Raw genomic sequence first — 72,089 nt, 5'->3', positions numbered from 1 at the left:
TGGAAAAATAGACACAATTCGCAACAACCTGAGTAATTCGAACTAAACATCAACAGCAGTTGATAATGCTCTTGAAGCCGATGTGAAGTTCGACGGAAATCCGCTTACCTCGCTTTCACCAGCGTCAACTGAAGAAGTTCGAAAGATTATCAAGAGAGCTCCAGTAAAGTCATGCGAACTCGACCCAATTCCTACTTACCTCTTAAAATCATGTCTCGACAGCTTACTTCCTATCATAACCAAGATAGTAAACACTTCAATGGCAGAATCGCAAGTTCCTGCATTTTACAAGGAAGCGGTTTTAAGACCTTTGTTGAAAAAGCCCGGTCTTGACGCTGATGAGTTAAAAAAAACTATTGTCCCGTTTCGAACTTGACTTTTACCTCAAAGATCTTGGAAAAGGTGAGTGAAACTCGATTCGAACAGCATCTTGAAGCAACCTCACTTTTCGACAACATGCAGTCAGCATATCGTGCTTGTCATTCAACAGAAACGGCTCTACTACGGGTTCACCATGATATAGTATTGGCACTTGATAATAACTGTTGTGCGGTACTTGTTATGCTCGATCTATCCGCTGCATTCGACACTATCGACCATCCAATCCTGATCAATCGGTTAGAATACTCTTACGGCATAACTGGCTCAGCGCTGTCATGGATGAGATCCTATCTTGTGAAAGTCGAACTCAACGTGTAGCAATTGGCTCCGTATTGTCAGATGTAATAAACATCAAATATGGCGTTCCACAAGGTTCGGTATTGGGACCCCGATTGTATTGTATTTTTGCAAAACCGATCAGTGAAATATGTCGGCGACACAACTTTAGCTATCATGGGTATGCTGATGACACGCAAGTCTACCTAGTTATCAAACCACTTGATAATTGGGATAATATATCTTCCCGTCTAGAGACTTGTTTAGCTGACATTAGTAAATGGATGTGCTTAAACATGCTGAAACTGAACCAAGACAAAACGGAACTGATCTTATTTTCACCAAAAAATCGTGTAAAGGAATTTTCGAATTGTCATCTGTTATTTGATGGATCAATTGTAAGCAATGCATCTGTGGTAAAAAATCTTGGTGTTTATTTGGATAGAACATTAAGCATAGAAAAGCAGGTCAATGGCATCACGAAGTCGTGCTTTACCAAATAGGAACATTGGTAGAATTCGGCAATATATCACTGAGGATGCCTGTAAAACTTTAGTCTGCTCGCCCGTCACGTCACGTCTAGACTACGGAAACGCTCTGCTTTATGGAGTAAATACCAGCTTAGTCAATAAGTTACAGCGAGTACAGAATACGGCAGCCAGGCTCGTTACACGTACCAAGAAACATGATCATATAACACCAATTCTTGTGTCTCTTCATTGGATTCCGGTGCAGTACCGAATACAATATAAACTTCTTTTGTATACTTTCAAAATCCTGCATGGCCTAGCGCCCGTCTATCTTGAGGAACTCATTAGTGCCTATCAACCATCAAGATCTCTAAGATCGGAAAATGCCATGCAGCTTATACAACCTCGTGTACGCACCAAAATCTATGGAGAAAGACGTTTCGACAAAGCTACTGCGAGTCTCTGGAACAATCTTCCTAGCCATCTAAGACATGAACACTCAATCGAACTTTTTAAGAAAAATTTGAAAACCCATTATTTTAGACTCGCTTTCAGTGATTACGTGTAATTTTTTTAACTGACTGGCTTTTTAACTTTGTTCTTATCGTTGTAGTATAATATGCCTTTTAATTATGATTATTTATTTTTTAACTTTTCTGTTCCTTTTGGGTTTTTTTTTTTTTTTAATATGTGTTTCAAAATTTTATTTTATTCTTATTGCATTGATTGTTTTAATGTTTAACACCTTTTTTTTGACTGCATTGATTGTTTTATGTTAAGCGCTTAGGGTAATTTTAATTAGATAATGCGCTATATAAATATTGTAAATAAAAGGTTCAACTCACGTTACGTAGTGGACATTTTGATGCGTTTCGTAGTGGACAAAACCGTTTCGTAGTGGACAAAAAGTTTCGTAGTAGACATCAACCCTATTATATGTTAATAAAAACATAATAAAAATTACATGAAACTAACCCTTGTTATTTGTTTTGCACAAATATAATTGAAAAAAGATTAAAAAAAAACTCCATGGTAGTGGTAGTGTCCACTACGAAACGTTTTTCTCCCATACTATTATGAGATAAGATAAGAAATTTTATTTCAAGTCGGGTTACATTAAATACAAACATAAGCTCTGTAGAGCTTTTTGCCGACATTAATAACAATAACAACACACATATTAAGATACATAAAACACACATATGAGACATACAAATTATGATAGCTATATTGCAAGTAAAAAGTTCATAAATAAAAAGCATAGCACATGCAAGCAAAGCACTAAAACTGAAACATAAGCACATGCATAGCAGAATGAAATAAATAAAGCAAACTAATTTCTATAAGCTACATGGAACAAACATTTCACAAAATAAAACAAAGGTATGAAGATCTGCAGGAGCCACACCTGCATGAGTTACCATTCCAGTTGTTGATCATACTTTTAAACTGGTTTAGGTTTGTCTGTGCACGGATCGTGTCAGGCAACTCATTCCATAGTGTAGCTCCAGCATATCTTAATAAATGAAGGCCAAAATGTGTGGTTCTCACCTGAGGAATTTCAACAGTTTGTTGTTTTCTAAAAGTATAAGATACATTTTTAAAATTAATGATATCATGGAGATACACCGGTGATTCTTTATGTAATATTTTAAAAGGTTCTATTGCCATCATTCTTAGGCGTCTTATTTTTAAAGAAGGTAAACCAGATTTTAACAACAAAGTTTCATAATCACTATCAAAATCTTCATATATGAACCTCAAGGCACGTTCTTGTATTTTTTCCATCTTTTTAGTATTACCCTCCCCACAAAAATGCCAAACCACAGGACAATAATTGAAATTAGACATAATATATGAATGATAAATAGTTAACCGTCCCAATTTAGATAGATGTTTTCCAATTCTTTTAAGAACATTTAACTGCCTTGATGCTTTTTTACAAATATCAGAGATATGAGTTTTAAACTTGGGTTGATAATCTATTGTCACCCCCAGGAGCTTTACCTCAGTGTCACATAAAATGTCATTCCCATCCAAATTGAATTTAATATTCCCACTTTTTGATTTATTCCCAACAGCAATAGCCTGAAATTTATCTGGATTAGCTTTCATTTTGTTATTAGCAAACCAATCAATTAAAACAGCACTTTCCTTTTCCAAAGATTTAACTAATCCATTTAGGTCTGGTCCTGAGTGTGACAATGTATTATCGTCTGCATAATTATACATTTCATTTTCTTTCACAAAATTGAAAATGTCGTTTAGAAAAATATTAAAAAGCACAGGACCCAAAATCGAGCCCTGCGGTACACCTTTATAGATATTTTGCCAGGTACTAAAATATGAATCGACTTTTACACACTGTTTCCTATTTGATAAATAATTATCAATTAAATTAAGTGCCTCATTTGACAGGCCATATGCCTTCAATTTTAAAAGAAGTAAATTATGGGGTAAGCAGTCAAAGGCCTTAGAAAGGTCCATTAGCACAGCAGCCACATATAAATTTTGATCGACTGCTTTTTTCCAGTCCTCAATGACTTTTAGTAAGGCGGTGTTACAGCCATAGCCAGGTCTAAAAGCTGACAAGGAAGGATGAAATATTTTACTAAAATATTCTATTAGCTGCTGATATATGGCCCTTTCAAAGAACTTTGACACCACCGGAAGAATGCTAACAGGTCTGTAGTTTCCTGCCTCTAACTGACTATTCTTTTTATGCAGTGGAACTACCTGTGTTTCCTTAAGATGGTCAGGAAACTCTGAACTCTTAATAGACATATTTATAAGTTGAGTAATAGGTTTAACAATTACTGGTTTGGCTATTTTCAAGATTTTTACTGATACCCCATCAAAGCCAGTAGCTTTGTTTACATTGATATTATTAATTTGTTTTTCAACAAAGTCATCTTTAATTTCTATAAAAGATAAACTACCATCAACATTACAATTTTCCCTTATTGATTTTATGCTTGGATGATTATCATCTACCTCACAATTATCATTGCCGATATCTTTGGCTACGTTTACAAAGTAGTTATTAAAAATTTCTGCAACATTTGATTGGTCATTAATTATTTCATTGTTGTTACATAAAACAATATTGTTATCAAAATGTTTACCCTTGATTGTTAAAAAAGGTTTGATTGTTGGCCAGAAATATTTTTGTTTTGGACCACCAGTGCAACGCTCTATAAAATAATTTCTTATAGATTGTCTTCTAAGTTTGGTAGCAAGATTTCTTTGTTGGCGATATAACTCCCAGTTCTTCTTCGATTTTGCATGTAAATATTTATTGTGAAGCATTTGCTTTTTGTAGATTGCACTTTTTAATTGTTTGTTCATGTATGGTGCTGGTTTGTGTACAGTTTTTCTTGTTTTCTCTGGTATGTGGTTGTTGACTATACTCATTAATTTGGTGTTAAAAATATCATAAGCCTCATTAACATTTTCTACATTGTCTACAATTGTTGTAAGATTTGCCTGTTCTAAATCATGTAGAAATTTTTCCTCATCTAGCTGTTTATAACTTCTGTATTTTTTTAAAGGTTTTTTTATTGATGGAACATCAGATTTATTAAAGTTGTACAGCAATGATGTTATGGACGTCATTTAATCCACAGTTAAAATTTGTGGTATTTTGGAGCATGTTCTTTTTGTTTGTTAAGATGACATCATTTAGTGTTGGTTTTGCATCTTTTGTGAAACAAGTTGCACCTTTTACAATGTTCTCAATACCACAGATATCACATACTGTGCTTAAAGGTGTACATTTATCTATTGATAATAAGTTATAATTTAAATCGCCCAGAAAAATCATATTATCATATTTTACAGATATCTTAACATGGGTCTTAGTAAAGTCATTAATAAAGTCATTATCAGATATTGTTTGTGGTCTATACATTCCAGATATTAGCCATTTTTTACCATTTACTACCAGTTCAGCTGCTATGGATTCAATGATCTCACACTCCATGTTCTGCTTCCTGTCGCACGGTAAATCGGATCTTATGTACATGACTATTCCACCCCCATGTGCATTTCTGTCTTTTCTCCAGAAATGGTAGTTATCAACCCTAAATTGGGCATCTGGGAAAGACTGGTCTATTTTAGTCTCTGCAATAATGAGGAGATCTACTATGTTTTTACATAACATACTTGTTTCGTAGGGGACCGTTTCGTAAGGGACGTATTCGCATGTTTTATTTTTTCCCCACAATCCCTATATTGCAATAATAACAAGACTGATTGTATTCATCAAAGCATTTATCAAGCTGTACACTGATATTTTTTTTCATAATTTTAAAACCAGATGCTGAAGGAGATTTGACCCGTTTCGTAGGGGACATTATCAAAAATACGGTATCACTCTGGTCCATTTGATGTGCTCAATTTTTCTTACCAACAATTTAATTGCCGTTATAAAAGCATCACTTCTTTTGTCCGACCCTAATGTATTTAACTGTGCACCACTTATTGCGGACCTGTTTTTGTATTGTTATGAGTTACAATTTATGACAAAAATAAGCAAAGACCCATCGAAACAACATCTGATAAACAAATTTAATAATACTTTTAGATATTTGGATGATATTTTGGCTCTCAATAATGACGACTTCAGTATGTATATTAATGAAATTTATCCTGTTGAACTTACTTTAAATAAAGCTAATACTAACAATGACCACTGCCCTTTTCTCGATCTTGATATCTATATCACTAATGGAAAGCTGAATACTAAAATTTATGATAAAAGGGATGATTTTTCATTTCCTATCGTTAATTATCCGTTTTTAGATGGTGACGTTCCCTTGTCACCATCTTACGGTGTTTATATATCTCAACTTGTACGATTCGCTCGTGTATGTAACAATGTTTTAGATTTTAACGAGAGAAATTTATGTATTACTGAAAAATTATTACACCAGGGTTTTCGATATCACAAACTAGTCAAAACATTTACTAAATTTTATCATCGGTATAAAGACATTATTCGTAAATATAGCTCAACATGCAGACTTTTAATACGTTCAGGTATTTCACATCCAATTTTTTATGGTAATATTCTTTATAAAGCACAAAGGTGTCAGTATTCACCTCAGAAACTTACAAAACCTTTGAATAGACTTATTAGGAAGGGATATAATTACGATACTGTTGTCAAGTCATCAAAGATTGCATAGTTTGGCGTTAATATTGAGTCATTGATAAGGTCTTTGCATCGGAACTAAACACATTTATTCTAAAAACAGTTGTTGGCATGACACGGGTTATGTTCTTCTCATATATGTTATGATGGTATGATACTAAACCCCTAACGGGAAGGATTGTGCCTGATGTTCATATGATGAAATCATAATCTTTCAGTCAGTTTAGTTGAAGTCTGGAGCTGGCATGTCAGTTAACTGCTTGTAGTCTGTTGTTATTTATGTATTATTGTCATTTTGTTTATTTTCTTTGGTTACATCTTCTGACATCAGACTCGGATTTCTCTTGAACTGAATTTTAATGTGCGTATTGTTATGCGTTTACTTTACTACATTGGTTAGAGGTATAGGGGGAGGGTTGAGATCTCACAAACATGTTTAACCCCGCCGCATTTTTGCGCCTGTCCCAAGTCAGGAGCCTCTGGCCTTTGTTAGTCTTGTATTATTTTAATTTTAGTTTCTTGTGTACAATTTGGAAATTAGTATGGCGTTCATTATCACTGGACTAGTATATATTTGTTTAGGGGCCAGCTGAAGGACGCCTCCGGGTGCGGGAATTTCTCGCTACATTGAAGACCTGTTGGTGACCCTCTGCTGTTGTTTTTTATTTGGGCGGGTTGTTGTCTCTTTGACACATTCCCCATTTCCATTCTCAATTTTATCTCTTGCAAACAAAAATTACATTGATTTTATAAAACTGTTTATTGGCAAATTTTAATGACTTTCGTTTCGTAGTGGACATTTTGTGAGGGACACACCTTCTGAAATTAAAAAACCTATATAGAAATGTGTTTATTAGAATATGTTGGCTCTGAACATACTTTTGAATTATTAAAGAACTTATGTAAAGTAAAAAAAACATTTATTTCTTCATTTTTTTACGATATTTTAGAGTATGAATGTTGAACAGGCGGTCTAGGGACATGCCATTTTGGTTGTTTTGGACCATTCAGGAGTCAATATCTTATCAATCCCTCTAAAAATAAACTGTTTCTTTGCTTAAAATGTTAAATCTAATTCAATGTACTGACTGCACAAAAAATTACTTGCAAAGATCAAACACATTTTTTTTTAAGGTGGATAGGACAAGAAAATACGTTTTTATTGAAAAACGCCCATATAATAAATCACATGATTAAGTACTATATATACCATGGTTTTTACGAGTTAACATATTTAAACAAACGAATCCGAAGGATGAGTTTGTTTAAATATGTTAATGAGTAAGACACATGGTATATAAAATTTGTAATATAAATAAAATGATTGACAGCTTCAAGACCTTCAACTAATATTAGAAATTGATCACGTTACAGTTTTATCCAATGAAATGGAAGCTCGCGCGTCACTTTTGCGCTTCGTGTATGATCGTCTGTGTATTTTACAAAAATGTATGTAATAGAGCCCCTGAATTTGCAGAAAGTAAAGAAAATGTCGGATTTTCCCGATTTATTTTAGTTTTGCGCCCCGTGTATGATTGTATGAGCAGGTAATTTCATAATGACTGAGGTAAACAAAAATGTCGGATTCCAGCGACAAGGATTAAATGATTATTCTAATGACGGTAAGAATTGTTTTTCTTTGTTTGTTTTCAATGTATCATACAAATTAATCATATTTTACAGAATTTTCATCTGATTGAAAAATGTTTTTCTTCCGTTATTTTATTAGATTATTTATTAAAACACAAATTTAATAATAAAACAATGTATTTAAACAGTGGCGGATCCAGAGGGCGTAGATAGTGTACGTCCCCCTAATTGATTGCAAAAAAAATCATGTTTTTTTCACAGATATTTGTAGCTGATATTTATTCCTTTTTATATCGAAATTTAATTGAATTTTCTCAAAGGAAATAATAGTTTTACATTTTATTTTTTTTCAAAACTGAAAGAAGAAACATTTAGTAATTGTTTCCAAAATTAAGGGAATTCTTAACAATCTTATAGTTTGAAAAAGGTTTCTTAAAATGTGGTACACATAATTCATTGCTTTTTCTTATAAAATGAAAATAAATGAAGATCTTGACCTTTTAGTACGTTTTACGGTTTCCTAAATATTTTAGAGGCGGATACATTAAAAAAATAGGTGGAGCTTCAGCCATGGAATAACATGAAAATGAATATGTTATACCATGGCTGAAGCTCCGCCTTTTTTCCTTTGGATTTTAGTTGAGTTGCATATTTAATTAGCAAAGTATGGTACAACATAAATTTGCATATAATATACCATGGTTTTCCCTCACCACACTTTTTAAGCAAATTATTTCATAAAAACATCAAAGGAAAAAATCCAATTTATGTTACAATATGACCAGGACGACGTCACCAGTATGACACATGTCGTTTTGTTAGTAAATGTACAAATGTATAAGGGCTGTTTTTATTATATTATTATTGTTTTATAATACATATTATTACTATAATTGGAAAAGTACTTAAATAATAAAGTACATGTAGGTATTAACTATTCAGTATCACCTGCGTTCACAATGTAAACTGAATAAGCACATCATTTTAACATGATTTGATAAAAAATAGCTAAAATGTAATATTTGTTTACAATAACACAACTCTTGCTTTCAATATGACGCATATAATCAGTATTACAAAATAGTACAATGATGTCGAATTACTGAAAGAGTACTGTAATTTCAAGGTACGTTCCCAATACTGCAAATGTATAGTACATGTATGTACAATGTAGTCTGAAAATTACTCGTAAACAGTATCATATATGTTTACGATTCAATATTTTGAATAAAGAAAGGACATGCTAGTACTATAAATTGAGTGCAAATAAGACTTTTGAAGTCATTGTTTTCCAATATAGTTGCTGTCGTTTGTACAATACATCCTAAGTCAGCCTGCTGGTACCATTTTTGTAAGCTATCCTTTATGAAAAGATAATTATTACACGTCGAAAGATGGATAAAATTGAGAATGGAAATGGGGAATGTGTCAAAGAGACAACTACCCGACCAAAGTGCAGACAACACCCGTAGGCCACCAATTGGTATGTCTGTAGAATAAATTTCAGGAAAATCATGGAATATATACTGGTAATTATGCGGTAGTTGTAGATGTTGAAAATTATGTTATTATAATAATTATTTTTCTTTTTGACATGTTTAACGTTAACTAGAATTATTTATAAAAAGTAAATTAACAAAACAATTACCTAAGACATCTATGACAATCGTTAACAGACAACATTCATTTGGGAACTTTAATTACATTACTAGTCAGAACAGATCGTTATGATCTTAACATAGTTCCAATGTTAGATGGATGTCTTCGTGTACTCTTATATTATATAATTTGACTTGTACACCTACATGTATAACCGCCGTAGATAATGATAATCGATTGTTGTTTATAGTTAAGTGGTAAATATAACAATCTCTTTACAACTTCTTAAAGGGATTGAACTCAAGTGGTTAATTTCGAATGCTTTCAGAAGAAGAATAAAATAATGAGATGTGAATTTGAACCATGCTTTAAACTCGATCAACGCTATTAACCGCACTTTCAGCATGATTGCGTGCTATTCAAAAGATAACAGACCGCAAGGAGACATATTCTACTTTGTCTGGACACATAATCCTGTCTTTAACACATGGCAAGAGTAAAATATCTTTGTTCTTACTGTGCTATAATCTGAATACTGCACAACAAAGGAGTGCATTAACTACCTCAGATATACTGCACAGTTCAAATCTATTACCTTTAGGGGCGGTTCTTGGATTTTGAAAGGGGCGTTATTCTATCAATTTAAAAAAAATATCACCAAGTGTAACGAGATTAAAGACAATATTAACGATGTTAAGCTAAACCACGATACTTTGTCCAATTCAAGGGTTAACGACCTGTTCGCCCCACTCCTGAATCCACCATCTGATTAGAAAGTACGACAAAGATGAACTTCGTACAAACATCGTAGTTTTAAAATAGGAAAAAGAAAGGTTTCTCATTCCTTTATTTTATTTTTTTTTTATCTTAGCTGGGACATAGACTATTTTAATATATTTTGTGTACAACGTAAATCTTAATCAGTTTTTAAAGTTAGAAAGATAGTTAAAACATTTTTTGGTAATTTTTGCCAAAAAAGAAATGTATCTAAGAATATCCGAATAAAAGAAATCTGATTTGGATTAGGTTCAGACTCAATGGAATTTACTACTTTTTGAATATCTATTCCTATAAAGGGACTATTTTTGGTCCGAATTAAATGAGGACCATATTTAAGTTTGTTTTAAAGCAGGGTGATTAGCTGGAGATCAACCAGACTTCATTTAGATGGACGTGTCTTAAAAAGTAATACAGTAGATAAAAAGAAATTGGGGGAAAGGGGAGGGGGTGCGAGGAGTAAAAGGTTTTGAAAGAGAAACGTATTTTCTGTTTATTTAACATTTTAAATTTAGAAGCCGCACGTTAGACGCGGGCGGGCTACCGCGGGTCTCTCAACCAAGCAGGCCGGCAAACTATACCCTCGGTAGAAAATTTGGTAATATAACATCTTCCTCGGTTATTTTTTTGCAAAGCATATTATTGAGGTAAAGATATTCAAAAGCAATTAATCTAATTAAATCTAACCCTTGCAGTTATGTTTTTTTTTTCATACACCAGGGTCGGATCCAGCCATTTTAAAAAGGGGGTTCCCAACCAAGGACAAAGGGGGTCCAACTATTTGTCCCCCATCAAATGCATTAATGATAATAAAAAAAAGGGGGGTTCCAACCCCCGGAACCCTCCCCCTGGATCCTCCACTGTACACCGATTTGAAAGTACACAATTTGTCAAAGTCTTAATCGTCACCAATTAAATAAAACTTGGAAATGTTAACGGAAAAGATAAAAAAAATAAATATACCTTTAAATCGCAATTTTAGAATGAGTTTAAATATAAAAAAAAATAGTTAATTTAAAACTTACCAAAGTCGTATTTCCTAGGATCGGTGGATTGCGGAATAATGTCCACATTTATAAAACGCTCACGTAAATTGCGTCTCGTGTTAAAACAGGTATTGGCCAATCAAATCGGTATATGTCATTTTATCTGCACAGCACCTGGGTCGTTCGGGTTATTGGGTCATCTTGTGCTGTGCAGATTAATTGCCATATACCGACTTGCTTGGTCAATAACTATAACTTGTGCAGACATGTGTCGTGGTGGGCCTTAATCTTTTTGTTGTCTGGGAATATAGGGGGGGGGGGGGGGGGGGGCAATACAAATGAAGTCTCGTTTTTACTAATTTTAATTTTATACACAGCCAATAAACACCCACATGTATAGCCAGACGGAGGGTTTCTTATCGTCGAGTTGCAAGTCGCGAGTTAAGATAGTCGAGTTGCGAGTTACAAAAGTCGAGTTGCGAGTTAAAAAAGTCGAGTTGCGAGTTACAAAAGTCTAGTTGCGAGTTACAAAAGTCGAGTTGCGAGTTCGGAAAGTCGAGTTGCGAGTTACAAAAGTCGAGTTGCGAGTTAAGAAAGTCGACTTGCGAGTTACAAAAGTCGAGTTGCGAGTTAAGAAAGTCGAGTTGCGAGTTACAAAAGTCGAGTTGCGAGTTACGAAAATCGAGTTGCGAGTTAAAAAAGTCGAGTTGCGAGTTACAAAAGTCGAGTTGCGAGTTGCAAAAGTCGAGTTGCGAGTTACGAAAGTCGAGTTGCGAGTTACAAAAAATATTTTTGAAGATTGATTCACATTTGATAAACAAAGCATGCGTAAAATATTTCTGGACGGACAAATATTACATGTATTATATGTACTAGTATAAAAAGTCCATGGTTACAGAATGTACTAGACTAAGTATATTTAGTCCGATGTTAGTAATATATGTCCCCAGACTAATTTTCCTAGGTAATCATGTCCTATAAAATCCTATAATAAATTTAATTACATTTAAACCATGGAAATTTAGATGTTATGTTTTAGTAATGTTTAAGAGTTGCATAGTTATATTTTTGATAAAATTTATGTCCCCAGACTAATTTTCCTATGGAATCATGTCCATGCCATTAATAGTCTTAATAGTTTGGAATGTCCATTAATTTTAAAAGGTGAATATGGATGTAATATGTTTTAATATTGTTAAAGACAAAACGAAAGAGTTGTGTATCAATATGTTTAAGAAAATTTGTCTCCGGACTAATTTTCCTAGGAAATCATGTCCATGTCATAAACAATTCTAGATTGAAATGTCCAAGCCCTTAGTTTTAAAGGTAACTATAAATGTAATATGTTTTAATATTGTTAAATAGTTGTGTATCAATTTTTTAAATAAATTTTATGTCCGCAGACTAATTTTCCTAGGAAATCATCCCCCCCGCCACATTATGTATGTATGTGCCTGTCCCAAGTCAGGAGCCTGTAATTCAGTGGTGGTCGTCTGTTTATGTGTTACATATTTGTTTTTCGTTCATTTTTTTTTATATATAAATAAGGCCGTTAGTTTTCTCGTTTGATTTGTTTTACATTGCCATTTCGGGGTCTTTCATAGCTGACTATGGGGTATGGGCTTTGCTCATTTATGAAGGCCGTACGGTGACCTATAGCTGTTAATTTCTGTGTCATTTTGGTTTCTTGTGTACAGTTGTCTCATTGGCAATCATACCACATCTTCTTTTTCATATAATACGGATAACGTCGTTTATTTGGACCAAACTTACGATGAACAATATTGAAAGCAAATGGCAAATGGCACGCAATAAATCGGGCCTCTTTATATACTAGCAGTTCGGAGTCAAACGTACGAGTGACACACGACTGTTGTGCGACATTCGTTCGACAGTGGCACGACAGTGACACGACGGTAACACGCATATTTCCAAATGACATGAAAATCTGAAAAATAGACCCAACAACTCACGATTGTCGTACGACAGTCGCACGACTTTCACAAGACTCACTTGCGACAAACCCACGACAGTACAATTACATATTACACTTTTTTAAACCATTTTTATGAATTTTCAATTTCATGTGTTGTTTCCGTATATGTTATGTCTTTTTTCCTGTACTGTACCCATCGTGGAACCATCGTAGACATGTCGTAGCTGATGTGACCTCTCGAAATATTTTTTTGACATTTGATTTTGCACGACAGTGCCACGACAACTATTTTGTCGATCTTCCACGACAAAGGATCGTACGATCTGTTTTACATTTCGAACATCGCTATGGAATTCATGACAGTATGACCGTTACGTCCTGCATCGGGTGTTATTACCATAATATCATCCTTTGTTTCCCGAATATGGAACAATCAAAATTGAATTCTTAGAAAACAAACGGAAACCGTTTTACTAATTAATTCATAATTGACAATCTCAAACGTGTGAACACTATATAATTTTAAACCTAAGTGACTCAGTTTTATAAGTTACCCATACCCAAGAGGAATACTTAAAAAAAAATCTTATTCACGATGTAGCACTAAACATTTTAAATTTTCCAATTAAACCTAACCTGTAAAATGGCACAAATGTAGTTTTTACAATTATAGTATCTTTGATAGCTACATGTATAGACCAAAGAATAAAATCGGGGAATGAGTCAAAGAGACAGCAACCCAACCAAAATATGCAATTCAACCGAAGGCCATTTGGTCTTCAACACAGCGAGAAATCACACACCTACAGGGAGCCCAAATCAGGCCCCGAAACACAGTGTTATATATCGTTTGATCAAGAATATTTACGCCATTCTATGCTTCTAAATATAAAGATGAACCAAAATAAAAAAAAATATGCAAGAGCAACAAAGGCTAAATGTTCCTGACTTAGGTCAGACACAAAAATGCAGCAGGTTTAAACTTGTTTTATGCACGCACATCATTTCCCCTGTATCTCTAGTCAATGTAGACATATATAATTTTAACGTCCACAATTTTGAGTGTCACTGCCAAAGAATAAATTTTGCGGTCCCTAACGATTATTGCCATGCTCGGCAACTCGACTTTCGTAACTCGCAACTCGACTTTCGTAACTCGCAACTCGACTTTCGTAACTCGCAACTCGACTTTCTTAACTCGCAACTCGACTTCCTTAACTCGCTGTAATGATCCTGTATGGGGGTGCGAGAGGCAAAATATCAACAGCTAATAAAATTACGTCCTTTAATGGCACTTGCAAAACGAAAAAGAGACAGTACATGTGATTACGATTACATACATGTATATAACAAAATCATATACGGACTGAACAGTATTTCCGGAAACGCGGATTCAACCCCCTATATATATTACATCCCCCCGACAAAAGAAAAATGTAAATTTTGCTCAGGGTTGAATTCGCTTTACAATATATATGCACCAACTCATATACCATCTCAAAACACAGCATGAAAAATTACAATTATCTGACGTTGCGAAATCTCAACTTTTGAAAGTTAGTAGTTAAATATATTTTTACAGATCCGAAATTGTTTCGTGATACATGTATCATTGAGTAATAAATTCAACAGAGCCCCTAACTCTTACAATATTGTGAAGATGTCCTATAATGATCACATTTCATAAGTTGCAAGTTTCAAAAAAATATATCAACTGTCTCTCACAGAATCATGGTGCACCAAACCCATTTACGCACACACACTCTCATAAAAAATATAAAATTACTAACAGATAAAACATATCAGAAAGATACAATTCACGGGGTTTATTTATGAATTATCTCGATATCACTAACATAGATCCTAGATAATACACTCCTCATAAAAGTTCCAAAAGGACGTTAACTACAGATTTCCGTCTTTATACCATGCAAAAAAAACAAAAACAAAAAAACCCAAAAAAACATTCTCTCTACATTTTCCTTTATTTGCTCGCTAATGAAACTGTATATCACTATCATGTTTCCTTAAAAATCCACTAAAAACAAAATGAACCATATTCATACGATCTGATCAACATATTTCAAAAATAGTAAAGATCGATGTTCAATATAAACATACAAAATTCGGCATTTTTCATAGAAAATAATTATTGAATTACAAATCTGAAAACGCAGTACCAACTTTCTGCTATTATGTTACAAAATTAAATAAATCAAATATTAATGACTAGATAATTCAAACTTGATACTCATGTGAATGAAATTGAAATAAAAATCTACATGTATAAAAATGTGTTTAGCATAATGTCATGTATACGCAATATCAACAATCGTTCATTATTTTCCTCAGAATAATAGAAAAAATCGAGCAAATTAAACATACATAATACGAATTGTTCAAGTATTTCAAAAAGATAAGTAATATCAACATATGCAAAAACAATCTTAAGCAGTTAATAATCAGTTTCCATGTACATGTATATTATATATGCAAACAAACTAATGTCCGTATATTTAAAAAAAAAAGTTCTTATTGAATAACATTGAAATAGGGCTCCGCTCTGTACTGAATTTCATCTGACATCATAGTAACGGATTGTCATGAGATAAATCCCACGGACAAAAACATGAAAAGTTCGCCAGAAAAAGTCGTTGTACCATCATCAAAGGGCATTGTCATGAGATAAATCTCACGGACAATAAGTTCAAGAAAAACATCGCTGTACACAGATTAATAAATTGTCATGAGATAAATCTCACGGACAAAAAGGTTCAAAATAAACATCCTCGTCAAGCATTGGCAATTGTCTTGAATTTTACAACAAATATGTACAATATGAGCGTTCCATAAAATTAAACGCTCACGTCTGAATAAAACATTTAAAAAAACGGTGTATCATGAGGTAAACCTCACGGACACAAAACGACTTAAAGAATTTGTGGAGGTGGTCGGTGGTTTATCAAATCACGGGTTTTCTTGTCAAAATCGGACTCCTTTAGCCAACGGGCATTTTGAGCCGGTTCTCCAATGAAATGAACTAAATAACTCATTGTTCCGTCCACAATTTTCCTAGCAAGTGTTCGTTTAACTTTGTAAAAACGATTTTCATCACTCGAAACAGTTTTGTCTCCTGGATCGGTGAAACTTTCATCTTCAAACCGAGCTGGTTTCTTTTTTAATCGGGTTGATTTCCGGATTGGGGACTGAATACTTTTCCCTTTGCACTTTTTTGTTTGTTCGTCTGTCGCATTGTTTGAATTGTTATTTATCACAATTTTTCCTGTGTCGTTCTCTGTATCATTTGAATCATTGTCATTTATTTCAGAATGTGACACTGTCGTATTCGATAATTCACTTGTTTCAGAGAAGTCCGATGCAGTATTTTGGTCCGTGGTTGTATTAACATGCATTTTTGTTTCAACTTGATCCATGAAGTATTGTGCAGGATTTGGTTGACGCACGTACGCCGGTTTTATCCGATTAATGTGAATAGGATTCGGAAGGCATTTTTGTGAATCTGGGTCCTTCAAAACTACCATATGAGGACTGTGAATTTTATGAATGATATATGGCCCAGCATAACGGTATTTCAGTTTTTGTCCCTGTCCTGTAGGATTTTTGCTGAGATAAACATAATCATGTTCTGCGTACTGTAGAGGGTTCAAACTGTCATTTACACGTTCCACCATTTTTATTTGAGAAGTTAATGCATGTTCTTTCACTTCTGATCGAATTATTTCTAATCTTGCGCACAAATTTTGAACATATTCATGACAATCGTTTGGAAGCGTGTTTATATCCTGTCTAAAATGTTTGGTTAATGGAAAATTAGGCCTCCTGCCGTAAACTATCTCAAATGGAGAATATCCTAGACTGGCGTTAACGGTATTGTTCATTGAGAAAAGAATACAAGGTAATAAATCTTGCCAGTTCTTACCATCTGCAATGTATGGAGTCATGCGTTCGGCTAAAGTTCTATGCGAACGTTCGCACGCACCCAGACAGTGATGTGCAAAACTCGGGGTGTATTCATGATTTATGTCTAGTAACGGCAAACTTCTTTGAAACATTTACTGATGAATTCGGAGCCTTGATCGCTGATTATAGTATCAAATACACCAAACTGCGAAACCATCCTGAATAAAACTTCAGACACTGTAATAGTATCGGCGGTAGGAATAGCCTCGGCAAATACAAACTTACTAAAAAGGTCAATCGCCGTGCAAACATATTGATTTCCTGTTGGAGATATTGGATTTATTGGTCCAAAAATGTCGATTTGCCACACTTGAAACGGTGAATCTGGCGTACAGTATGCGACAATTCCGGCCTTAGTGTTGATTTTTGTCAATTTCCTTCTTTGACATGCCGGACAACTTTTTATATAGTCAGAAATTTTCTGCGCCAATTTTGAAAAGAAATATTTTTCCTTTATTAAGTCAATTGTATGTTGTATTCCGCCATGTCCGCCAAGAGATACATAGAAATAACGGTTTTCACTACAACTGCTGGTAAAACTAGTTGGTAATTTTTTAGATTTTTAGCGCGCTTTGATTTTGCAATTCGAGAATGAAAAAGTAATCCGTTTATCAACATAAAATCAGGCGATTGCAAAAGTAGTTTTCGGGCCTCTTTTTGTGATTTCGGCAGTTCTCCCTTATCCAAGTACGAAACAAATTTTCCGTATTCTGAATCTTTCCGTTGTAGATTGCTTAAACTTTCTACACTAAAGTCAGATCTCTCGAACAGATCTATCATTTCAACTTGACGTCTCATTTGGTTATCCTGATCCGTATTCACATCCGTTGTAAGATTGAAAATATCCGAATCATGTTCATTTAAAACAGTTGATTGATCATCACTACTACGATCTGTTGATGGTACGCTTATATCGGTATCTACGGTATTTGTCGGATTTTGTATTTCAATATTTTGTTTCATATCATTGTCGGAAACGATCTCTATATCTGTGTTGTTTACTGAAACTGGGTTATGTTCGGACGGATTTATTCTAATATTTGGAATGGAAAGTAATTTTCTCTTTGAAACAATTTTGCGTTTTAGTTTGTTTTGTTTGCAAGGAACATCATCTTCCGTATCGGCATCATATTCTGCTGTCGTTTGTAAGTCGGGTTTGTGTTGATGATCCGGATTTAATAAATTGAAATTTGATGTTAAATTTAATTTGATCAACTCGAATATTGTTTATCTGGTCGTTTTCACTAGAATCCGAATGTCTAAATGATGGAAATTTGTATCCACCTTCAATGTTTATATCACCTACGATTTCCTCCTTATACGGGAAATATGGGTCTTCAATATCAGGACTAATAAATCCATCGGAAATCTCCTGCCGCGGAATACGCGATAGGGCATCGGCAACCTGCATATCCCTTGCTGGTTTATAGCGAAGATCAAAATTATATTGTTGGAGTATGGCGATCCAGCGCTCATAAATTGCTCCCTTCAGCTGTTTTTGAAACAAAGGCTTTAAAGCCTGGTGATCGCATTCAACGATAAATCTACGCCCACGCAAGTATACAGAACAATCAAGAATTGCAGTCACCATTCCAAGTAATTCAAGTTTGGTGGGGCCATAAGATCTTTGCCAACGACTTAATGATTTTGACCCAAAACGGACCACTCTGATCATGTCCTCTTCATGCTCATCAGTATGAATCTGGTAAAGAACGTATCCTATGCCCTTACTGGATGTATCAACCGCCAAATGAAATGGTATATTGTAATTTGGAAATGCAAGAACTGGTGAATTTAAAAGCAAATTTTTCAGTTTTTGAAAGGCATTTTCTTGCACCGCAGACCACCGAAATTTCATATTTTTCCTAAGTAATTTTGTCATTGGTTCTATTTCTGAGCTAAAATTTGGAATGTATTTTCTAAACCAATTTAGTAGACCGACGACACGGCGTAGTTCTTTAACAGATTTTGGAGAAGGATAATCCTTGATCGCCTGCAACCTTTCCGGTGGGGGCTGAATGCCTTTGCTGGAAATTAAATGCCCCAGAAAAACGCATGACTGCTGTGCAAAGCTACATTTCTTGGGTCCTAGTTTAAGACCGGCTTCTTTCAAGCGGCCGAAAACAGTGTTCAAGTCATCGATATGTTGGTCAAAAGTTTCCGATGCTATAAGAATATCATCCAAGTAACATAAGCACACTTTAAATGTCAATCCCTGTAGAATTTTATCCATCAATAACTGAAATGATGAAGGCGCAGAACTTAACCCCATTGGAAGTCGACGAAATTTGAAAGTTCCAAAACATGTATTGAACGCAGTGTACTTTTGGCTGTCTTTATCTACAGGCATTTGGAAAAATCCTGAGCTTAAGTCGATTGAAGCCAGATAATTTGGAGTTTTCCCAGAAAATGATTCAGTTAGTTCAGTCAGATCAGGAATAAAATACGAACAATCTTGAACTTGGGAGTTTAAATAGCGAAAGTCGCAACAAAATCTGTACTTAGCACTGCTCTTTTGTGAATTTTCTTGTTGTTTCTTGTTTCGATCTTGTTTTGAAACCAAAACAATAGGACTGATTATTGGAACATCCTCAGTTTCACTGACTGGCGCTATTATATTTTGACGAAGGAGTTCATCAAGGTGTTCACGTAAGGCCTCTTTTTTATCAGGTGGAAGTCTATAAGGTCTTTGGTTTTTAGGTTTAAAGTCGGATTTCATGCATATTTTATGATGAACAATGTCTGTGTATCCTAAATCTGGATTTTCATCCGTTACAAACAAACATTTATTTGACTGCAAACACTGACTAAGTTTTGATTGTTCAGTATCGGACAAGTGACTAGGTATATCAAAGTAAGATAAAAATTTGCTATCATCACTTTCATTCTCCGTTCTATGACTTAACTGAACATTTTGCACACTTTGCATTTTACCATTGTCCGGTTCTAATGACGTGATTGAATAATCAGTATCTAATACTTTAAAAATTGCTAAAACTTTCCCTCTTTGAATTGTGATAGGTTCATTAGTAACGTTCATTAGTTTTACCGGCACTGAGTTTTTCTGATCAACTGACACTACAGCCTTAGCTGTTAATAAACCTATTTTGTTCATATAGTCACTACTAGTACATATGCCCTGCGTACCGTATAATACATTCTTTCCAAGTTTACTCCACATAAAGAATTCTGAATTTGCAGGGACAGAAATTCGTTTTTGACACTTAACCTTCACAGTCTTAGTATTTATATACAATTTACCAAAATCAAGCACTATCTTGTTAGTAAATAAATAATTGGTACCTAAAATCAACGGATTCGAGGTTTGAGATAGTATGTACACATGTAACCAATGTTTGCCAGTCGGAACTTTGATCTTTATACGTGCTGTACCAACAATATTTATTGACACATTATTTGCCAAAAGTATCTTTTCGTTTGCACTTTTAAAAGAATTACGGTAATGTTCTGGCAACGAATTAAAAAGTTGTTGTGATATTACATTTATGGAACTGCCACTATCTATAAGTGCGGCTATCTCTATATTGTCGATAGTAACTGGCATATATAAAAATTTGGGGCGAGATGACTCCTCTCCTTCTATTTCAGAACAAGTACTATCATATGAGTCAGATTCATTATTGTCACAAGTATAATTACAAGATTGTACATGTACGTTGTGTTGTCTACTAGGAGAGCGACTACGCCTTCTGGCACTTAAGGGTGGTCGCCCGAGGGAGCGTGCCCAGTGTCCCCCGGGTTCTGACGGTTTCCCTGTTGGCTTGAAAAACGTAAACAGTGTGACGCTGAATGCCCATACTGACTACAGAGCTGACATTGTGAACTTGGGTTAGCCTGACCTTCACCATCCCACATACAATCGCGCCTAAAATGTTGTGGCCCTTTACAAGCGTGACAATAAAAGGGTGGACGATTTTCGGGCCGCCTGTTCAAATTGTAATCCCGCTGTTCTTTAGGGTAATCAGACTGACGGAAATTTTGATAATTTTGCCTGCGATTTTGAGGTTGCTGTCTGAGCTGTTCTGATTGAGCTGAAAGTTTTTGTATTGCACTTGTCAAATCTTGAATTTGTGATTTCAGTTCATGTACGACTGACGGGTTTTGTTCGGCAACAACAGCTTTAGGTGTAATTTGTTGTTTGATGGCAGAAACAGATATTTCATCATGTAACCTGTACCCGTATGCTTCGCCCATTTTGGCAGCTGATAGTGCACTATTACTGTCTTTGTGGTTACCTGCCCTTACAAAGAAAGCTAATTTTTCGGGAAGACCCTTGATGAATTTGGTGAGAATATCATGATCAGCTTTGTGTAATAATTGAGCTTTTTCTACAAGCTGGCAGTAAAAATCTTCGAGTGCTTGACCCGGTGACAACTTTATGTGTTCAAAAACCTCATGTTCTAGCATGATTGTTGGACTTTGCCAATCGAGATTAACATATTTTCTCTTAAACAGTTCAATAAGTTTTTCCCAGGAGCTTTTGTCATTGGATGTTAATGAGTTAAACCACGTGAGGGCTGGGCCCGTTAACTGGAGATGAAACGCTGCTATTCGCCTTTGGTTTTCATAAGGCATGATATTATGTAGTGTAGCAAAAGAGTCAAATTCACGCAAGAAAACAAGTCCATTTTCATGGGGATATCCCCCGAATTTCCTACACGGAGCTAATTTTTCCATGACAGCTGTATGTACTATTCTAGGTATACTTGTATGTTCTAATCTAGGCGTACTTGTAGTGTAACATGCACTTGTGTTATAAGTCAAATTATTTTGATGCAATCTGTTAACCAAACTTATTTGTGGTGTTAAAATTGGCATAGAACGATCTAATGTGTTGGTTTGAGAGGGCCTATTCGGGGCTAATAAATGCAAACTTTGATCTAATTCTTGGTTTTGAGAAGGCCTAGTCGGTGCCAATAAATATGAACTTAAAAGTGAATCGTCGGTAAATTCGTCGTCCGTTTCAACTAATGAGTGTAAACTTAAAGTAGACTCACCATCGCTCATATCATTTAAATTGCTATATTTCGGCGCCGACATCAACGAAGAAAAAAAACCAACACCGTAATGAGATAAATCTCACGTACAGATAAAAAAATTAAATGTGCATGTTAAATAATACGCCTGTAATGAGATGAATCTCACGTACAGAAAACTGGGATTCATAAGGCAACTTGAAGAAAATCATAATCTGCATAAAAAATTTGACCACCCACGTGGTTTTCCCACTTCAGTGAAAATTATGGGGAAAAAAAATTGCAAAACGAAAAAGAGACAGTACATGTGATTACGATTACATACATGTATATAACAAAATCATATACGGACTGAACAGTATTTCCGGAAACGCGGATTCAACCCCCTATATATATTACATCGCAACTCGACTTTCGTAACTCGCAACTCGACTTTCTTAACTCGCAACTCGACTTACGTTACTCGCAACTCGACTTTCTTAACTTGCAACTCGACTTTCTTAACTCGCAACTCGGCTTTCGTAACTCGCAACACGACTTTCTTAAATCGCAACTCAACTTTCGTAACTCGCAACTCGACTTTTAACTCGCAACTCGCCTTTCGTAACACGCAACTCGACTTTCTTAACTCGCAACTCGACTTTTTTTTAACTCGCAACTCGACTTTTTTAACTCGCAACTCGACTTTCGTAACTCGCAACTCGACTTTCTTAACTCGCAACTCGACTTTCGTAACTCGCAACTCGACTTTTGTAACTTGCAACTCGATACTCGACAACAAGTGAATCTCAGATTACGCCCTACATTTCTAGTAACCATAAATACCAGATAGGGGTACAGAATCTATACAACGCAGAATCTATACAACGCAACATTTTTGTAGCAGAGAATAAAACAATTCAAATCTTTCCGAAGTTATTTTCTTGAACCCCTCTTTAAACATTTTTTTTTTCTTTTTCAAGCGTATTTTATAAAGAGTTGCATCAAACACCTGGTTATTCTCAGTCATATACATGTCAAACATATGACAATGCAGTCTGTTAAACTTGATTAAGGTAAAGTTGGCAAAACTACAAAGGGTGCTCCGACAATGCTTACACGATTGAGAGTTCACACATTTTCTTAATATTTCCTGTTTTCTTTTCTATATTTGAGCCCTTTAGAGTCGGCAATAAATGCAAATCAAGAATTGAACTAGTATAATTAAAAGGGTGTTAAGTTTTTCCACTGCTCGTCGCTCATTAGCTTCAATTTTCAGGCGTCAGATTTGATTAGTCTCGTCTTGCTGAGTACCTTTCAAATGTTACATTACAGAACAATGTCCGCCTTCAAAATTCAAGAACTCTAGAAACTCAATCTTGAACAATGCAGATTTCGCATGTTTAAGATGCTGTATACATGCATGTGTGCACGCAATAGTCAATTTAACGGTTTATTCTGCAAACATTATATTGCTTAACTTTATGCAAGTGTAAGGCGAACACGCTATTTTTGAAAAGAACAAATAATAAAAACGTTTCATCGCATCATTATAGGATAAATATCTGTAAGTTTTTGTGAAAGTTGTACAATAACTGCCAATAGTAAAGGATTATTGTCTTCTTGTCTCTGTTTTATATACTACAATGTATAATGCCTATAATCGTCGATGATACATATAAACTGTCTACATGTTTTCATGCATAATTCCATCTGTCGTAACTACTATTGTCTTGCTGTCTCTGATTCGGATACTTTAAATGTCGATATTACGGACAAATCTTCTGCATGTGTTCGTGCAAATTGCATTCTCCAGAAGCTAATGATTTAACAAAATTCTTTTTTTTTTTTTTTACAAATGATTAAACGTTAACTGTACGCCGGTTGCATAATAATGAAACTTAAATGTAATTATATAGATTATAACATTCCTTTTTCATATATATAATTTCCGTATTTGTAATGCATAAAATTATTTCAAAGAATGATTGTCTTTTTGTCTGTGTTTCATGTACTATAAATGTCGATGTCATAGATAAATCGTCTGCATGTATACATAAGTGCAAAATACATTCAAGAGCAGAAACAATACTTTATCAAATCTTTATTTCATATTATTTTACAAATTATTCAACATTAACTTACAGTCTAGTACATAATAATGAAATCTAAATTGATATTTCCAATGAATAAATTTATTTGACTGTTACAGTAAGATAAATCATATGTTTGTTAATTGAGAAATAAGAATGTGTAGTATATTTGCCAATGAGACAAGTATCCACCAAATTGCAAGAGAAGTGCATGTATGCAATTGGCCGTTTCAGAATCTAATGCACCCTGGGTAATATTTTCAAAAGCGTACACCAAAGCGTTTTGATTGGTTGAAAACGTTATAAACAATGGAAATTTAACCAATGACGTTACGTTATTTTCATTTTGGGGTACGAACAAAGAAATTACCCATGATGCTTTAGATTCTGAAACGGTCAATTATAGACAGCAGTTCAGCCTTCAACATTGAGAAAAAAAACTACCGTATGGTCGACTATTAATAGTCCCGACAAAACAATTTAGAAAAACAAAACAATTTAGCAAAAAAATGGTATGGGTGACACATTTTTGTGAGCGCTTAACCGTAACCAGGGGCAGTGCTGTAACAGTACAATATCAGAGTCTGTTTTTTTGTAAATATAATTTTTTTATTATAGTATTATAGAAATCTAAATAACGAAATTAGTGTAAAAACGGTTTGAAACATTCTAAAAATAAAACAGAGTGAATGCGGACAGGTACTTATACATCGCCATAAATAAAAAGACACTAAGCATAGATCTGAGAGTAATTGCAGTACTGACAACAAGTTATATCTCCGTTAAATTGTACCCCATTGAAATATTTGATATTTCAAATGTTCACATACAATGATTTCCTCGTGTAAAATGGTGGAAAATAGGTCGATAAAAAAAACTCCGAAACAGTGGTAAACGCCTTTGTTCGGCAATGCAACGTAGTCGCTGTGTTCATAGTTTGGTTCAATATAACTACTCGGTTTTAGACCTACATCTGTACATAGTATGTAGTTCGGGTTTTTGTTTACTTGATACACAGATACACTCGTGTCGGCCTTCTTTTATAAAAGTCTTTAGGTGTAATACCACCAAATCATGATACGTCACATCCGGTTGCATACGAAAGTAGGTCTAAAAAAATATTCCCTTGAATTTGACAGTTGTAGAAAATTAACCCTGCATTTCAATGCGCTTAAATTTTTCTGAGTCATAAACATGTATGTTGGGTGGCTGAAAGCATCATTCTTTGTTTATTTGATGGTCTTATAAAATATTTTGGAAAGTTAAGGTTACATAGTTACCAAAGCAGGTAACCAGTAAATAACAGTGTACAAATTGGGTTGTTTACTTCCGGTGTTGGTTACTTTCTTATATGCAATGAAATGTAGTGTGAAATTTTCACTGTAGCACTGGAAAGGATTAAACTTTATTCATGCAAAGTATTTCTTTGGTTGAAATAAAGGTAAATATACTGTACAATTTTTTTTAAAAGTGCCAATTTAACAAAGACTAATAGGGGAAAATCAATGGTGGTATTACACCTGGATGGGGTGTTTTTATTTCTGTATTATAGACTATTGACTCATTGTTCGCTATTCTTTATAATATTGCATCCTATTTATTTGTTTTACTTTTTCCTACTTTTCTTTTTCTTTGTGTTTTTTTTGGTCCATTTGATTTGTATCTGATGGACAATAACTCGCTATTTCATCCCTCAATTGGATTAATATAGCAAATGTGACAAATATCAACTCGAGATCAAAATGATAAGTATCTTCAACAATAAGCAAAAAGCATACTGCATATAGTTCTATAAAAGCTTCAACATGACAAACCAAACGAGAAAACTAGCTGTCTAATTGAGTTGTTAATAAACAATAAACACATATGATTGGCAGTATCTCCTGGCTTGAAGATCGTTTGAAGTTCTTTATTTTGTTTAAATGCATGTGAATAACTGCATGTCAAACAATAATGTGAAGAAGGGTATGCTAGACATCGAATATTATATCTTGTTCTTTCGAATAAATAAATGTATATCAAACTCTGAGGAGCACAATCAACACGCATCGACATCCGGTCCATGACATTGTGCAGAATAGACCATTTTCATATTACCAAGTTTTTTATATTTTTTCTACAGGTTGCCTTTTATGTTGTTAAATATCCTGTTTTTCATTCATGTAAGAGCAAGCAAACTAAGTAATATCAATATAATCGGTTTAATATGAAGGGAAATTTTACTTTGTTTTAGCAGTGGATTTTTCCTCTGCTTATACCGATAGAAATAAAATTGAGAATGGAAATGGAGAATGTGTCAAAGAGACAACACCCCGACCATAGAAAAAAACAACAGCAGAAGGTCACCAACAGGTCTGCAATGTAGCGAGAAATTCCCGCACCCGGACGCGTCCCTCAGCTGGCCTCTAAACAAATATATACTAGTTCAGTGATAATGAACGCTTGTCTTTGATTTGACTTCTTAACGTTGCTCCAACTTGACTTGGTACAAATGTACCAGAATGCCCTACCACATATACATGTAGGTATACTTACCTGTCGAAAAAATGTGAACTAACTAAGTCTTGGATACATGATTTTTGTATTAGTTGTTAGTAGCTTTGAACTAACTGTCAGTAAAAGGTTTCTGTGAGTACTCTCAGATCTGTACTTAGTGTCTTTTTGTTGTTTGGATATACAAGTAACTGGCCACGTCCACCCTGTGTAGTATTTGTAATTGTACCCATCTCACGAGTTAAGCCTTTTCAACTGATTTTTTGAGTTTATTCTTATGTTGTACTGTTACACCACTGTCACAGGTTATGGAGGGGGTTGTGATCCCGCTAAGATGTTTGACCTCGCCACATTTTGTATACGTATGTGCCTTTACCAAGTCAGAAGCATATAATTCAGTGGTTGTCGTTTGTTTATGTGTTACATTTTTGTTTTTCGTTCCTTTTTTGTACATAAATAAGGCCGGTAGTTTTCTCGTTTCAATTGTTTTACATTGTCATTTTGGCTTTTATGACTGACTATGCGGTATGGACTCTGCTCATTGTTGAAGGCCGTAAGGTGAACTATAGTTGTTAATTTCTGTGTCATTTGTCTTTTGTGGAGAGTTGTCTCATTGGCAATCATACCACATCTTTTTTTATATTCAAAAGTTTAAGATGCACTGGAACTTATCAATTATTGGTAATATTAATTATTTGGAAAACAAAAGGGCCTGGAATGAAGTAATTATGTTTTAATCAACAGCATTCTATTTTGTCCTATATTAGTTATAAATAAAGTTAAATCCTTTAATTCGTTGTTTTACGTCATGCCGGCTATCAAATTGAAAACTGTACCTATACGTTTTATTTTAAGTCCAGATTTTTAGTATTCGTATTGTCATCTTAGAAAGTCATACTGATTAAAATACTACAATAGGGAACAATGTGACAATGATTTAATTTAGTAGCGTCAACCCGTGAATATGACCCGTGTATATAGCAAAATCCTAAATACACCGTTTGGTGGTGCCCCTGTAAGATGATGAACGTATAGATAAGGTAATATATGTTACAGGTGAATATACTATTGGTTTCAGTATCAGATTCGACCCGGAACTTGTTAATTATTGGCAATATTAATTATGTGGAAAACAAAAGAGTCTGGAGTGATGTAATTTTTATTAATCAACACCATTGTCCTATATTAGCTTTATATAATAAAAGCTGAATTCTTTGATTTGTCGTTTTTACCCCTTGACGGCTGATAAATTGGACCTCGTTATTTTAGTATTATAGATAATTACTATCTTACAGTCTTTAAATTTGTGGAAAACAGGTTCAAAAGTGGGTTTAAAAACAAGATAGTTTTTAGTGCCAACAGAAAGCAATAAGAATCGTAAAGTTGCATACACAATAAAATAAAATAAGAATGTAAAAAATATGATGGTCATACTATTCGATCTGTTAAATATAATGACTTTTTTCTCAATTAAATTCTGTAACAAATCACTCTCTTAACCCTATCCTAATCTGAGCTTCTGGTGCAATCATTTCGATTTCCCAGGCTTTACTTCAGGTATAGCTACATTTACAATCGACACGGAAGTCCGCTTACGGGATTGACAATATTATGTCCGAATCCAAGCCTATCCTTAGTTTAACTATCGTTTATCTGACATTACAATATAAGAATATCGTGTATAAACACATTGGTTTCTCATACCGATTCTTATCAAAAGTTCACATTGGAACACAGATATGATTCACATTTATAGAAACACTGTCACGAGGCAGTCAAAAGGTAAGGACATTGTCTTATTTATTTAAGTACAAAAGATGATAGCATATATTATATTCGACAAGGGTGGTACATCGAAGGGTGGGGGGAATAGTGCAGAGGACTGTGTGAGGGTCTAGATATATTATCTATAATGTTTACAGAAAAGAAGAAAAAGAAAACTGTTACGGGTCAGTTAAATTGTTAGAACAAAGAAGAACATTTGATTTAGTTCATATAAATGGTAAGTATAAGAGATGTTAGGATACATTATATTCGACAAGGGTAGTAAACTCTGGGTGCGGCGTTAGTGTAAAGGACTATTCTAAAGTCAGAACGAAGTTAACAGAATAGAGTATGATAAACAATACTAAAAAAAGGGACCAACGAATGAATAAATCGGTTATTGTAAACCGGTTTACACATCAATAACCTCTAGAAAAAAGGTGTTTAATCCTTATAATTCTTCAGCCAAACATACGCCATTATTAATTAACATTATTTGTTTGACGGCTACTATATTTACCATCAAAAGCACAATGATATGTCGTAACAAAGGAGTACGCCACCATTTTGACTTTCTAAAAACCGTAAATGTCCGATAAATGCAACAGAATCTAAAATGAAACAGCACCTACCTCAAACACTTCATTTTAATTAAATATTATACGAATTTGAAGCGTACACGTAACGAAATAATCTTTTCCTTGAAAATTTTCATTCGTGTGCTATGACGTAAATTCGCCAAATCCTTCATGAAATTTCGCGGAATTTTAATAAAATTTTATTTTTATACATTTACGAAGCTTTAGGGCATTTAGTTTATTCCTTTTTTTTTTGCTATATATGCATTCGAATAAAAGCAACTGTTATGCAATTGTTTTATAACCTCAATTTGCTGAAAATCCTAGTATCATTGCAAGAATGTGTATCGCTCATGAATAGATTACAACAGTAGTTTCGTATACATGGTTTATCGAAGTGTAAACCAAGAGAAAAATTCTAATTGACCAATCCAATTCAAGTATTTATAGATATGCAAATGATATAAGAATTATACAAATATAAATAATAGAGAATAATGGGTTTAATGGGTTTATAATAAAGAAGAATAGAGAGTACAAAATGTATATTAATGGATTATTAATTAAGATATGAAAAATAGAGAATAAAGTCTGAAATTTAAGGACAAATAAGATGGAGAAAATCATTACCAATTGCTCAGTCTTTAGTTTTTTTTTATGTCTTATTATTGTGTACTCTTGTTTGTCTTTGGCCTGTTTGTCTTTTTTTTATATATATCAGTGGCATTATGGGTTGGTTTTAGACTTTTTAGTTTGAATGTCCCTTTAGTATCTTTCGCCTATCTTTTTTTCCAACGAAATGATTATTTTGTGTATGTATATGATAATACCTAGAAGAATACATGCAACAAGATGCACCGAAGAAAAATGGCCATTTTAGTGGATTGGTGTTTAACGCCACTTTTAACATTATTGTGATATTGCATTGCAGTTAATTTGTATTGGTGGAGGAAGCCGAAGAGGCAGGGTGAATCTGACCTTTGGTAGGAAAACTGGAAATTCTAGTCTATTAATATATTCGAGCGCACTTTCTAAGGGGGTCTCATTGGGGGGTTCCGATCCCGGATCCCGCTTACTGTTTTGTCAGATTCCCGTATCCCGCTTACACTATGTACGTAAGCAATTCTTTTTTTTTGTCATTTCCCGGGTCCCGCAAGACCTCATTTCCCGTTTTCACGACACAATAATTTGACTTTCCCGTGTCACGCTTACAAAAAATCGGCAATCCCGCGTCACGCTTAGACCCCAATGAGACCCACTTCTAAGTGTGGGATTCGAACTCACAACCGCAGTGTTGACTTACAATGTCTGTATAAAATGATACCTATTTGGACTCACTTAACATCGTGTCTGTATATAATCTGCCAAAGAACTATCTTTCTCAGTATTATGTATGTATAAAATGATGCTCAAGGGCGTCTTTATTATCATGCAAAGGAACATAATTTAATCTTAAATAATCTTAAGTTTATGTTAGTGATGGCTTAGCGGAATCTCTCTAAACGTAATGTGTAGATATGATGATGAACGTCTTTATATAATGCTGCACAGGTAAAATATCTTAAAATATAATTTCTATATTTATGATGACCAATGGTAATCTCTTTTAACATTGTGATGCCAAGTAGAAAGAATGTTCATGATGTCTGTATGTAATTATGTATCCAGGGGAATTCCTTTACACATCCATAAACTATGACACAGTGGGAGTACTCTCAAACATGTAAAAGTAATATAAATTATAGTGACCTCCTACATTACGTGTGTTTATTATGATTCCCATGGAAAATATCCATTCTTGTACTGATGCCCTAAAGGGATAACGATAAACATAATGTAAGTTTGTTAGTCACCGAAAGCACTAGAAGATTACCTCTTTTGCTAATGATGTCCACTAGGAATATCTCTTAAAATTCTGTTTGTTTAGAACGATGCCAATGAGGAATATATCTTTTTATAATGATGCCATTGAGAATCCCTCTGTTTTCTTACTATGCTCAAGTTGAGTATGGCTTAAGATTACGTCTGTGTATAATGATGCACAGGAGGAATCTCTCTTTTTCTGATGATGCCCAACATGCCAGGGAGGATCTCTTTTTTTTTAAATAATGCACAAGGAGAAATGTGACTCCAGAAGAGGCTTGTAAAGTTAAAAAAAAATATACCAGATACTTTTTTTTGTAGGAATTGCAATTCATTAAATTGATAACTGTACATTAGATTCCAATGATTATCATATATAATTGGCTCTCAAATCTCAGACAATGCCATAACAATTTCCATGACCCCTAACTGTACCAACTCACTCAGTCGCTTAGCCAGTTATTTAGTGCCGCAACGGACACATGTGGCTTGTTATTGGTGTTTCAATACAATAATTGTACAAAAAACACAAAAAGAAAACACATATGTATTTACTGTAGACTGACCATATCTTATTTTAGTAAGACGACTCACACTTGTTTTAAATGAAAACAGTATTGATCATACATTGTTATATTTTCATCCGTTTATTTCTTGCTATTATATGATCATAGGCAAAAAAAAACATATATGGCTGAAAAAAAAACCCCAATTTGACCCTTCAACAAATATATGCTAACCAAACATACAGATAAATGGTATACTGGATCTTATTGTGGAGTCAGATAAGGCTATTTCCGAGTTTGCCTATCAAGTTGTTTTTTAATAGAATTCTGACCGAACCCTTTTTCTTTCTGCAGTTTACGGTAACAGATATATATACTGGCTCTGGAGAATAAACTATTTATGGAATTTCTATTGCGCTTTAATTTTAAATGTCATTTTTGATTAACTGACCCTTATACTCTGCTCAAATTAAATAAGTTATACTGACCACTGGGAAATATATTATAGGAAAATGAAAAAAAAAATGAATTAGTCTATTTTTAGTTTGAATGCAATATAAAAATTTTGGAAAGTTAAAGATAAAATTTGTTCTGACGACGATTGTTAAGCCCCAATTAGGGGCATTGTGTTTGTCGGTCTGTGTGTCCGTTCGTCTGTTGTGTTTCCCGTTCGTCGGTTTATCCGTCCATTCGTTCATCTGACCCTCTTTAGGGTAAAGTTTCTGGTCAAGATAGATTTTTTATATAAAGTTCAACTTGAAACTAAGGACACATGGTACCTATGATAATCATGGACTTTCTTAGTTTCGACACCAATACCACGATCCCCAAACATAGAAGTTGATAGTGTATGTATGAGCACCAGTGTACTATGAAGACACTTGTGCTAATTCATAATATCACAGGGTTGAAACATGAAATCGTTTAAGTTACACCTGCATTCGACCTAAACAAGAACACACAAAAAAAGAAATAAGTAGGAAAGTGAGAAAGAAATAGAATAGATGAAAAAAAATCATCCGACGGCTAAAGATTATGGTAAGTAAGTAGGACAGGCGTTTTATAAAAGAACAGTCTAGAATGGGTGGATGAGGTCCTTCATTTTTGTATTTTTTAATTGCTTGGTCATTTGTCTCTATTATTTTATGCTTACATTTAACTATCGTAACAGAAATAGCCTTTAATTTTAATGTTTAAATTGTTTACTAATTTTTATTAACCAACTAAGTGCATTATTGCCAAAAGTGACTGTTTATTAAAAATTACATATTTTCTGTAATGGCCCTGTTTTTCTGTAATGGCTCTGTTTTTTTCGGTAATGGCCCTGTTTTTCTGTAATGGCCCTGTTTTTTCTGTAATGGCCCTGTTTTTCTGTAATGGCCCTGTTTTTTCTGTAATGGCCCTGTTTTTCTGTAAGGGCACTGCATTAATGCCAAGTTTGTCTGTATTAAGCCCTGTTAGGGTTTTAAATAAAGTTAATAAAACTAAGTTGTAAAGAGTATAATGCCTTTTTGTATTTTATTTAATTTAGTAACCAGCAACCAACATTAAAGAACCATATAAAGGGATCCCTGTTCATCTTGTTTTTAACACATATACCTTTCAACTTAATATCTTGGATATTTTGTATATTTAAAGCTTGATAATGGTGAAATACAAATTATTTTGTTCAAACTAAACTGTCATTAAAAGAGTAGAGAGTACATCAAGTTGGCAGCAACACATACACTTTTGTTCAGTTGGTTAATAAATGTATTAAGAAATGGGTGTTTTTATAATGGCCCTGTTATATGTCCTCGGTCAGTAATAATGACCTCGGATGTCTGTAATAGCCCTCGGCGTTGCCTCGGGCCATTACAGACTTCCTCGACCATTATTACAGACCTTGGACATATAACAGGGCCATTATAAAAACACCCATTCATTAATACTATAGTAATACCGGGGCCTGTAATACATGTAACTACTATACTGTCGATTCATTCATTTTCGTGTGTTCTAATTTTGTTTGATTAAGAAAAACTTGCATTTTCGTGGATATCTAACTTCGTTACTTTGGTAAAGTCTGCATATATAATCCTTTATGAAATTTGTCATTCGTTGAACATTTAATTTTGTGGTTCACCTGTACCCACGAAATCCATGAAAATTGGTATCCAACGAATAATAATGAATCCACATTATAATTAAAATCAATCATAATTCTATCTTTTTTTTGATAAATAGTTTTGATAAATCGTTTTTGATAAATAGTCATTCAAATGTGACGTCATTTTTTGGTGTGCTGTTTTAGAAATTAAAATGTGACGTCATTTTTTGTCCTTTGTTACAATTTCAAATGTGACGTCACTTCTTGCGTTGAGGCCTTGACTAACCCGGGTGTGTCTATTAATTGTGTTGGATTATGTTGGTTTATGTAATGTATCCGGTTTTTTTCTCTAATTAGTTAATACTTCAGTTTTATCATGTATATCTTTTATATAGTCATTTTATAACATTTACTGTTTGCTAAAGTATAAATTATTCTAAATAATAAGGATGTCCTTATCCCAAGCAGAAAACCCTAGCCGTATTTGGCACAACTTTTTTTTAACTTTTCCTCAGTGCTGTTCAACTTTGTACTTGATTTGGCTTTCGAACTTTTGTATCTTGGCGTCACTAGTGAGTCTTGTGTGGACGAAACGCACTTCTGGCGTATTACATTTTAAACCTGTTGCCTTTTGTTAGCTATTATTCGTGTGTTTCTTTGTCCCACATGTTCTCCTATTTAATTGTATTGTAGTCCTGTAATGTTGTGTTGTCATTTTAATGTTATATTTAACATTGCCATTAAAGCGAGAGGTTTGGTATGCCACAAAACCAGGTTCAACCCACCATTTTTTTCTTTAAAAAATGTCCTGTACCAAGTCAGAAATATGGGCATTGTTATATCATAGTTCGTTTCTGTGTGTGTTACATCTTAACGTTGTGTTTCTTTTGTGTCGTCTGTTTCCTCTCATATTTGAGTGTGAATTCACATTAATATAAGACGTGTCACGGTATGTTTCTATCTCAAATTCATGTATTTAGTTTTGATGTTATATTAATTTGTAATTCTCATCGGATTTTGTCTAATGCTTAGTTCGTTTCTGTGTGTGTTACATTTTAATGTTGTGTCATTGTTCTCCTCTTATATTTAATGCGTTTCCCTCAGTTTTAGTTTATAACCCGGATTTGTTTTTTTTTATCGATTCATGAGTTTTGAACAGCGGTATACTACTGTTGCCTTTATTAATATTGTACGGGTGTGGTTCATTGTCGGAGGCCTATATTGATCTATGGATGTTTTAATCATAATCATGCTGGTCTCTGTTGAAAAGTTGTATCACTAAAAGCTGCTACATCTTTTAACTGTTATATTGCAGTCAAATGTCACATTGATTTAATGATACATGTATGTGTTATGAAACTCACATTATCTGTTTATGTTTGTTGTTTTCATTTTAGATTTTGTCAAATATGAAGGCATTTGTATCGTTATTGGCCTTATGGATTTATTGTTGTGTCGAATGTCATCACAATTCCAGAACAGACAGATGGAATGAGATCTCACATGTTCTTCATAATTTGAATTACAACAAAACCGACCCGCATGATTTTATTAGATCTGTATTATACCAGATGCGTGGTTTTGAGCGATATAAATTGACATGGAACCGATGTCGGGATAAAACAAAAGCCAGCAATTTGAACGAAGTACGTAAACATAATTAGCTTTAGCTGCTGTTAAGCTCTTCAACCGATTATTCTAAACAACACATGCAGCTTCATGCAATTACTAACAAACACACATTTTAAAAAGCATGCAAATAAAAAGACAACAAATTAATCTCCATTAAATGGGAGAACAAGCAATCGCTTAAACACATAAAATATGTAAAAACGAAAAACGAAAAAGATAAATAATTTATCATTGACATTTACAAAAGGATTAAACAGCAACTATATATTATGACGCTTACTAAAATAGAGTAAAAGGCCAGAAATAAAAAGGACGAAATTTCACCTACATGTATATATATATGAGGCAACATTAAATAGAAACGGTGTTTCCTGTAGGATTTTTGAAAATAATTTTATATTCCGAGTCACCATTTATAACGTTTCACGTCACACATTATATCTTTTATTACAGTTTATTGAGACGGACAAATTCTTACAAAGTTTCATCTCCAATGTAACATGTGGACACGGTGTTTCAGTGAACAACTTCGAATATCTCACTACCCTGTCTTTATCAATGGCTGTTCATCTAGACAGATTTGTATGCCCGCATAAAAGTATAAAGGAATCCCACCAAGTCTATCATATCTTATACGGAAATCCTGGATCATCAAATATAAGCCAATTACTTGGAACTGTTCGACGCTTTTATAGACCTGGAATGTCTTCAAAACAAGCACAGATGACGTTCAAGAATAGACTACAGGTATTCATTATTACTTCAACATTCAAGCAATTCAGTTCCTACGTTCTTTCGTTTATTTTATTGAAGAAGTATATTTTATGCTTGTTAAAACTAACTTTTGCTGAGGGACTTTAGAATTTTCATTGGAGATAATAAGGTTTTATTTTATTAATTTTCTTTTTGCAAAGCCACGATATTAAATATCCACAAAAATAGGGAAATGTTTACTCTCATTGGTATCTTGTCTTGGTTTTTTTTACAAGTGACAGCACTTATTTAAAAAAAAACAATAATACTTTTCAATTTTAACGTTTTTTTTGTGTTTTCGGTGTTCAGTCAATCGTATGTCATTCTTATACTTTCAGTGCTTGCATCCTGGAATAATTGAAGAACATATACACAGACAAATTAACAGTCATCAAAATAGGGAAATGATAATGGAAGACAAATACGACGATATCAAGATTATACTTAATGGTAAAATCGTTTCCTTAGAGCCATACGTAAGTTATAATACACACTATGACTTTTTACACAAATAGCCGAATATCGCCAACATAGAGTTGAAATGGGATAACCGGGTTAAATTTGTCACTAGACATAGAATATTTTAACACATGAGTACCCCCTTCCTAAACCCAAAACAAAAACACACAAAAAAAACCACAAAGAAACACAATTAAAAAACAAAGCAAGTGTAACACTACAAAATAAAAGTTTTACATAATTGTTTTACTTACTAGTATCACTGTCTTTTTTTAGGAAAGCAACACGTGACTTCGTACACATTTTATATTATGAGATCGGATATTGTCATAAATATATATAGTATTAATTATTATTATTTTTTTTTCTATTATTATAATAATAGTATGTAATTTTTAAACTAATTCTTATGATAGGTGTCCGGGAAGTTGATATTGCAATCAAAATTAGAAAATAATTTCTTTAGGTGCATTCTATACATCTTCAAATTTTGTTTTTGCAAACATTTAAAAATAACTCATCAGTGACGCTCGAATGCAAAAAAGTTAAAAGGCAAAATAATTCATTGTATCATTACATGACTTATGTACATGCTATATTTATAATTGTTTTTATATTCTGATGCATTTCAAAGAGGCATAAATATTTAAATCAAGAAATATGTTTTATAGTCGATAAATCGTCATCGTCAATATCAATTGCGCATTCTTGAAAAGAAAAAGAAAAAATATTTAAACAGTTAAAACATATACATAAAGAGAAATACGAATGATATTTCATGATATTGTTCGTTTAAAACATTATGTATCAATAAATATTATAAATGAGATTTTTTACTTTCATTAACTTAATTATTTTTTATTCCACTTTCTATTGTATTACACATGTTGTAACAGTCCCTTAGTAAGGTTTTCTGACTTGATATTTGCATTCAGTTCTAATATGTCGGTTAAAATACTGCATTGTTTTTCTATATCACAGGGTTGGTGTTGTGAGCGATTATTTTGTGAAAATGAGACTCCCCAATATTATCGATGAACTTTCTCACAGTAGAAATAAGGAATCATTTATTTGTGGTTAAAGACCAGCCAGGACTAAATCGTTCTCCACGTCTTAATGTTTGTCATATCATTCTAGTAGCTTTGACGGGAAGAGCGTGCACTCAAATGCCTTTTTTTGTCGGATTTGACATTTAAGTTTCACTCATTATAATCAATATCACTTAATATAGTTTTAATTGTCTATCAATCATGGTTTCTTTCTATTTTTTTTAATTTCAATTTAATAACTCACTATTTTTTTGCTCTAGATGTTTAACTCAATACCACAGAACGATGAGTCAGACCCAACAATAAAACCAGCACACCAATCACATGAGAGAATAACTATCAAACCATCACATCAACACAAATGTCCTCGAGTTATTGTACCGAGAACATCGCAAAGACCAGATCCTCAACAGTTTATGAGAATGCAACGGATTCTTCATTCGGTTTCTTCTCATATCGTTTCTGCAATTTTAAGAGGTATCGTTAATTTGTTTTCTTCTGCAAAACTCCTTTTGTTTAAATCTCACCAGACACAATCATGTACAAGAGCAAAATATTGGAAATATTAGTATATGCATATTACAGAAATTGTCAAACAATTAAGAATTTGATACTTATAGTTATTGTTATATATAGTAAAACTAGGGCATATATCTACTGTTGAAATTTTAATTAATAACAGCCTTTAGAAAGATAACACTCCTAGTCTTCTTTTTTCTCCCCGATTTTCACAGTTAATGTTTGGTGTTTGTAACATAGATTTCCTAGTAATAGTCTTATATAAAATTGATATTGAATTTAGTCTTTCAATCTTAATAAGATACGTTGAGCAACAAAGAAGCGGAACATAATATTGGAATGGTTAAACTCATAAGGCGAAAACTATCTGAAAACTGGAAACAAGACAGAAAGACAAACTCTCTGTATTATACAAGTTCCACCGCCCCTTTTGTTGTGCTTTTCGTTGTTATTTTTTAACAGTTTTTTTTACGATAATAGTACCTGAATAAAAATGTATAGAAATATTGGCACGACACAATAATCTGTGTACAGTTAGCATGTGTAAACAATATATATATATATATATATATTTTACAGGTGTCAACATATACGACAATAAAACATATTGTCTAGTTGATCATCTTGAGTACATCATGCGTCATTATGGACACCATCATTATAGTTACATGGATGAAACGGGTAAATATATGTTTAATAAGTAATAAAGGTACATTGGATATTGTTATTTCGAAAAAAAACATTCTAAATCTTTTGATTACTGATCATGACGATAAAATAGTATTGGAGTAATCTTGAAAACATACCGAATACTTCGACTCTTTTATATTGAAAATGTTAGATTTTGACATGTCTGCTTGTTAACTTAACCATATATAAAGTTTGGTACGTCATAACAAGTCCTTCTGATCCATTCAGATGGAATGTACGTGTCATTAAAACTATTTATAGATTCCAGTCTTCTAATCAGATAATGTTAATGTTTGAACTTAAAATAAAATATTTTATCTGAGCAACGCTGACAGCTTAAGTCTCACGTTGTCATGAAATGTTATATTACCAGTACTCGTTACAGTTGTAAAAAGTAAATGTTAAGTATGGATGTAAAACATTATAAATGAATTTGATTATCAAAAACATAGAACTATGTTTTACAATACAAATGGGAGGGATGTATAGCTAATAAAGAGATGTAACTCACTTTTTCTTCAGAAAATGTCGGCACTAAGACAGGAATATGACCGTGATTTGTATTTGTGTTGGTGGTTTATTAAGTCTATTGTTTGATTTTGACAGGTTTATGGACTTTTCTTGTGTTTATTTTTCCTTGGAGTCCAGTATTTCTGCTGCTTAAACGTTTTAACACTTAGTCCATATCATCAATTTAAATCCATGTTAAATCTTCATGACTTGTTCGAGGAGACAAGTTATTTAATGTGAAAATACATGACATATTGATGATCTCCATGCGGTCATAAGAAGAAGGTTGTGTAAATGTTAACAGTAAATAAGACTGTTTTTGTGAGTTTCGTCTTGCTCAATATTTAGTTTCATGTCTAGTAATTATTTGCTTTTGTTTTTCAATATCTCGTTTCTGCAATGATTTTTCTGATTCAACTCGTCAAACAACAGCCTTGTTATGTAAAATGTGTTATTTTCCTGTGTAACACCTTAGGCTTAGGAGGGTTGTCAGTTGGTCATATGTAGACCTGTGTCTCCAAAAAATACGTACTAGGAACATTTTGTCATCCTGGTTTGATATAAATAGTAGATAATTGTATACTTGTTTAAACTAAGCAAATTGACGCATTGCAAGTATATTTGCTTTTTTTTACCCGGTCATTCATTTCGTAAACCTTAAAATTTAGAATTGAAATGGAAATATGTCAATGAGACAACAACCCGACGAAAGAGCAGTTAACAGTCGAAGGCGAAAAAATGGGTCTTCGATACAGCGCGAAAATCGTGCACCCGGAGGCGTGCTTCTGTCAGCCCCTTAACACAAATGGCTTCTAGTTCAGTGATAATTGACATTTGCGTGTTTAAGCATATGACTTTCCTCATGCGATTCATTTTGATTGAACAAGCATTGCATGTGAGAAAGAATATGTGTCTGTATATACAGTGTAACCTGTCTTATCCGACACACTGGGGTAAATGTTGGATTAGGCAGGTGGTTAGATCACTCAGGTCTTTTCTGCAAGGATAGACATATTTTGGACCATGACAATGTGTCGGCTACAGCAGGATGTCGGAATACTCAGGTGTCGGATTAAGCAGGTTAAACTGTATAAAGAAAACTTTGTCCTTTTAGCATTGACAAGTTAGTTAATCATTGCTATTCTATATTGTAGATTTGAAACAAATGATGTCTGATATAATAAAAGGATACAAAATAGACAAAGTAAAAGAACATCATAGGAAGACTAAACGCTCAAGTCATAATAAAGATGAACATTTCGGTCTACACTCAAATCCTCATTTTCCTGGTCATGAATTTAATGCAAAATACAGGACAAACAAAGCTTCAAGTTTTAATGATTTTGTTGACACGGACAGTACCAGCTCAGTTCAAAATTTTTCTAAGGTATTTACAATAAGTGCAGATAAGACACCTAAACGCAGACAAGGTAACTCAAAGAAAACAGCTTGAAAAGAAGGACAAAAGATACCAGAGAGACATTCAAACTCGTAGATTGAACATCAACTGACAACGTCATGGCTAAAAACAGAAAAGACAAACAGACACATAATAGTATTAAAATTACACAATGAGTACATTGGTTAGCAAGTATAATAACCTAGCAATAAACATGAAAAGTTAATAGAAAGTTAAGGATAGGCTCATGTGATCAACAATGTATATACTATCTTCATCGGATATACCAATAGTCTGACAAATAGTCCAAAGATCTATAGTTTATCACTTGTATATATACATCTCACACAAGTTATTTTCAATATTTATCTTTTTATTTTGCTCTTATTGTAGTTAAGCGAATCCGTACTTTTAATAGAACAAATAACATCGGGATTGAAAATTATTTCTAGATTAACAAATAGAATAAGACATAAACGAGGAGGACAAGGAGTAAGATTATAGTCGTACCATTGAATATTGATATTGCTATATCATTTTTTTTTATCAAATGGATCAGTAAGTTGTATAAATGGGACCCAATCACAAAAATTACACGAACTTGTTAAATGTATAGACTCAAATTAACATCTTGCTCGTGCTTTGACAAAATACGATAGCTTTCATAACACATTGTTATTAAGTTGTATGTGTTGTAGATATTCTTCAATTTTGTATGAAAAATCCGTAAATCATTTATAACTTAAATTTGTCTAATTCAAGCTTTTAGCAACTGGAGATATGGTGCAAATGGTGGAAAGGAAGTTTGAGCATCACATGACAAACCGAATAACGAGAGAACAATTTCTAGACATCTGCCCGTCTGTAATATACAGTTTGTTGCAGCGTTCAGAAATCAAAGACAAAGAAGATTTGGTTAAAGATCATGTCCCTCCTTCAGCTCTTGAAAGTAGGTTGACAGTTTTTTTTTTAATAAACACAGAAATAAATGTATGAAAAATAAACGTAAAACTATTCGAAAAGCATGTTACTTGTATGACGTGAGATATAAGAAGTAACAGCATTTAGCTTATGATGAATACACAGACAATAAAAAAATATCATACCATAAACAGGCTAGAATTTTTTTTCAGAAATACAGTCTTATGGTTTTGCTTAATAATATATTATAAGTGGTATCGCTTGATCGTTTTAAATATCAAACGATACGGTCCAGCGAAATCAATCAAAACTAGAATTGCAGTCGGTGAAATACACTTATTCATGTTATTGTTAAGGTCAATTAATACTAAGGCTTTTCTACCTAATTAGTCTAGCTGTATTTGGCAAAATATTTAGGAATTTTGGTCCTTTATTTACAACCACTGGGTCGGTGTCACTGCTGCGGCGTTTTGCATTTGCGCCGATCTGCATTTCATTTGAGCCGATTTTTTTTTTCATTTGCGCCGATTTTTTACATATTAAATACAGGTAAATTAAAGATGCATATTTAATATCTATTTATCATTATAGACCTTTCGTTAGCAAGTTGTACAAAAACTATGAATTTTCAATCATAACATGTATATATATCACTGTTGTCCCCATACTCACCACGGGGAGGTGAAAGTAGGATCTCTGGCAGGATAGGTCAATTTAAAAGCACTATGTTCACATACTTTAAAATCAACAAGTAAACACCTAAGATGAAAGCACTCTGTTTGTACTAAAATAACGAATTAGAAATATATTTACAACATTCAAAACCATAAAAACGGAATAAATGTACATTAAAACCATATATCTTGTCGAATATTTATATTCAACACATCTTACATATTCCTTTCTAGTGATTTCTTCTCTTCTATATTTGTCGTAATTGTAAATAACGAAGTCCATCTTTTCTTTCTCTGGCTTATGTACTGATGCGGTATTACTAAAGTTCTCATTTTAACACGTAACGGCCTGGATTTGTTTATGTCTGTGATGATAAGACAAGTTCAAGATATAGTACATGCACAAGTATCAACACACCTGTGTTAAACTCTAAATGCAATTAGGAGCAAATATGAAATCGGCGCAAATGAAAGAATGGACATTTTCAAAATCGGCGCAAATGTCATACGCCCCACTGCTGGTGTAGATTTATTTCCCACAAGGTTCCACCAGCCCAGTATTATCATTGATATGGTTACATTTATAAATTAACTGTTTACCAAATTTAGAATTTTTTAAATACTATTTTGTTTCTACCTCAGGCATAGATTACCTTAGCTGTATTTGGCAAAACTGTTAGGAATTTGGTCCTCAATGCTCTTCAACTTCGTACTTAATTTGGCCCTTTTCACTTTTTTGGATTCGAGCTTTACTGATGAGTTTTTTGTAGACGAAACGCGCGACTGGCGTATATACAAAATGTACTCATGGTATCTATGATGAGTTTATTTATAGGTCGATTTATGAAAAGCAAAACTGTCATATGTACTGATGCGGTATTACTAAAGTTCTCATTTTAACACGTAACGGCCTGGATTTGTTTATGTCGGTGATGGTAAAACAAGTTCAAGATATAGTACATGCACAAGTATCAACAAACCTGTGTTAAACTCTAAATGCAATTAGGAGCAAATATGAAATCGGCGCAAATGAAAGAATGGACATTTTCAAAATCGGCGCAAATGTCATACGCCCCACTGCTGGTGTAGATTTATTTCCCACAAGGTTCCACCAGCCCAGTATTATCATTGATATGGTTACATTTATAAATTAACTGTTTACCAAATTTAGAATTTTTTAAATACTATTTTGTTTCTACCTCAGGCATAGATTACCTTAGCTGTATTTGGCAAAACTGTTACGAATTTGGTCCTCAATGCTCTTCAACTTCGTACTTAATTTGGCCCTTTTCACTTTTTTGGATTCGAGCTTTACTGATGAGTTTTTTGTAGACGAAACGCGCGACTGGCGTATATACAAAATGTACTCATGGTATCTATGATGAGTTTATTTATAGGTCGATTTATGAAAAGCAAAGCTGTCATATCTCCTTAGGACTTTATTGAAGGGTAATTTTAACTAATTGAATATTAGTAACCTATACAATGTTAACACTTTTTTTTTGTAGTATATGGATTTGGAACAGCAAGCGTTTTTGTTATCAGTTTAGCGTCGCTTGTTGGGGCTGTATTCGTCAAACTTTCACAGAAGGTTATAAAAGACTATCTCATGGGAATGTTACTTTCACTGTCAGTCGGGTGCCTGGTTGGAGATGCCATTCTACATTTACTGTCTGAGGTAAAGTATCTTACTTTTTGTGTTGATAATTGCATTACAAGCATCCATATCCGTATATAATAAAATAGTTGTTAATTGGAAAAACTGTTATAGCGGACAAAGGTAACAATAACTATATGGTGTAAGGATAATAGCAATATTTGACCAATGAAAGCGCATGAAGAAAGTACATTAAAAAAGCAATACAATTCAAAGATTTAAAGTAAGTCGTACGCATATGTATTTTGTCATGTGCAAACGATGTTACTCTAAGTGACAATTGGGTGCCTCTTTGGAGATGCTGTTCTACACTTGGTTTCTGAGTTTAACTGTTCGTAACGTGTTTGTTTTAATTCTAGATATGGATGTTTTGCACATTACTGTCGATAGAATTGATAGTGACAATTCATAATATAAATCACATTTTCAATATACCAAACCACATATTAGTTACGATGTTTATAGTTTAATAACTTTAGATAATTTTATATTCGTGCAAATGAAAGTTCCAGGAAATTGATTTTTCTTAAACGTTTTCTAAGCATTGTTTTCGAAAAATAGAATAAGTAATGTAATAATAGTTTAAAAAATTACGAGTTAAAACGTGAAAAACATATCATATTGATCTTGCGATTTCATTTTGAACCTTTATACATTGCGATCTTGTAGAGTCAGATAAAAAAAAAAGAACATGTGGCAAAAGTGCCTTTGAGACAATTCTCCATTTATGTCAGAATTGTTTTAAAAATTAATCAAGTCTAGGTCAAAGTACGGTCCGTAACACGGAGCTTAGTCTCATACCGAACAAAAACTAAAGAGGGCCCAACAATTACTTGTGTAAAACCAATTAAACAGGAAAACCAACTTTCTAATATTTATTTTAAGAAAAAGGAGAAATGAAAAAGACTTAAGAACCACATCAACTATAAACAACTACTGAACCAGCGGTATTTGACTTCAGACAGGTGCAAACAAATGCAGCGGGTTTCAAAGCCACAATAATATAAAGTGGTAGTGTAACATTACAACATAGAACGACACACTTTAAAATATCATTCTAAATTACCTATATGTAACTCAATCAAATAGACATATGTACAAAAACAAAAAATACGCCGAACAAATAAATTCTATCTATGACACAACATTAAAACAATGAAATTAAAACAAGGTCATATGAAAACAATATCAGAAATATGCATGTGAAATATTTCATGAGTAGTGATGCATTTTTCAATTAACCGACAGCGGTTTTGGTAAGTAGATTACTGAAAATGAAAAAGAAGATGTTTTCTTTATAATTCTCAGCATTTTATATTCAAACTATCTATCAATCGAGAAATGTTGTTTTAACAGACAAGTAAATTAAAGCATTTTAGTCATCTACATATCATTTCAGGTTTTAGCAGAAGAAAGCAATGGCGAAAAGGCAAGAGTGACAGAGAATTTGACAAAACAATGCGCTCTACTTGCTAGTATTTATGGGTTTTTCTTACTGGAACTGACGTGTTCTTTTCTAAAAAGTAGCACTAAAGAAAAGGTAGACCAAATAAATGTATAATAAAATGCTTGTTTTGGATGATGTTTTAAACACAAATACGTAAAATTGATTTTAGTAGCACAATGACTGTGTACAGAATAGAAAAGCACCATAATTGATATCGTTTCCTTTGGGTTTTTTTCATTTACTTTGTTGAAATGTTGTCTAGTATATTATTATGAATTTATATTCATAACACTCATTAACATGTTTATTAAAGTCGAGACAACAAAGAAAATCACAATCTTGCCGATACTCCAAAACTTAGGACTGTAAATTAACATACAAATATTCCAAAAAGAGACATAACTACTTATAGCGAGCACAAAGCAAAATATTGGTTATATTTTCAATGATTTTGAAATGAGCTGATATTGTCTTCATATTTTCGAATCAAAAACACATCTCGAAAGCATTTGTGCCAACCAATTAAACTGTATTCTTCATTAAAAATAAATGTTGACAGTTGTACAATTTAAATATAGTTCAACTTACTACAACGTACATAAATTGGTTGGTTACATGTCAGATACAGTGTCCTTTTTTAGTGCAAAGTTACCCCCACATTGATTTGGTTATATTTAGGTCCCTTTTGTTCATAATTATTGTAACGATATCATGTCTTTTATATCATTTACATACAAATAATTGTAATAACAATAATAGTAGTTGGATTTAAGAGTTTTCTTTGTAAATCTTGAAAAAAATTTAGTACGCAAGAAAGTAATAGAAAATAATTTTAATTTAAACCGCTGTTTATTCTTGATTTACAGAAAGACGATGATTATCAATGCCAAAACGAAGAAAACGAAACTAAAGGTCAAAGAGAAAAAGGTAATGGTAGCAGTCTTTGTTTACTTCGATGATTCTTTACAAAATAAATTAAATTCAGGATCGAAACTAACGTACTTTACATGTTTTTTTTGTTTGTTCTGTTTAACTCGTGACTGTTTTAACAAAATTTGAAACAGGTAAAAGATTATAATATTGTGAGTAACTAGTTGCAAGAAAGGAATGTTAAATGAATGCTGAAATAGAATGGAACATTTTGCCTTTTACTTGTAGATAAATCTGCCCTTGCTTGGATGGTGATAGTAGGGGACGCCATACATAATTTTGCAGATGGCCTTGCTATTGGCGCTGCCTTCAGTAAAGACATAACAGTTGGGTTATCTACCTCAATAGCTGTGTTTTGCCATGAATTACCCCATGAATTAGGTTTGTTAATCTTATGATTTTTTGGGAAAAATAATATTCGAAAATAATATTTTAGGCAGCATTTCAGTATGGCATAAATTTTCGACCTTTAATTGATTGTTTCTATATTGTATGAAGATATATTTTTCGAAATGCTCAGAATTTTCTTCTTAAGGAATAATAAAAATTTGACAAAACCTTTCGGAATGTTGGTCCCCAATGCTTTTCAACTTCGTGCTTTTTGGTCTTTTTAATTGTTTTGATTCAATCGTCAAGTGTACATGTTCCATAAGGGTAAGCAAATCATTATCCACATGTTGCACCCGTTGTGTTGTTCATGTAAATAAAAACCCGATTATAAGTGTTAATTGGAAAATCAAATTCAGATAAAAGTTTAACGGGATGGTCGTGACAACCATTATAACTTATCCTCATCCATCTGCGAAATGCATTTTTATAACGATTATTCAAATTATAAAGCCGTTCAATAGTTTGTCAAAGAGAATACAAATGACAATTTTATCAAGATGATTATTTTGAAAATAAAATACAAAGCATAGGAATAAGCGAACCTTTGAAAAAAATTATTTGGCATTTGCAGTGCAAAGACTACTCTCAGAAACTGATTTAATTTGGAAAAAAATAGGTATTCCTTATTTTCATCGAAAAGTATTTTACAATTGTAGACGGGGAAAATTCTGAGCATTTTTTAACTACCCTCAACCCTATGGCTTTTCAGTTTTATTGGACATTCATTTAATATGGTTTATGTAATTCGTCTTTCAGGAGATTTTGCAGCCTTAGTGTCGAGCGGTTTGTCAATCAAACGAGCCATGGTTTTGAATTTCATTTCAAGCCTGACAGCGTTTTTAGGGTTATATATAGGCATACTGGCAAGCTCAAATGATGTTGCTAGATCCTGGATATTCTCAGCTGGTGCAGGCATGTTCATTTATGTCGCCTTAGCAAACTTAGTAAGTATGACATTTTCTATGAATATAACAGTTTATTTCCCATATATAAAATGGCTACCTAGATATCCATTTGTGCCGATTGTGCAGTTAAACAAAAACAGCTAACAAACAAATTATTTACTATAAAAAAGACTATATTTTTTTTCGAAAAAAAAGAGTGGATATTCAGTAAGACTAAAATATTGTCATAATGTAAACACTTTTTTATAAACGACAACGATTCGAAAAACATAATAAATGTGTTGTTAGTAATCGACGACTTAAATGATTTGAAGGAGATAAGACCATTCAACAAATCTTTTCTAAGTCTCTTTTCAAACAAAACGTAAAATCCGAACATATACAAATCTTTTCTAAGTCTCTTTTCAAACAAAACGTAAAATCCGAACATACACAAATTTATTTATAAACATAACAAAGTTGGTACGCGGATGTTTTAAACTCAACATATAAAGCTCTGTTATTTGTAATTGTATACCATACTCGTCGTATATTTAAAATAAAACATTTTTAGTCAACTGGAAATGTCGATTATGTTTTCTCAATGTCGTATAAATGATGCCAACAGTCAACTGTCATCATCTTTCAAAAGTGGTAGTATTAAACTATAATTCTTTGACGCTATTAGTTATAACATAAAATTGCATACCATGCGCTTTACTGAGCAACCAGTCAACATCGATCAAATAAGGATTTATAAAAGCTAACTTATGTTTGTGAAAGGAAACTGAAAACCCTAACGAAAGCGTTGTCTGTATTTTAAGCCCTCCTCAAGCGCAACATTTGATATCAAATTTACTTTAATATTCAAAATTTTTAAATCAACTCATCATATATACCGGAACCTAGTTTTGTGAAACGAATTTGTCTACAAAAGACTGATCAATAACGCTCAAATTATACAAGTTTCAGAGGTTAACTAAAGTAAGAATTTGAACGGCATTGAAAACCTTCAATTTTGAAAGGTTTTACAGGTACGGTAATCTGATATTCGGGATATATTTTATTTGATTATTTTTTTTATTATTAAACTTGAAAATAGAAACAGCCAACCTTAATTTATTCCTTTTTGGGTTATTTTGCAGATTCCAGAAGTACTGAGCTATTTCAAAAGAATACCAAATTTGTGTATGTTTCTGTCGTTGAACTTCGGACTATTATTCGGCTACGTCTCAATGTTGCTTTTGGCTATATACGAGGCAGATTTTAAATTACCTTAAATCTGTGTAAATATCAGACTGTCTAGATAACAAGCAGACATTCTTCGTCCATAAAACAAATACTCAATGAACGTAATACACTCCATTTCCTTTGTTGGAAATGTGCTAATGAATTGGTCAGTTTACACAATATCAAAATTTCATTAATTTATAACTCAGAAATTAAATTTCATTTTTGTAATTATTTGTGTATATTTATCTTGTTATTCAATACAAACCGCTCAAGTGTCTTTATCGTTATATTAAGATAATACACATTCTAGTTTGTAATGCAGCTCTCTATGTTAAATTCAGCTTCGACTATTTGTTTTATAATGAGATTTATATTTACTTTTTACATTTTTTTAATTTAAAATTTCAAAAAATGTTCCGATGACATAGAAATTAGTAATGTTTCTGTTCTGTGCTACACCTGTCGATGTTTCTTTGAATACAATAAGAAGATCACGTTTTTTAAAACAAAACGATCAAGTACAAGTTAAAAGACGCTCTTATTTCAGTCAAATTAATAGATTTCTTTCAATTTACGTCGATATCTAAAAAAGATTTAAGAATAACTTACGCTACATGCATCATGTACATAAAGTACATATTGATAGACTGATTGTTTGTGTCAAACTTCCCATTCAGCACTTTTAGCGTCTTCCTTGCAGTATTGAAAGAATCGATGAGACCCAACAACCTTCGGTGGGAAAACATGCAGTCAGTTACGATTGAAGAAATTAAAATAATCAACATCGACGTGCTAGTGAAGAAGAAGATACAGTTCTTCGATCACCGACTCGCCATAAAACACAGATGCAAGGTTGATGTTTTAGACAAAAAATACATAAGTGTGCATCATGTATTTCAAAAGACATGTTAATATACGATAAAAAAAATATCATCTTTATAATCATCTGACAACGAACGCACGTCTCTTTGATTTCAAAAACCTTTTACTCAAACATTGAGTATGATTAGGAGGAAAGGAAACGTAAAAAGAAAAAATCTTCACAATAAAAGTTTGTGCATGAGAATTTTGTGTATATTAAATGTGTTATATTGTAACATAAAGCCTTACAAATATTTGTTATGCACTAGTAACAAATAATGTAAGACCATGTCTTCGAATTCTATGAGCAATATAGATACAGGGGTTGTTGTAAAACGTCAAGTTACGAAATACATTCGTTTTCCGGACCAGAACAGGTTTATGAAATACAACATAAAACACGCTGAGCAGAAGTTTTAACATGCTTGTTAACATACTGACCCATACACATAAAAATATCGCCCTATCCGGACAAATTAATGTTGATTTTTAAATGCCGCGTACTTAGAGGAGATACTAGTTCTATGTTTTTAGTTTGACCCGACCAAGGATCTATATTAAGATATCTCGCATTTGAGAAATCAATATTTATAACTTTCGCACTCTAGGCGAGCATGATACAACGAGACCATCGAGGTGGTCGAACCAAGATAGATGATGCGTATATCTTTGTAGAATTATTTATATCACGGTAAATGTAGTACGAAAAAGATATAAAGTTGAGGTAACACAACGTTATATAGATTCAACTGTTTGGTCATCGCATACTTTAATCTTGATTATGTTTGGAAGGTACATGTAATACCTAGACATAAAAATTTAGACATAAAAACTTTCTTTTCTCAGTTTTATTTGTGATTTTATTCTTGCAAATTGTGTTTTGTTTAATATAAAAAGTAATTAAATATACAATGATTTTATATCATAAACAATATATAAGACTTAAAATGATAAGTTCGCTATTAATTGATGATTTTATGTCATAAACAATATATAAGACTTACAATGATAACTTCACTATTAATGGTTAGTTATGAAAATGAAAGATAAAAAATAACACTCGATAAGAATTTATACAGAAAATTCTTTTTTGACGAAACAAATTCATAAAGTAATCTGCATCGCATATAAATTGACCTTATGCAAGTGCCCGTATACATGTACTTTTATGAGACTTTGCTTGCTTTTGGAATATCAAAATACGTAATAAAAGATTCATTGATATTCAATTGCATAACGCCGATTTTTTTATGTGACGCAGCTCAGTCTTAATAAATTGGTTCGACCAGAGTAGTCCTCTGCATACCATCTTATTCAATATGCACTTCATTTGTTCATCGATTGATCTCTGTCAGACCTCCTTGCAATGTGTATATATGTGAATCACACTTGGCATTGGCTAAAATACGCGTCTTCTTTTTATGCAATTTACCATTTACAAAACACATATAAACCACTTCAGACTGAACAACACAAACTCACAAAATATAATTGGTGATTTCAGGTTCTCCGGAAGGTTAGTAATCTGTTCAACATGTGACGCTCGTATAAATTTATATATTAAATAATAAGCTATCAATTGATATTTATTATGTCCGTATAAAAAAAGAGGGACGAAAGATACCAAAGGGACAGTCTAACTCATAAATCGAAAATAAACTGACAACGACATGGATAAAATGAAAAAAAGACAAACAGACAAAAAATAGTACACATGACACAACATAGCAAACTACAGAATAAACAACATAAACCCCACCAAAAACTAGGGTGATATTAAGTGCTCCAGAAGGGTTAGCAGAACCTGTTCTATATGTGGCACCCGTCGTGTTGTTCATGTTATAACAAATCCGGTAAATAGTCTAATTCAATGGATCAAATTCATGAAAGGGAAGGGGATTGTAGTTACTACGTAAGGAAAATATCCAATATCATCTGTGAAACGGTTAGTGCATAACTGTCAACCAACTCGTGAGGGCGTCCGTAAAATCTACGAAGGAATGATTTCAACTTCACCATTTGGAACTCTTGTTTAATAGATTCCTTGTGAGCAGCAATCCTCTATCATGAAAATCATGATAGGAAATACAAACACGGGAATATCGTATCAGTTGGGAGATATATACCCCGTTTGCAGGTGCTGCTGGAATGTTGCTACTAAGAAATTGAAAATTCACATTTGGAAAGCTGAAATCATCTCTTTGCCGTAAAATTTTGTTTTCAACCGACCCTCATTGTCAATTTGTAGATGTAAGTCAAGATATGAGACCGACAAAACTGCATCTGCTGTATCCTTTATATCTCTAGTTTTATTGGATAGATGCATTCAACATATTCACCAAATTTATTTAGTGAGAGAATATCATCTATATAGCGGGAAGTAAAGTTAAAGGATATTGCTAACGTCTTATATTTTTTCCTAAGAAGTTCCTGTATGAAGTCGGCCTCATAATAATAAAGAAACAAGTCGGCAGGAAAAGGGCACAATTGGCTCCCATTGGAATGCCGACAGTCTGTTGAAAAACATGTCCTCCGAAGGTAACAAATATGTTGCCAATCAAGAATCATGCATCTTGATAATGTCAGTTACAGAGAGTTTTTTGTTTGAATCAGAATGATCCTTTACAAAGTAGGAGTTATCCCTCACTAAGACAAGATACTTGTATCTACGTTGGCTATTCTTTTTTATGAACCAAAGCAAATAGAAAAGTCAAATATTTTAATACTATTGCAAGAAGAAAGAGAGTTGGATTGTATGTACTCTAAAAAATCTTTGGATTTTTTTAGTATCCACATCTGATTCACGCCACCTTAAAAATAGGCAGTTTTACAATAACTTTGCTGATAAAATAGATTATAACATGTGGAATAATCTGATTACCTAAGTTTCGAATTGTTGTTATTCATTTATTTAAATTATGGATGAAGTCTAACTATGAATGGAGTTGGTCATGATTCGTTTTCCAATGTATAAAAGAGATAGTCCAAATAGCATTTACAAATGTATATTTCAAAGATGACACATATTCTATACTTGGACGCTGTCATGCATGCAGTTAATACATAAAACATATACGCTAGCATACATGTATTTCATTTTTATTTGAAAAAACATTAGTATACAGTCATTTTACAACACGCTTACAAAACAGTGGTTAATAACTTTATCACAAGAAGTGAATTTCCGATATGTTAAATACAAACATATACAAGATACATAAACAAACAAGTAAGAACAACATACATAGACAATAATAGTGCATTGACTTAACTGATGAGGCTTAGAAACGGGGAAATGCTAGTCTGTGCCCTGCTATTTCCCCGTTTCGGGCCGAATCCTTATATCTTTGATATGTCAAGTCAATGCACTTTTATTGTCTTTATACTGCAATCTAAAAAGACATTTTCAATTGTTGTTTAATGCGTTAAGGTTATTTATTTGATTTAAATATTTGGAGAAATCCCCTTTAAAAAGGCCTCATATCATGCTCACGGAGAAATTTTCAACACAACGAAATTTACGTTTACCTGTTGAAACCCACACTCGATGGTGAACGAAATCATTTTAGTATGGACTATAATATCATCCACAAGCATAACAAATTTTTATTTAATGATTTATAGGTTGCAAACAAAAAATATTAAAAAATGAAATATGTGTTTTCAATAATTGCAAAAGAATCAAGGTTGAGTTGTTCCACGCATCGTTGTATGCATTGGAAACAAGAACAGGTTGAAGAGGTCGTATGGATAATTAAATGTCATTTAAGCTACTTCTATTTAAATATTCATGAGGAAAAGTGATATCGGATCAGTGAATGTATATGACATAGAAATATACAGTCAGCGTATTTTTTTTTTCAATAAATCATTGTCAACGCCTATCCAAGCACCCCAGCTCCATAGATCATAAGGTGTTTCGAACATCTATTTAGACCAATTATAATTAACTAATTAACCATGGTCATATGATCTGTCTGACTAATATTTTTCTATAATCTTTATCGACTTAACCTTGTTTATCAATTTAACGAACAAAGTATAGAATCTATTTTCATAATCTGCAACATATTAATTACTCAGAGTTGCTGATGTTACTGCGTCTTTCCAGTTTTTATGCCTACGGAAAGCACACAGAGGTCTTTTATCAAATACAAGTTTTGCCTCTTCGTCATCCTTTAATTTATCCCAGTGTTTTAAGATATTGTTCTTTGCGTATGATTTCTGTCTTGAAAACACTGTGGAGAATACCAAAGGAGGTGACTGTAATACAGATTTGGGCTTTACCATTAATGTGTCTTTTCTTGTTTTGCAGTCACTTCCTGCATAACAGTTTAAATTTCATTTTTTGGATATCCCCTTTTAATAAGGCGCTCAGAAAATAACGCATATTGTGCTTGCAAATCTACTGGATCGTTCGTACATCTCTTAAAGCGAAGCATTTCTTCTTTAATTATGCCTCTGAAAGTAGAGGATAGGTGGCATGAGGATCTCTCTAAGTACTGATAATTTTCAGTCTTTTTTCAGAATGTCGTGAGGTCTAAGATTCCTGTTTCTCTAAATCTTGGACCTTTGAATACCAACACATCTAAAAACTGCATTTTAGTTTGTAATTTCTCGTGTGTAAATTTAAGAAATGCATATTGTCTGTTAGCATGTTCAAAGAACTGTGCTATTTCATCATCTGTACCTTCATTGTAAATAAAAAAAAGGCTTGATATTTTCTGTTTATGTTGGAAAGTCCTTACAATACTATTTAAGACTTCATAAACTCTCAGATCCGTAATTTCAGGTGATATACTATTTCCCATTGGAACTCCAGTTGAAGTTTTATTTTTTTACCATTGAACATAAATTCATTATTTTCAAGAACTATCTTAAGAAGTTCCAATATATATCGCAACGGAGGCAATAGTATCGTATGTTTACATTTAATTATCGTAGGCCAAGCATGCTTGACTGCGTCAATCATTTCTACATGGTACATATTGTTGTACATTTCTTTTATGTCAAAACTGACTAAGTAGGCGTCAGGTTTTACCTGCAATTTCTCAATAATATTTATAAATTCTAATGAGTCTATTAAATGTGTGTCTTGTTTTACTACTACTGGAAGCATGAATTTATCCAAATACTGCCCTATTCTCTCTAAAACAGTACCCAATAATGAAACAATAGGCCTTCCTTGAATTCTGACATTTTTATACAGCGTAGGATTCTGTTGAACGCTTTCTATTATTTCAGTATCAAGTTTGTGCAAGTTAGGCAGAAGATACAATCTCCTGGTTTGAGATCTCTCTTAGAAGAAAGATATTTAAAGGTTATTTCATCCATGACCCCTTTTTCTATGCATTTCAAAGATAATAGTATTGATTTTCTGGTTAGTCTCTATTATGTTTAATTTTGCAATTTCCATGACGTGAGTAGCACTACTTTATTGCCTCAGACCCTCATTTATATATTCTGTTTTATCCCAGATCACTGTGGTGTTAATTTTATCTGCTTTTCGAATAACTATTTTTTCGTTTTGTTTGAGGGAAGAAATTGCCTTTCTTTCAAGCGTAGTGAGATTCTCGTGTGCTTTATTTATTGTTATATTATCTATCTCAATCTTAGTTTTGAATATATATATCTCAATGGCATTGTTTGCAAGTTCCGGTTCAAATCCGGATTTTGTTAAAAAGGGATGACGTTTGAAAATATCACCCTTGCCAAAAAGATATTTACATCTTAGTTTTCTTGCAAATTCATTGAAATCTGATGCAATACTAGATTTTGCAAATTTCGTTGAGGGAGACGGTAAATATCTTAATCCTGTACCGAGTAACAAAATCTCATCGTCTTTTATTTTTTTCCGTGGTGAATATTTTAACATATTCACGTGCTTTTTCAATTGATTTTTTCATCTTGAGAGAGCGAATCTTTATCTTTCTATTTTTCTGATAGAAGACCTTTTTCATGATAGCCTTTTTTTGTTTTTTTCGCTCTCTTAAAGTGTCTGTTAGCCATGCTTACAGATCGGAGGAAATCGCCAGAAGGCAGTGTGTAATTCATTTCTTTATGTAATATTGATTCTTTATCAAGCCTGTATGAACTCACCAACCAATCAGATATCAGTTACTCATTAGGAAACTTAATAAGGGGAAAAGGAGAACATCCCTCATATACATTGCAACCAATCACCATTCATTGCTCTATAAACTGACACGTATACCAAATGCATTTTGACAATTGGACTTTTTAATATATCAGACAATCAAAAACCATACATTTTTGTTTTGCAAATCTCAGCACTTTAATATCAACTTATTCCACTCACTAAAGAATCTCTGACGTATTGGTTTTTACATTTATTTTCCCAGTATTATGTAGGTATTGTAGGTAACTTTAACATGAAATTGACATAGTTAATCAACCCTTTTAGCTTTCGGTAAAGATATTTTTCAAATTTAATATCTATTTTGACAGAAATAAGAAACATATTAGCAATGCACTATTGCTTTTGCCGATAATAACCGTTGCATTTAATTATAATTCATTAATTCTGACTACTTAACGTGAACAAAATATCAAAAATTATCTTTGATAGCTTTATTTCTCAACTTAAATAAAGATATATTTGTAAACATTTGTTTCTCATCATAATTGCATTGGGTTCATTGATAAACTAACCTTCTGTGTTCTGCTATATCAATTATCTATAAATTAAGCGTAACTCAAAAACCGATAGGATATTACACTTTTACATTTTTATTTACACACTTTACAGCTGTTTGTCAAAAACATCACTAACGAAGTGTATAGGCACACGTTAAATTTTGTATCATCTTCCAAAGACTTATATGATGTTCCACAGTTCAGTTAAATCATATATATTCCGATAAAAGTTATGAGTTATGTACATAGTCATTTCAGTATTGTTCGACACTATTTAATAATTAAACGGAGGGAAATCTTCTTCCTCCCCTTCACCTTCCACGATTTAAACGACGTCCGCCTCGTCCTCGATGGGATGGTTCAAGGAAGCCTCTTAATTCTCGTAGCTCTTCTTGTATTTTAGATATAGTATTTGTTTCAGTTTCCGGTTTCTCGGTACTTGGTGTAGACATGTTTCTAACAGCCCTCAGATATCGTTCATTCCATATCTCTTTCTTTTCCTTTACTAGGTATGTCAACCTTTTCAGAAGTGCGCCTTCTTCTGAGTTTCCACGACCTAACTGCCACTCTGTTTCTTCAAGCAAGTTTGATATGCTGGATAGCATGCTTTTATGGTGCTCCTCACATATTTCAATTAGTTTACTTAGAAATTGTTCAGAAAGTTCACTTCTAATTATATCCAGATTTTCCTTGAAAAACGAATCAGAACTTTGGTCCAATGAGGGTGTGAAATTAACTGTTAATCTGATGTAACTCTGAAGGTGTGTCGAATCGACCTTACCAAGACTGTATTTTAAGGTAGCTACCTAATGTTTCTTTCTGAGTTTGTTTTCCAACTCCTCTAAACACTGCGTGACTATTCCTTCCTATTTCAAATATTTCAATAAATCGTTGTCAAAGGCTATCCCAGCACCCCAACTCTATAAATCATAAGGTGTTTCGAACATCTATTTAGACCAATTATAATTAACTAATTGACCATGGCCATGTCCATCGTCAGGAGCCCGAGCCCCTAATAAAATTACAGTATTTTTATAATAAGTGTCACTATGCAATGGCTTGGGCTCCTGACGATGGACATGGCCATGGTCAATTAGTTAATTCTAATTGGTCTAAATAGATGTTCGAAACACCTTATGATCTATGGAGTTGGGTGCTGGGATAGGCTTTGACAACGATTTATTGAAATATTTGAGCTATTATCACGCTGTCAGCCTGAGAATTATTTAGTTGACATCTTGTTGATTTATATGATCTCCTCGTACCACAATAAAGTGGTCATTTTGGTGCATTTTGAACACTGCTGCTATTTCCTGTATTTGCTTATTCACTGGAGATAATATCTATCATCAGCAATGCTAAAAAAAAATTGGGTTTTACCCACATAGTCTAAAATTACAATCTGACACTTTGAGGGCAGTCTCACCAGTGATCTCTTTTGACTTTATAGTTTATACAGTTTTATAAATAAACTTGAATTACATAAATGCAACGAGCGATTGAAAGACTAAACATGCTAAGTCTAAACAAACAAAAAAATTCCTCTGAAGGACCAAATTTTGAAAAAGAAGATGCTAGCATGAAGGAATTTATTTCTTGCAGTGGAACTGTGGGTAAGACAGAAGAAACCCCATCTTTGGGAGAACTATCTTTTGACTTTAAATGGCTTGTGCGGATATTTCAATCGTTAATCCTGAAAAGGAAGGAATAGTCACGCAGTGTTTAAAGGAGTTGGAAAACAAACTCAGAAAGAAACACCAGGTAGCTACCTTAAAATACAGTCTTGGTGAGGTCGATTCGACACACCTTCCAAGTTAAATCAGATTAACAGTTAATTTCACACCCTCATTGGACCAAAGTTCTGATTCGTTTTTCAAGGAAAATCTGGATATAATTAGAAGTGAATTTTCTGAACAATTTCTAAGTAGACTAATTAAAATGTATGTGGAGCACCATAAAAACATGCTATCCAGCATATCCAACTTGCTTGTAGAAACAGAGTGGCAGTTAGGTCTTGGAAAGACAGAAGAAGGCGCACTTCTGAAAAGGTTGACATTCCTAGTAAAGGAAAAGAAAGAGATATGGAATGAACGATATCTGAGGGCTGTTAGAAACATGTCTACACCAAGTACAGAGAAACCGGAAACTGAAGCAAATACTATATCTAAACTACAAGAAGAGCTACGAGAATTAAGAGGCTTCCTTGAACCATCCCATCGAGGACGAGGCGGACGTCGTTTAAATCGTGGAAGGTGGAGGGGAGGAAGGAAATTTCCCTCCGTTTAATTATCAAATAGTGTCGAACAATACTGAAATGACTATGTACATAACTTTTATCGGAATATATATGATTTAACTGAACTGTGTAACATCAGATAAGTCTTTGGAAGATGATAAAGCATTTAACGTGCGCGTATACACTTCGTTAGTGATGTTTTTTTTATAAACAGCTGTAAAGTGTGTAAATAAAAGTGTAATATCTTATCGGTTCTTGAGTTACGCTTAATTTATAGATAACTGATATAGCAGAACACAAAAGGTTAGTTTATCAATGAACCCAATGCAATTATGATGATAAACAAATGTTTACAAATATATCTTTATTTAAGATGAGAAATAAAGCTATCAAAGATAATTATTGATATTTTGTTCACGTTAAGTGGTCAAAATTATAACATTATAATTAAAGCAACGATTATTATCGGCAAATGCAATAGTGCATTGCTAATATGTTTCTTATTTCTGTCAAAATAGATATTAAATTTGAAAAATATCTTTACCATTGTTTACCGAAAGCTAAAAGGGTTGATTAATTATGTCAATTTCATGTTAAAGTTATAATACCTACATAATACAGGGAAAGTAAATTTAAAATCCAATACGTCAGAGATTCTTTAGTGAGTGGAATAAGTTGATATTAAAGTGCTGAGATTTGCAAAACAAAAATGTATGGTTTTTGATTGTCTGATAAATTAAATATTCATATTGTCAAAATACATCTGGTATAATTGTCAGTTTATAGAGCAATGAATGGTGATTGGTTGCAATGTCTATGAGGGATGTTCTCCTTTTCCCCTTATTTAGTTTCCTAATCAGTAACTGATATCTGATTGGTTGGTGAGGTCATACAGGCTTGATAAAGAATCAATATTACATTAAGAAATGAATTAAACACTGCCTTCTGGCGATTTCCTCCGATCTGTAAGCATGGCTAACAGACACTTTAAGAGAGCGAAAAAAAACAAAAAAGGCTATCATGAAAAAGGCCTTCTATCAGAAAAATAGTAAGATAAAGATTCGCTCCCTCAAGAGGAAAAAATCAATTGAAAAAGCACGTGAATATGTTAAAATATTCACCACGGAAAAAGTAAAAGACGATGAGATTTTGTTACTCAGTAAAGGATTAAAATATGTACCGTCTCCTCGACAAAATTTGCAAAATCTAGTATTTCGTCAGATTTCAATGAATTTGCAAGAAAACTAAGATGTAAATATCATTTTGACAAGGGTGATATTTTAAAACGTCATCCCTTTTTAACAAAATCCGGATATGAACCGGAATTTGCAAACAATGCCATTGAGACATATATATTCAAAACTAAGATTGAGATAGATAATATAACAATTAATAAAGCACACGAGAATCTCACTACGCTTGAAAGAAATGCAATTTCTTCCCTCAAACAAAACGAAAAAACAGTTATTCGGAAAGCAGATAAAAATAACACCACAGTGATCTGGGATAAAACAGAATATATAAATGAAGGTCTGAGGTAATTAAGTAGTGCTACTCACGTCATGGAAATTGCAAAATTAAACATAATTGAGACTTACCAGAAAATCAATACTATTATCTTTGAAATGAATAGAAAAGGGGTCATGGATGAAATCACCTTTACAGATCTTTCTGCTAAGAGAGATCGCAAACCAGGAAGGTTGTATCTTCTGCCTAAATTGCACAAACTTGATCCTGAACAAATAGAAAGCGTTTAACAGAATCCGACGCTGTATAAAAATGTCAGAATTCAAGGAAGGCCTATTGTTTCATTATCGGGTACTGTTTAAGAGAGAATAGGGCAGTATTTGGATAAATGCATGCTTCCTGGAGTAGTAAAACAAGAAGCACATTTAAGAGACCCATTAGAATTTATAAAAATTATTGATAAATTGCAGGTAAAACCTGACGCCTACTTACTAAGTTTTGACATAAAAGAAATGTACAACAATATGTCCCATGTAGAAATGATTGACGCAGTCAAGCATGCTTGGCCTACGATAATTAAATGTAAACATACGATACTATTGCCTCCGTTGCGATATATATTGGAACTTCTTAAGATAGTTCTTGAAAATAAGGAATTTATGTTCAATGGTAAATTTTATAAAACTTTAACTGGAGTTCCCATGGGAAATAGTTTATCACCTGAAATTACGGATCTGAGAGTTTATGAAGTCTTAAATAGTATTGTAAGGACTTTCCAACATAAACAGAAAAGATCAAGCCTCTACAGGTTTAGGGACGATGGCTTTTTTATTTACAATGAAGGTACAGATGATGAAATAGCACAGTTCTTTGAACATGCTTACAGACAACATGCACTTCTAAAATTTACACACGAGAAATTACAAGCTAAAATGCAGTTTTTAGATGTGTTGGTATTCAAAGGTCCAAGATTGAGAGAAACAGGAATCTTAGACCTCACGACATTCCGAAAAAAGACTGAAAATTATCAGTACTTAGAGAGATCCTCATGCCACCCATCCTCTACTTTCAGAGGCATAATTAAAGGGGAAATGCTTCGCTTTAAGAGATGTACGAACGATCCAGTAGATTTGCAAGCACAGTATGCGTTATTTTCTGAGCGCCTTATTAAAAGGGGATATTCAAAAAATGTAATTAAAACTGTTATGCAAGGAAGTGACTGCAAAACAAAGAAAAGACACATTAATGGTAAAGCCCAAATCTGTATTACAGTCACCTCCCTTGGTATTCTCCACAGTGTTTTCAAGACAGAAATCACACATAAAGAGCAATATCTTAAAACACTGGGATAAATTAAAGGATGACGAAGAGGCAAAACTTTTATTTGATAAAAGACCTCTGTGTGCTTTCCGTAGACATAAAAACTTGAAAGACACAGTAACATCAGCAACTCTGAATAATTAATATGTTGCAGATTATGAAAATAGATTTTATACTTTGTTCGTTAAATTGATAAACAAGGTTAAGTATGTAGTTAAAGAGTATAGAAAAATATTAGTCAGACAGATCATGAGGTGTCGAGCCCCTAATAAAAATTACAGTATTTTTATAATAAGTGTCACTATGCAATGGCTTGGGCTCCTGACGATGGACATGGCCATGGTCAATTAGTTAATTCTAATTAGTCTAAATATGTTCGAAACACCTTATGATCTATGGAGTTGGGGTGCTGGGATAGGCTTTGACAATGATTTATTGAAATATTTTCATACCGTATGAATTACGAACCAACGTGTTGAAAAGTAAGACCAACACGTTGATAGTGAAAACCAACGCTTGAAAGTGAAACCAACGCGTTGAAAATAAAAACCAACGCGTTGATAATAAACCAACGCGTTGATAATAAAAACCAACGCGTTGATAATAAAAACCAACGCGTTGAAAGTAAAAACCAACGCGTTGAAAATTCCATAAGGTATGTTCATACCGCAAATGACACGAACGGCCTCTCATAGTCGTCTTTTGTTGAGATTATTATATATTGTTATATTTGACTTTGTATTTTTTCAAAGGTTTACAATATTTGCATACACTTAATTAAAGTTTTAAAATTATATCTAAACCTTGCAGTATTTCTTTTTAATACCTGTTATATATTTAAAATATTTATAATAGATTTAATGAATTTAGATTTGTTATCTTTAGAATTGTTTTTTAAAAACTACTTCAAATAATTTCCTGTATAATCGTTTCCACATGAAATCGATTTAAATTTCCAGTTGCATTTCATTTACGAACTATGTACACGGATTAAAAGCGTTATAATTTGGTAGGGTCTTTATTCATTTAATGGTTTTAAATGTACAGTTTGCTGGTTGTTCTATGCCAACACTGCCATTTTCACTTTAAAAAAATTGATGCAAAATAACGTGTTCCTTTACTTTCCACGACTTACACAATACCATAAAGCTGATAAAGAACAAACAAGTTTTTTTTTCCTTCCCGGCATTAAAGTTTTGTAACTCAATCAAGATCACCTGAGTTAAATACGATACTCGAACAGATTCGGAAATGCAAGTTCGTTCCGGTCCTTGGTTCACATATTATCGACGTTTCCGTAAAAACAAGAAATTTTCACCGTAGAATTATTGAACTTTTAACATGAGCGGACGCGAGTATATTTAAAACAGTGAATTATTTCCTTACAACAAACAACACATTTAAATATCTTCGTAATACTCGCTTCCGCTCATACATTGTAGTTAAAAATTGCTCAAACGGACGCAAAAACTTTGGATTTTCATAAAATTTAAGTTTTTCATGAGAAAGAGAGAGGTATTTAATAATTTTCATACACGGAAAAAGAAAAGTTATATTGATTTTTTGTTAGATGGAACACTATTCTCTTTAGAAATAGCCATGTTTCTTGGATATTATGCATTCTTATTTCAACGAAAATAGGGGGCCGGTTGCAATAGCTTATCGTACCTTCAAGTTGTCCTTTCAACAAATAGATGCTAACCAAACATATGGATAAATGTTATACCGTATATTATACATATAAGGCTATATCCGGGTTTACCGATCAAGTTGTGTTTAATTTCATTCTGACCGAGAAAAAAAAATTCTGCAGTCTAGTACGTGGCTCTGGAGAATAAACGATTTAAGGAATTTCTATAGCGCTCCAATTTTACATTTCATTTTTAATAAACTGATACTCAAAACTGTACTTTCATAAATTATACACACCACTTAGAAATATAGGAAAATGAAAGAAAAAAAAAGAATTAGTCTATTTCAAGTTTGAATGCAATATGACCATTTTTTTTTAAAAAAAAAGTAAGTATTATTGATACAAATTGTTATGTTGACGATTATAAAGTCCCAAAAAGGGGCAGTTTGTTTTTCGGTCTGCGTGTCCGTTCGTCCGTCGCTTCGTCAATCTGACCCGCTTCAGTTTAAAGTTTCTGGTCATGATCATTTTTTTATAACGTTTAAGTCCAATCAACTTGAAACTTAGTACACATGTTCCCTATGATATGGTCTTTTTATTTTAAAGCCAAATTTGTTTTTTGACACCGAACATAGAATATGATAGTGTACTATGGAAACATTTATGCTAATTCATAATATCACAGGGTTGAAACTTGAAATCTATTGATTTACACCTGCATTCGATCTAAACAAGCAACAACAAAAAAGTAATAAAGTGAGAAAGAAAAAAGAATCCCTCCGACAGCTAAAGATTAATGTCAGTAAGTATATAGGCGTTTTAAGGAGGTTTTATAGTGTGGGGTCCTTCATTTCTGTATTCTTAAATAGTTTTGTCATTTATATCTGACTGTTATTTATATGTTTACATCTAATATCGAAACAGGAATTCAGGCTTTCATTTCAATTTTCAATTTGTTTTACAATTTGTAATAACGGGGCTTGTACAGTTTGGATTTAGTTCGTTGTCGGAGGCCTACATTGATCTATAGATGTTTTAATCCTAATCACTCTGGTCACTGTTGAAAGACAATTGGTAGTCATGCTACGTCTTTTATAAACTGTTATACTGAAGACAACAGTCACATTGATTAAGTGATATGTGTTAAAACAGTATAATTCCTAATCTGATGTACAGTAGTTGTCGTCTGTTTATAATATGTACTTCATACGTGTTTCTCGTTTCTCGTTTTGATATAGATTAGACCATTGGTTTTCCCGTTTGAATGGTTTTACACTCGTTATTTTTGGGGCCCTTAATTGCTTGCTGTTTGGTTGGAGCCAAGGCTCCATGTTGAAGGCTGTACCTTGACCTATAATGGTTTACTTTTATAAATTGTTACTTGGATGGAGAGTTGTCTCATTGGCACTCATACCACATCTTCCTATATCTACTAACAGTAAAACTAAATGCATTATTTGGCTTATAAAAATCACGCGGTGTGAACTACTTCTGATATTATCGTCCAAATCTGCGGGCCCTGCAAATAAGATCGATACATTATACCCATTTGGCAATCCTCGGTAGAATCCACTACGGTATGGAATCGGCCGAGTTGAGACGAATGACATTATATCTTCCAGTAAAGAACCGTATAAATCAACGTTGGGGAGGCCAATATATGGTTCTTATAATAAAACAATTACAACCCTAAGTCCGGAGATATCACAAATTGACAACACTGATCAAGATCATTCGTTTTGAAATACTTACAAATGATACGAATAAAATATCTTAGAACATGTATAATGTATCTGTTTGTTGTTTACATTTAAGATTTTGCAAAATATGAAGGTATTGGTATGGTTATTGACCTTATGGAGTTATTGTGTTGTTGAATGTCATCACAATGTCAGAACAGACAGATGAAATTAAATCTCACATGTTCGTCGTGATTTTAATTACAACAAAACCGACCCGCACGATTTGATCAAATCTGTATTATACCAGATGCGTGGTGTTGAGCGATATAGGGTGACATGGAATCGATGTGTAATTAAACCAAAAGCCAAACATTTGAACGAAGTACGTACAAATAATGAGTTCTAGTTGTTAAGCTTTTTAACCGACTACACTAATCAAAACATGTAGCTTCATGCAATTACTAATAAACAAATATAAAATAGGATTGCAAATATAACGATAACAAATTATTTTTGATTTCTGAACCTCAAGAGTCAATGTCATGCGGCTCACACATCTATGTACATTAAATGGGAGAACACGCAATCGCTAAAACACATAAAACATGTAGAAAAGGGAAAAAGATAAATAATTTAGCCTTGACATTTACAAAAGGATTTAACAGCAACTATATATTATAACGCTTACAAAAATAGAGCAAAAGGCCAACACTAAAAAGGATAAAATTTCACCTACATGTATGTGGCAACATTTAATAGAAACGGTGTTTGAAAGTGTTTCCTGTAGGATTTTTTTTATTGTTTATTTCGAGTCACCATGGATACCGTTTTACAACACAAGTTATATCTTGTATTACTAGGCGAGCGCCAAAACAAGTATTCGGAGGTTTTTAATGCACCTACCTAACACACGGCTATATGATATATCATTTGAAAGCTATTGTATTGTACATTCAGAATTGCATGGTCGTCAAATTGGGAAATGGTCAATTTTTTCTAAAAACGGCAAAAAAGGGGGAAAAATATATGTAATAATTTGACGATATTGTTCGAAAAATGAAGTTTAAAAACAAATTCATCTGCAATATAATATGAAATATATCATTTGATAAACTTAAGTCTATCTAATTTTTGTTTCTGAAATAAAATTTAAAAAAAAAGTGTTTAAAATGAAAAAATTTCGTATTTTTGTGATAATCATCAATTTTACGGGTTTGACGCAAAACGCTCGGTAATATTTGATTTTGCATCGAAAACACACAAGTTTTATTGGTTTTATATTAATAACATATATAACTAGTTTTTAAGTTCTAATGTTTCCCCTAGCATGCTTTTTATACCGACGAAATATTGATCAAACTATTTCAAAACATATCGTTAAACTGCTTAAAAACGCATATTTACCATGTTTACAGCACAGTTAAAAATATATGTTATTTTGGTCTCTTGTTAGCTCGACAGTTATAAATACATTATGGTTTAATTGTATTAAGCTTGCCAACCACGTCTAGGTCGAAGATCACCAGCAAGGTTTTTTTTTTTTTTTTTTATTTTTTTTAACTACCACTATCATCGTATACGGAACTTAAGTACACAACCATTTATTTCAGCTGGTATAGTTATAACAAAAACACAAAATTAATAATAATATACATATTAACATTGGATAACAGTGAGGCAAATTAAACTCTATGTTGCCCCTTTGCTCAAATGCTCTTTCGCTATTAGTCAATGGTATCGTTTTTATCTTCATCATCGTCATTCATTTGATCTTCAAGGTCAATGTCCTCTTTAGAATATAAAAGTTGACAGGTATCACTACCCTGACATGGACAAAGCTCAGTGCAAGACATCTGCTACATATATATTTCCCATTGCAAGAACTTAAATCTTGCAGAAAATCGGACGTCAGCATGCCTAAAAGTAGACTGGATCCGGGCCATGTGAACTCTTTTTCCATCCGTATTCATAATGAAACAAAGGATTTGGGTGATCGAGATGTGAGGACATCCAAATATTCGTTTGAAGACATGACCGCAAAACATGTTATTTGAGTGCAGGTTTGCTTGGTTTCAATCGCAACAAACTTGTGTCTTTGCATGTTGCAAGTTTCACACGTAACTTGTTTAAGTCAACATGTGATGAAGCGAATTTGTCTTTCATGTCTTTTGGGTCATAAAAGCTTGAAATAAGCTCTCTGGCTGCTGACAACGATGTGGAAAAATTAATCTTGTCAAAGTTTTGGAGATTTGTAAACTTACTCGGAGATTTTCGTATCAACTTGAATAAATAAAGGCAACAGTAGTATACCGCTGTTCAAAACTCATAAATCCATGGACAAAAAACAAAATCGGGGTAACAAACTAAAACCGAGGGAAACGCATTAAATATAAGAGGAGAACAACGACACAACACCGAAAAGCAACACACAAAACACCACGAGAATAACAAATATAACATCAAAACCAAATACAAGAATTTGGGATAGATAAGTACCGTACCACGTCTTATCTAAAAAATAAGAGAAAACACAAACGACTCAACGTTAAAATGCAACACACACAGAAACGAACAATATTATAACAATGGCCATCTTCCTGACTTGGTACAGGACACTTTTAAAGGGGAATAAAAGTGGTGGGTTGAACCTGGTTTTATGGCATGCCAAACCTCGCACTTTAATTTCAAAGTTAAATATAACATTGAAATGACAACATAATATTACAGGACTACAATACAAATAAAAAGGAGACCATATTAGACAAAGAAAAGCATGATTAATAGATAACAAAAAGCATCAGGTTTAAAATTCAATACGCCAAAAACGCGTCTTGTCCACACAAGACTCAATAGTGACGCACAGATTTAAAAGATCGAAAGTGAAAAAAGTACAAAGTTGTACAGCACTGAAGATCAAAAGTTGAAAAGGTTTTGCCAAATACGGCATTGTTTGTATGCCCGGGATAAGAACATTCTTATTATATAGAACAATTCATGCTATTGCAAACAGTAAATTTTATCAAATGAATATGAAAGAGATATACATAATCGATCATAATCATGATAACGAAACTGAAGTATTAACTAATTACAGAAAACTAAACCCGAATACATAACGCCCAGATATAAAAGATCGAAAGTGAAAAAAATACAAAGTTGTACAGCACTGAAGATCAAAAGTTGAAAAGGTTTTGCCAAATACGGCATTGTTTTTATGCCCGGGATAAGAACACTTTTATATAGAACGATTCATGCTATTGCAAACAGTAAATTTTAACAAATGAATGTGAAAGATATATTCATAATGAAACTGAAGTATTAACTTATTACAGAAAACTAAACCCGAATACATGATGCCAAGTTCAATACAGCATAGACACACCCGAATCAATCCAGGCGTCAACGCAATTAAAAAAAAAATGACGTCACATATGAATACCCAAATATAGCGGAAGTGGTATCACAACCAGTTGAAGCATGAACTGCAGGGAGAATGTTAGCTAGTAAAGGTGAAAGAGATTTAAATAACTCACGGATTGGTGTGTACCTTCTACAGTCCCTAAGAGAATTAGCTGACCCCGTCAAAAAGCACATTTGTTCAGTCGACACAATTAAGAACCTTGAAATAATGAACACAGAGCACAAGCACATTTGTAACGGAACACTTGACTTTGATTCGTCCCCTTATATTCAACAGCTGAAAGATTTTATCAAAGTGTACAACATGAAGCAAGATTCTTGTGTCTGCTTCTTCGTGCTAACAGAAAAGGTCTGGGAGATCGATGACATGCTCATTAGAGAGTTGTCGCACTATATTTCTGAATTGGAAAATGCACCGGCAAGAACTAAACATTTATTTTCCTCCTGGAACATATCAGACAAATTGCTGCTCAGATAATTACCAAGGAAAGTAATCAGAGCTTGCTTGTTTTTGCTGTTTGATAGAAAAAAATATTCCAGTCTGGAACAGTTCGGCCTTCAGCGATAATGATAAACTTTTTGCGTAGTTGTTGTTGCCGATCGTCTACGTCTAGATTCTATGGAATGTTCAGTGTCATAGCGATTGAAGACATCAACAACCTTATGTATGAATTTAAAAGCATGATTATACCTGCATAATGTAAGATTTGGCTAAGTTTCCAAATGTAGACATCCTTTTAACATCCAATGACTGAACTAAGCTCATTCCATCTCTTATTAGTACGGTAGCACTGTGGTCGAATGGAGGAATTTAAGGGACTGATCCTACTAAATTTTCTCATTCATGGGCAACATCAGACTTATTCGTCTTCCTCATAGTTCTATCGTCATGAAATGTTGCAGTGGGAATAGGACAAATTGGATAGGACAAAACAGTTTTCACAGATACGTCATCTCTACATTTAGTTAGAGATAGTGCACGTCTAGACACAAGCTCGGGATTCAAATGACCTTTTACAACTTGCCCAGATTTGCATTTAAGTTGTACTTTGGGTTTCATATCTTCAAAGGTCTTCAGCCCTGATCTTTGGATGGGATGGTAAAAGCTACCTGCCTTGTCTGTTGATAGAAATGACTCAACAAATATCTTCATTCTAGTTCTTCCAGTTTCAATTGATTTTAACAGTGACTCTTCAATGTCGTTACTTGCATGGAGTCCAGTTGAAATGTTAATAAGCTGACGGGTGTGATTATCAACGTCAAATGGATTTGTCATATTTTCTGTTATATAAACAATTAGATCTTGTACATGTTTTCCATCCCTTTTTCGTTGCAGCTGGTTTTGCTTCATCGTGACATTGGTCATCAACCTGGACAATACACGCACGTGCTATCATTGATGATGTTATCTGACTAAACACATGCCTTGTAAGATTTCATGTTATCAACAAAGCCTTCTTTCTTGTTAAACCAACAATGCCTCTTATGTATCAACCTCACTCACAAACAACCTAAACACATCATCTTGTCTTTGCCGTACAGCATTCATTAAAGTTGTAAAACATCTATCAGTTGGCATACTGAGAGTCTCGTATGTAATATTTTGACATATTATACAGCGTTACTAATTTATGGACATGCGATCTCGCTTCGTTGGAGGTGGCGCACTTTTCACAAGACTAGGACACTCATCCATGATTTTAAAGAAGTCGTCAAACATTTATTATCCATCATTGAGCTTCGAAATGTGCCGCAAATCTTTTCAAGGTATATGAAATTTATAAAAACAAAACATCTGAGAGTTTTAATACGTCATTGACACTGACAATCTTAGAAAATATGATATTTTTGCTACATTTTAGGGTTGATCTGACAGATGCCTTTGGATTAACTAATTTTTCATAAAATCTTCTCTTTTTTGGATTCGATGTCTTTTTAGAATGAAGTAAAAGCTATCTTCGATAAAAATGAATAATATATTTACAACAATGCCGATATATTCAATGTTTAATGTCACCGTATAATCCATAGTATTTCAACATGTCTATGTTCTCGTGAGATTTGCAAGAAACGTAACCATAGGGATCTTTGACGACCACCCAAATCGTATGGTCTAGAAGTTTTTCTTTCAATTGATACCAAAATTAGCTATGTGTTAGATAGGTGCATTAAAAACCTTAACGAGAGTCTTTTTTCTCAAATCGGCGCTCGCCTATACAGTTTATTGAGACGGACCGATTCTTACAAAGTTTCATCTCCAATGTAACATGTGGACACGCTGTTTCAGTGAACAACTTCGAATATCTCACTACTATGTCTTTAGCAATGGCTGTTCATCTAGACAGATTTGTATGCCCGCATAAAAGTATAAAAGAATTCCACCAAGTCTATCGTTTCTTATACGGAAATTCTGGATCATCAAATATAAGCCAATTACTTGGAACTGTTCGACGTTTTTATAGACCTGGAATGTCTATAAAACAAGCACAGATGACGTTCAAGAATAGACTACAGGTATTCATTATTACTTCAACATTCAAACAATTCAGTTCCTACGTTCCTTCCTTCATTTTTTTGACGAAGTATATTTTATGCTTGTTAAAGCTAACTTTTGCTGAGGGACTTTAGATTTTTCCTTGAAGTTAAGGTTTTCTTTTGTTAATTTTCTTTTTGCAAAACGACGAAATTAAATATCCACAAAAAAGGGAAATCTTTTCATAGTGTAGTTGTTTTAACTAAACTAAAAATGTGTTTACTCTCATTGGTACCTTGTCCTGTTTTTTTTAACAAGTGACAGCACTTATTTACACAAAAAAACACACTCTATTGCATAATAATACTTTTCAGTTTTAACGTTTTTTGGTGTTTTCGGTGTTCAGTCAATCGTATTCCATTCTTTTACTTTCAGTGCTTGCATCCTGGAATAATTGACGGACTTATACACAGACAAATTAACAGTCATCAAAACAATAGGGAAATGATGATATAAGACAAACACGACGATATCAAGATTATACTCAATGGTTAAATCGTCTCCTTAGAGCCATAGGTAAGTTAATATGTATAAAAAATATTCTCAGTGAATGGTATTTTTCTGCGATTGAATATTCTCTACTGATAATTAACAACCTGTATAATTATGCTGTTGGTAATTACATACATGTTAACGAAAACGACAATGATGATCTTGAAAACAGATAAAACAAAAGTAGTAATTATGTTTTATTACAGTGGAATCAAAGGCAAGCTAGTGTCGCTTCCTCATTTAGATATTTTTCGCAAAGACCTAAAAATAAAAAAAAGTAAACATACATGTAGGTATCGGAACCTAAGTTTCGAAGTAAGTCTCCTTTTATCAAAGAAAATTAAAAACAATAAATATTATAAATTAGGTCGGTGAAATACTGACTACCGAGCAGACTACAACCACAGATACAATGTACTACCAGTATCTAACACAAGTTACGACTAAGTGCAATAAAATGAAAATACCACTTTGTAATTGAGGTGTATCTCAATTCTAAAACGTGTTTACATGATAACCGCCATCGGATTTATAAGAATCAAACACAAATTTAAAGCCATGGAAGTATAAAAATAAATGATACATATTGAAGAAACTTTTAAAAACAAGATTAATTTTGTTTACTCCGAATGTATGTTAAAAGCTGTGAATCTTTTTTTTTATGTTTTCTTCAATTTATATATATTCTCTTAATTCCAAACTCTGTTATTACTGAGATCATATTTATACATATTTTGTATTCAAAAATATTCGCCTATGAAACAACTACATATTACAGGATTAGCAAAGCTTGGTAGAAAGAAAGACGTCACGATATTTCGACTGCAAAAAGCATCTACAAAAGCCGTTTTCTTTTAATGTTACTTTCGAACATGACTCAAACTTCAAAAAATGTTGAAATCCTTATTGTTCATGTTTCTTATCAGGACATTGTTATCAGATGATTGTTTTTTTGGTTGATATTTGATCTGTGTCCTTTTGGTTTTTGTATGCAAAATGTTCTTCCGACAACCCGTGAAAGGACTTACAATAATGGTTTTATCTAAAATGTACTCCTTGATTGAAACAGTGTCTGAAAGCTTTGCAAAGTTAATCCATGGCCATAATATTTATCGTTTTGTCTGTTTT

General features: G+C 33.2%; 3 protein-coding genes across 4 annotated transcripts; 2 read left to right on the top strand and 1 right to left on the bottom strand.

Moving 5' to 3' along the window:
* Positions 1-16,100: 16,100 nt before the first annotated feature.
* Positions 16,101-17,132, bottom strand: LOC139504079 (uncharacterized). The gene has a single exon (XM_071294139.1). The coding sequence runs from the start codon at positions 17,130-17,132 to the stop codon at positions 16,101-16,103; it is 1,032 nt and encodes a 343-aa protein (XP_071150240.1).
* Positions 17,133-29,981: 12,849 nt separating this feature from the next.
* LOC139502725 (zinc transporter ZIP12-like) lies at positions 29,982-48,891 on the top strand. Of its 2 annotated transcripts, none has more exons than XM_071292293.1 (14): positions 29,982-30,038; positions 34,911-35,159; positions 35,599-35,892; positions 36,237-36,374; positions 37,688-37,883; positions 38,505-38,606; positions 40,280-40,512; positions 41,287-41,473; positions 43,628-43,797; positions 45,176-45,316; positions 46,090-46,150; positions 46,382-46,534; positions 47,300-47,487; positions 48,573-48,891. In XM_071292293.1, exons 2-14 carry the CDS (start codon positions 34,923-34,925, stop codon positions 48,705-48,707), a joined length of 2,235 nt encoding a protein of 744 aa, XP_071148394.1. In that variant the 5' UTR covers positions 29,982-30,038; positions 34,911-34,922; the 3' UTR covers positions 48,708-48,891. The 2 variants fall into 2 exon arrangements, with proteins under 2 accessions (XP_071148394.1, XP_071148393.1); XM_071292292.1 differs by having other exon boundaries at positions 29,983-30,038; positions 37,667-37,883.
* Positions 48,892-60,273: 11,382 nt separating this feature from the next.
* LOC139504078 (uncharacterized) lies at positions 60,274-61,233 on the top strand. The gene has a single exon (XM_071294138.1). It carries the CDS (start codon positions 60,274-60,276, stop codon positions 61,231-61,233), a length of 960 nt encoding a protein of 319 aa, XP_071150239.1.
* Positions 61,234-72,089: the final 10,856 nt, after the last annotated feature.

Source organism: Mytilus edulis, chromosome 14 (genome assembly GCF_963676685.1).
Source record: "Mytilus edulis chromosome 14, xbMytEdul2.2, whole genome shotgun sequence".
NCBI lineage: Eukaryota > Metazoa > Mollusca > Bivalvia > Mytilida > Mytilidae > Mytilus > Mytilus edulis.
The sequence above is the reverse complement of the archived record's forward strand: the minus strand, read 5'-3'. Positions and strand labels throughout refer to the sequence as shown.

Coding starts and splice junctions, on each gene's coding strand:
- LOC139504079 (XM_071294139.1), bottom strand. CDS start 17,132: ATGACTCCATACATTGCAGATGGTAAGAACTGGCAAGATTTATTACCT.
- LOC139502725 (XM_071292292.1), top strand. CDS start 34,923: ATGAAGGCATTTGTATCGTTATTGGCCTTATGGATTTATTGTTGTGTC. Junction 45,317..46,089: donor AAAGTAGCACTAAAGAAAAG/GTAGACCAAATA, acceptor CTTGATTTACAG/AAAGACGATGATTATCAATG. Junction 46,151..46,381: donor TAAAGGTCAAAGAGAAAAAG/GTAATGGTAGCA, acceptor TTTTACTTGTAG/ATAAATCTGCCCTTGCTTGG.
- LOC139504078 (XM_071294138.1), top strand. CDS start 60,274: ATGCTTCCTGGAGTAGTAAAACAAGAAGCACATTTAAGAGACCCATTA.